Below are 72,089 nucleotides of genomic sequence, written 5' to 3'. Positions count from 1 at the left end.
CCTGTGTCTCTGCCTCTCTGCCTCTGCTTCTCTGACTTTGCCTCTCTGTCTCTGCCTCTCTGTCTCTGCCTGTCTATCTCTGCCTCTCTGTCTCTGCCTCTCTGACCCTGCCTCGTTGTCTCTGCTTCTCTGTTTCTGCTTCTCTGTGTCTGTCTCTCTGTCTCGGCCTGTTTGTCTCTGACTCTCTGCCTCATCCTCTTTGTCTCTGCCTCTCTGTCTCTGCCTCTCTGACTCTGTCTCTCTGTCTCTGCCTCTCTGTCTCTGCCTCTCTGTCTCTGTCTGTCTCTGCCTCTGTATCTCTGCTTCTCTGTCTCTGCCGGTCTCTGCCTCTCTGTCTCTGTCTGTCTCTGCCTCTCTGTCTCTGCCTCTCTGACTCTGCCCGTCTGACTCTGCCTCTCTGCCTCAGCCTCTCTGTCTCTGCCTGTCTGTCTCTGCCTCTCTGTCTCTGCCTCTCTGTCTCTGCCTCTCTCTGCCACTCTGTCTCTGCCTCTCTGTCTCTGCCTCTCTGTCTTTACCTCTCGGTCTCTGCCTCTCTGACTCTGCCTCTCTGTCTCAGCCTCTCTGTCTCTTCTTCTCTCTCTGTCTCTCTGTCTCAGCCTCTCTGACTATGCCTCTCTGTCTCTGCCTCTCTGTCTCTCTGTCTCAGCCTCTGTCTCTGCCTCTCTAACTCGGCCTCTCTGTCTCTCTGTCTCAGCCTCTCTGTCTCTGACTCTCTCTCTCTGCCTCTCTGTCTCTCTGTCTCAGCCTCTCTGTCTCTGCCTCTCTGTCTCTGCCTCTCTGTCTCTGCCTCTCTGTCTCTGCCTCTCTGTCTCTGCATCTCTGTCTCTGCCTCTCTGTCTCTGTCTGTCTCAGCCTCTCTGTCTCTGCCTCTCTGTCTCTACCTCTCTGTCTCTGCTTCTCTGTCACTGCCTCTCTGTCTCTGCCTCTCTGTCTCTGCCTGTGTCTCTGCCTCTCTGTCTCTGCCTCTCTGACTCTGCCACTCTGTCTCTGCCTCTCTGACTCTGCCTCTCTGTCTCTGCCTCTCTGTCTCTGCCTCTCTGTCTCTGAAAATCTGTCTCTGCCTCTCGGTCTCTCTGTCTCAGCCTCTCTGTCTCGGCCTCTCTGTCTCTGCCTCTCTGGCTCTCTATCTCTGCCACTCTGACTCTGCCTCTCTGTCTCTGCCTCTCTGTCTCAGCCTCGCTGTCTCTGCCTCTCTGTCTCTGCCTCTCTGTCTCTGCCTCTCTGTCTCTGCCTCTCTGTCTCTGCCTCGCTGTCTCTGCCTCTCTGTCTCTGCCTCTCTGTCTCTGCCTCTCTGTCTCTGCCTCTCTGTCTCTGCCTCTCTGTCTCTGCCTCTCTGTCTCTGCCTCTCTGTCTCTGTCTGTCTCTGCCTCTCTGTCTCTGCCTCTCTGTCTCTACCTCTCTGTCTCTGCTTCTCTGTCACTGCCTCTCTGTCTCTGCCTCTCTGTCTCTGCCTGTGTCTCTGCCTCTCTGTCTCTGCCTCTCTGACTCTGCCTCTCTGTCTCTGCCTCTCTGACTCTGCCTCTCTGTCTCTGCCTCTCTGTCTCTGAAAATCTGTCTCTGAAAATTTGTCTCTGCCTCTCGGTCTCTCTGTCTCAGCCTCTCTGTCTCTGCCTCTCTGTCTCTGCCTCTCTGGCTCTCTATCTCTGCCTCTCTGACTCTGCCTCTCTGTCTCTGCCTCTCTGTCTCAGCCTCGCTGTCTCTGCCTCTCTGTCTCTGCCTCTCTGTCTCTGCCTCTCTGTCTCTGCCTCTCTGTCTCTGTCTGCCTCTGCCTCTCTGTCTCTGCCTCTCTGTCTCTGCCTCTCTGACTCTTCCTCTCTGTCTCTGCCGTTCTGTCTCTGCCTCTATGTCACAGCCTCTCTGTCTCTGCCTCTATGTCTCTGCCTCTCTGTCTCTGTCTGTCTCTGCCTCTCTGTCTCTGCCTCTCTGACTCTTCCTCTCTCACTCTGCCTCTCTGGCTCAGCCGCTATTTCTTACCCTCACTGTCTATACCTCTTTGTCTCTGCCTCTCTGTCTCTGCCTCTCTGACTCTGCCTCTCTGACTCTGCCTCTCTGTCTCTGCCTCTCTGTCTCTGCCTCTCTGTCTCTGCCTCTCTGTCTCTGCCTCTCTCTGCCACTCTGTCTCTGCCTCCCTGTCTCTGCTCCTCTGTCTTTGCCTCACGGTCTCTGCCTCTCTGACTCTGCCTCTCTGTCTCAGCCTTTCTGTCTCTGCTTCTCTCTCTGTCTCTCTGTCACAGCCTCTCTGACTATGCCTCTCTGTCTCTGCCTCTCTGTCTCTCTGTCTCCTCCTCTCTTTCTCTGCCTCTCTGTCTCTGCCTCTCTGTCAATCTGTCTCAGCCTCTCTGTCTCTGCCTCTTTGTCTCTGCCTCTCTGTCTCTGTGTCTCAGCCTCTCTGTCTCTGCCTCTCTGTCTCTGCCTCTCTGTCTGAGCCTTTCTGTCTCTTCCTCTCTGTCTCTACCTCTCTGTCTCTGCCTTTCTGTCTCTGCCTCTCTGTCTCAGCCTCTCTGTCTCTGCCTCTTTGTCTCTGCCTCTCTGTCTCTGCCTGTGTCTCTGCCTCTCTGTCTCTGCCTCTCTGACTTTGCCTCTCTGTCTCTGCCTCTCTGTCTCTGCCTCTCTATCTCTGTCTGTCTCTGCCTCTCTATCTCTGCCTCTCTGTCTCTGCCTTTCCGTCTTTCCCTCTCTGTCTCAGCCTTTCTGTTTCTGTCTGTCTCTGCCTCTCTGTCTCTGCCTCTCTGACTCTGCCTCTCTGTCTCTGCCTCTCTTTCTCTGCCTCTCTGTCTCTGCCTCTCTTTCTCTGCCTCTCTGTCTCTGCCTCTCTGCCTCTCTGTCTCTGCCTCTCTGTCTCTGCCTCTCTGTCTCTGCCTCTCTGACTCTACCTCTCTGTCTCTGCCTCTCTGTTTCTGCCTCTCTGTCTCTGCCTCTCTGTCTCTGCCTCTCTGACTCTGCCTCTCTGTCTCTGCCTTTCTGTCTCTGTCTCTGCCTCTCTGTCTCTGCCTCTCTGTCTCTGCCTCTCTGTCTTTGCGTCTCTGTCTCAGCCTCTCTGTCTCTGCCTCTCTGTCTTTGTCTGTCTCTGCCTCTCTGACTCTGCCTCTCTGTCACAGCCTCTCTGTCTCTGCCTCTCTGTCTCTGCCTCTCTGTCTTTGCCTCTCTGTCTCTGCCTCTCTGAGTCTACCTCTCTGTCTCAGCCTCTTTGTCTTGGCATCTCTGTTTCGGCCTCTCTGTCTCTGCCTCTCTGTCTCAGCCTCTCTGTATCTGCCTCTCTGTCTCAGCCTCTCTGTCTCTGCTTCACTGTCTCTGCCTCTCTGACTCTGCCTCTCTGACTCTGCCTCTCTGTCTCTGCCTCTCTGTCTCTGCCTCTCTGTCTCTGTCTGTCTCTGCCTCTCTATCTCTGTCTCTCTGTCTCTGCCTTTCCGTCTTTGTCTCTCTGTCTCAGCCTTTCTGTCTCTGTCTGCTTCTGCCTCTCTGTCTCTGCCTCTCTGCCTCTCTGTCTCTGCCTCTCTGTCTCTCTGTCTCTGCCTCTCTGACTCTACCTCTCTGTTTCTGCCTCTCTGTTTCTGCCTCTCTGTCTCTGCCTCTCTGTCTCTGCCTCTCTGACTCTGCCCCTCTGTCTCTGCCTCTCTGTCTCTGTCTTTCTGTCTCGGTCTGAATCTGCCTCTCTGTCTCTGCCCCTCTGTCTCTGCCTCTCTGTCTTTGCCTTTCTGTCTCTGCCTCTCTGTCTCTGCCTCTCTGTCTTTGCGTCTCTGTCTCAGCCTCTCTGTCTCTGCCTCTCTGTCTTTGTCTGTCTCTGCCTCTCTGAATCTGCCTCTCTGTCACAGCCTCTCTGTCTCTGCCTCTCTGTCTCTACCTCTCTGTCTCTGCCTCTCTGTCTCTGCCTCTCTGTCTTTGCCTCTCTGTCTCTGCCTCTCTGACTCTACCTCTCTGTCTCAGCCTCTTTGTCTTGGCATCTCTGTTTCGGCCTCTCTGTCTCTGCCTCTCTGTCTCAGCCTCTCTGTATCTGCCTCTCTGTCTCAGCATCTCTGTCTCTGCTTCACTGTCTCTGCCTCTCTGTCTCTGCCTCTCTGTCTCAGCCTCTCTGTCTCTGCCTCTCTGTCTCTGCTTCACTGTCTCTGCCTCTCTGTCTCTGCCTCTCTCTCTCTGCCTCCCTGTCTCTGCCTCTCTGTCTCTGCCTCTCTCTGCCACTCTGTCTCTGCCTCTTTGTCTCTGCCTCTCTGACTCTGCCTCTCTGACTCTGCCTCTCTGTCTCTGCCTCTCTGTCTCTGCCTCTCTGTCTCTGTCTGTCTCTGCCTCTCTATCTCTGCCTCTCTGTCTCTGCCTTTCCGTCTTTGTCTCTCTGTCTCAGCCTTTCTGTCTCTGTCTGTCTCTGCCTCTCTGTCTCTGCCTCTCTGCCTCTCTGTCTCTGCCTCTCTGTCTCTGCCTCTCTGTCTCTGCCTCTCTGACTCTACCTCTCTGTCTCTGCCTCTCTGTTTCTGCCTCTCTGTCTCTGCCTCTCTGTCTCTGCCTCTCTGACTCTGCCTCTCTGTCTCTGTCTCTCTGTCTCTGTCTTTCTGTCTCGGTCTGAATCTGCCTCTCTGTCTCTGCCTCTCTGTCTCTGCCTCTCTGTCTTTGCCTCTCTGTCTCTGCCTCTCTGTCTCTGCCTCTCTGTCTTTGCGTCTCTGTCTCAGCCTCTCTGTCTCTGCCTCTCTGTCTTTGTCTGTCTCTGCCTCTCTGACTCTGCCTCTCTGTCACAGCCTCTCTGTCTCTGCCTCTCTGTCTCTACCTCTCTGTCTCTGCCTATCTGTCTCTGCCTCTCTGTCTTTGCCTCTCTGTCTCTGCCTCTCTGACTCTACCTCTCTGTCTCGGCATCTCTGTTTCGGCCTCTCTGTCTCTGCCTCTCTGTCTCTGCCTCTCTGTCTCAGCCTCTCTGTATCTGCCTCTCTGTCTCAGCCTCTCTGTCTCAGCCTCTCTGTCTCTGCCTCTCTGTCTCTGCCTCTCTGTCTCTGCCTCTCTGTCTCTGCCTCTCTGTCTTTGCGTCTCTGTCTCAGCCTCTCTGTCTCTGCCTCTCTGTCTTTGTCTGTCTCTGCCTCTCTGACTCTGCCTCTCTGTCACAGCCTCTCTGTCTCTGCCTCTCTGTCTCTGCCTCTCTGTCTTTGCCTCTCTGTCTCTGCCTCTCTGACTCTACCTCTCTGTCTCAGCCTCTTTGTCTTGGCATCTCTGTTTCGGCCTCTCTGTCTCTGCCTCTCTGTCTCATCCTCTCTGTGTCTGCCTCTCTGTCTCAGCCTCTCTGTCTCTGCTTCACTGTCTCTGCCTCTCTGACTCTGCCTCTCTGACTCTGCCTCTCTGTCTCTGCCTCTCTGTCTCTGCCTCTCTGTCTCTGTCTGTCTCTGCCTCTCTATCTCTGTCTCTCTGTCTCTGCCTTTCCGTCTTTGTCTCTCTGTCTCAGCCTTTCTGTCTCTGTCTGCCTCTGCCTCTCTGTCTCTGCCTCTCTGCCTCTCTGTCTCTGCCTCTCTGTCTCTGCCTCTCTGTCTCTGCCTCTCTGACTCTACCTCTCTGTTTCTGCCTCTCTGTTTCTGCCTCTCTGTCTCTGCCTCTCTGTCTCTGCCTCTCTGACTCTGCCCCTCTGTCTCTGCCTCTCTGTCTCTGTCTTTCTGTCTCGGTCTGAATCTGCCTCTCTGTCTCTTCCCCTCTGTCTCTGCCTCTCTGTCTTTGCCTTTCTGTCTCTGCCTCTCTGTCTCTGCCTCTCTGTCTTTGCGTCTCTGTCTCTCTGAATCTGCCTCTCTGTCACAGCCTCTCTGTCTCTGCCTCTCTGTCTTTGTCTGTCTCTGCCTCTCTGAATCTGCCTCTCTGTCACAGCCTCTCTGTCTCTGCCTCTCTGTCTCTACCTCTCTGTCTCTGCCTCTCTGTCTCTGCCTCTCTGTCTTTGCCTCTCTGTCTCTGCCTCTCTGACTCTACCTCTCTGTCTCAGCCTCTTTGTCTTGGCATCTCTGTTTCGGCCTCTCTGTCTCTGCCTCTCTGTCTCAGCCTCTCTGTATCTGCCTCTCTGTCTCAGCATCTCTGTCTCTGCTTCACTGTCTCTGCCTCTCTGTCTCTGCCTCTCTGTCTCAGCCTCTCTGTCTCTGCCTCTCTGTCTCTGCTTCACTGTCTCTGCCTCTCTGTCTCTGCCTCTCTCTCTCTGCCTCCCTGTCTCTGCCTCTCTGTCTCTGCCTCTCTCTGCCACTCAGTCTCTGCCTCTTTGTCTCTGCCTCTCTGACTCTGCCTCTCTGACTCTGCCTCTCTGTCTCTGCCTCTCTGTCTCTGCCTCTCTGTCTCTGTCTGTCTCTGCCTCTCTATCTCTTCCTCTCTGTCTCTGCCTTTCCGTTTTTGTCTCTCTGTCTCAGCCTTTCTGTCTCTGTCTGTCTCTGCCTCTCTGTCTCTGCCTCTCTGTCTCTGCCTCTCTGACTCTACCTCTCTGTCTCTGCCTCTCTGTTTCTGCCTCTCTGTCTCTGACTCTCTGTCTCTGCCTCTCTGACTCTGCCTCTCTGTCTCTGTCTCTCTGTCTCTGTCTTTCTGTCTCGGTCTGAATCTGCCTCTCTGTCTCTGCCTCTCTGTCTCTGCCTCTCTGTCTTTGCCTCTCTGTCTCTGCCTCTCTGTCTCTGCCTCTCTGTCTTTGCGTCTCTGTCTCAGCCTCTCTGTCTCTGCCTCTCTGTCTTTGTCTGTCTCTGCCTCTCTGACTCTGCCTCTCTGTCACAGCCTCTCTGTCTCTGCCTCTCTGTCTCTACCTCTCTGTCTCTGCCTATCTGTCTCTGCCTCTCTGTCTTTGCCTCTCTGTCTCTGCCTCTCTGTCTCTGCCTATCTGTCTCTGCCTCTCTGTCTCTACCTCTCTGTCTCTGCCTCTCTGTCTCTGCCTCTCTGTCTTTGCCTCTCTGTCTCTGCCTCTCTGACTCTACCTCTCTGTCTCAGCCTCTTTGTCTTGGCATCTCTGTTTCGGCCTCTCTGTCTCTGCCTCTCTGTCTCAGCCTCTCTGTATCTGCCTCTCTGTCTCAGCATCTCTGTCTCTGCTTCACTGTCTCTGCCTCTCTGTCTCTGCCTCTCTGTCTCAGCCTCTCTGTCTCTGCCTCTCTGTCTCTGCTTCACTGTCTCTGCCTCTCTGTCTCTGCCTCTCTCTCTCTGCCTCCCTGTCTCTGCCTCTCTGTCTCTGCCTCTCTCTGCCACTCTGTCTCTGCCTCTTTGTCTCTGCCTCTCTGACTCTGCCTCTCTGACTCTGCCTCTCTGTCTCTGCCTCTCTGTCTCTGCCTCTCTGTCTCTGTCTGTCTCTGCCTCTCTATCTCTTCCTCTCTGTCTCTGCCTTTCCGTCTTTGTCTCTCTGTCTCAGCCTTTCTGTCTCTGTCTGTCTCTGCCTCTCTGTCTCTGCCTCTCTGCCTCTCTGTCTCTGCCTCTCTGTCTCTGCCTCTCTGTCTCTGCCTCTCTGACTCTACCTCTCTGTCTCTGCCTCTCTGTTTCTGCCTCTCTGTCTCTGCCTCTCTGTCTCTGCCTCTCTGACTCTGCCTCTCTGTCTCTGTCTCTCTGTCTCTGTCTTTCTGTCTCGGTCTGAATCTGCCTCTCTGTCTCTGCCTCTCTGTCTCTGCCTCTCTGTCTTTGCCTCTCTGTCTCTGCCTCTCTGTCTCTGCCTCTCTGTCTTTGCGTCTCTGTCTCAGCCTCTCTGTCTCTGCCTCTCTGTCTTTGTCTGTCTCTGCCTCTCTGACTCTGCCTCTCTGTCACAGCCTCTCTGTCTCTGCCTCTCTGTCTCTACCTCTCTGTCTCTGCCTATCTGTCTCTGCCTCTCTGTCTTTGCCTCTCTGTCTCTGCCTCTCTGACTCTACCTCTCTGTCTCGGCATCTCTGTTTCGGCCTCTCTTTCTCTGCCTCTCTGTCTCTGCCTCTCTGTCTCAGCCTCTCTGTATCTGCCTCTCTGTCTCAGCCTCTCTGTCTCAGCCTCTCTGTCTCTGCCTCTCTGTCTCTGCTTCTCTGTCTCTGCCTCTCTGTCTCTGCCTCTCTGTCTCTACCTCTCTGTCTCTGCCTCTCTGTCTCTGCCACTCTGTCTCTGCCCCTCTGTCTCTGCCTCTCTGACTCTGCCTCTCTGACTCTGCCTCTGTCTCCGCCTCTCTGTCTCTGCCTCTCTGTCTCTGCCTCTCTGTCTCAGCCTCTCTGTATCTGCCTCTCTGTCTCAGCCTCTCTGTCTCAGCCTCTCTGTATCTGCCTCTCTGTATCTGCCTCTCTGACTCTGCCTCTCTGACTCTGCCTCTCTGTCTCAGCCTCTCTGTCTCAGCCTCTCTGTCTCTGCCTCTCTGACTCTGCCTCTCTGACTCTGCCTCTCTGTCTCAGCCTCTCTGTCTCAGCCTCTCTGTCTCCGCCTCTCTGTCTCTGCCTCTGTCTCTGCCTCTCTGACTCTGCCTCTCTGACTCTGCCTCTCTGTCACTGCCTCTCTGACTCTACTTCTCTGACTCTGCCTCTGTCTCCACCTCTCTGTCTCTGCCTCTCTGTCTCTGCCGCTCTGTCTCAGCCTCTCTGTATCTGCCTCTCTGTCTCAGCCTCTCTGTCTCAGCCTCTCTGTATCTGCCTCTCTGACTCTGCCTCTCTGACTCTGCCTCTCTGTCTCAGCCTCTCTGTCTCAGCCTCTCTGTCTCTGCCTCTCTGACTCTGCCTCTCTGACTCTGCCTCTCTGTCTCAGCTTCTCTGTCTTGGCCTCTCTGATTCTGCCTCTCTGTCACTGCCTCTCTGACTCTACTTCTCTGACTCTGCCTCTCTGTCTCAGCGTCTCTGTCTCTGCCTCTCTGTCTCTGCCTCTCTGTCTCAGCCTCTATGTCTTGGCCTCTCTGTCTCTGCCTCTCTGACTCTGCCTCTCTGTCTCAGCCTCTATGTCTTGGCCTCTCTGTCTCTGCCTCTCTGTCTCTGCCTCTCTGACTCCTCCTCTCTGTCTCTGCCTCTCTGACTCTGCCTCTCTGTCTCAGCCTCTCTCTCTTGGCCTCTCTGTCTCTGCCTCTCTGTCTCTGCCTCTCTGTCTCTGCCTCTCTGCCTCTGCCTCTCTGTCTCTGCCTCTCTGACTCTGCCTCTCTGACTCTGCCTCTCTGTCTCTGCCTCTCTGACTCTGCCTCTCTGACTCTGCCTCTCTGTCTCAGCGTCTCTGTCTCTTCCTCTCTGTCTCTGCCTCTCTTTCTCTGCCTCTCTGTCTCTGCCTCTCTGACTCTGCCTCTCTGTCTCAGCCTCTCTGTCTTGCCCTCTCTGTCTCTGCCTCTCTGTCTCTGCCTCTCTGTCTCTGCCTCTCTGACTCTGCCTCTCTGACTCTGCCTCTCTGTCTCTGCCTCTCTGACTCTACCTCTCTGACTCTGCCTCTCTGTCTCAGCGTCTCTGTCTCTGCCTCTCTGTCTCTGCCTCTCTTTCTCTGCCTCTCTGTCACTGCCTCTCAGTCTCTGCGTCTCTGTCTCTGTCTGTCTCTGCCTCTCTGTCTCTGCCTCTCCGTCTCTGCCTCTCTGTCTCTGCCTCTCTGACTCTGCCTCTCTGTCTCAGCCTCTCTGTCTCAGCCTCTCTGTATCTGCCTCTCTGTATCTGCCTCTCTGACTCTGCCTCTCTGACTCTGCCTCGCTGTCTCAGCCTCTCTGTCTCAGCCTCTCTGTCTCTGCCTCTCTGACTCTGCCTCTCTGACACTGCCTCTCTGTCTCAGCTTCTCTGTCTTGGCCTCTCTGTCTCTGCCTCTCTGTCTCCGCTTCTCTGTCTCTGCCTCTGTCTCTGCCTCTCTGACTCTGCCTCTCTGACTCTGCCTCTCTGTCACTGCCTCTCTGACTCTACTTCTCTGACTCTGCCTCTCTGTCTCAGCGTCTCTGTCTCTGCCTCTCTGTCTCTGCCTCTCTTTCTCTGCCTCTCTGTCTCTGCCTCTCTGACTCTGCCTCTCTGTCTCAGCCTCTATGTCTTGGCCTCTCTGTCTCTGCCTCTCTGTCTCTGCCTCTCTGACTCTTCCTCTTTGTCTCTGCCTCTCTGACTCTGCCTCTCTGTCTCAGCCTCTCTCTCTTGGCCTCTCTGTCTCTGCCTCTCTGTCTCTGCCTCTCTGTCTCTGCCTCTCTGCCTCTGCCTCTCTGTCTCTGCCTCTCTGACTCTGCCTCTCTGACTCTGCCTCTCTGTCTCTGCCTCTCTGACTCTGCCTCTCTGACTCTGCCTCTCTGTCTCAGCGTCTCTGTCTCTTCCTCTCTGTCTCTGCCTGTCTTTCTCTGCCTCTCTGTCTCTGCATCTCTGACTCTGCCTCTCTGTCTCAGCCTCTCTGTCTTGGCCTCTCTGTCTCAGCTTCTCTGTCTTGGCCTCTCTGTCTCTGCCTCTCTGTCTCCGCCTCTCTGTCTCTGCCTCTGTCTCTGCCTCTCTGACTCTGCCTCTCTGACTCTGCCTCTCTGTCACTGCCTCTCTGACTCTACTTCTCTGACTCTGCCTCTCTGTCTCAGCGTCTCTGTCTCTGCCTCTCTGTCTCTGCCTCTCTTTCTCTGCCTCTCTGTCTCTGCCTCTCTGACTCTGCCTCTCTGTCTCAGCCTCTATGTCTTGGCCTCTCTTTCTCTGCCTCTCTGTCTCTGCCTCTCTGACTCTTCCTCTCTGTCTCTGCCTCTCTGACTCTGCCTCTCTGTCTCAGCCTCTCTCTCTTGGCCTCTCTGTCTCTGCCTCTCTGTCTCTGCCTCTCTGTCTCTGCCTCTCTGCCTCTGCCTCTCTGTCTCTGCCTCTCTGACTCTGCCTCTCTGACTCTGCTTCTCTGTCTCTGCCTCTCTGACTCTGCCTCTCTGACTCTGCCTCTCTGTCTCAGCGTCTCTGTCTCTTCCTCTCTGTCTCTGCCTCTCTTTCTCTGCCTCTCTGTCTCTGCCTCTCTGACTCTGCCTCTCTGTCTCAGCCTCTCTGTCTTGGCCTCTCTGTCTCTGCCTCTCTGTCTCTGCCTCTCTGTCTCTGCCTCTCTGACTCTGCCTCTCTGACTCTGCCTCTCTGTCTCTGCCTCTCTGACTCTACCTCTCTGACTCTGCCTCTCTGTCTCAGCGTCTCTGTCTCTGCCTCTCTGTCTCTGCCTCTCTTTCTCTGCCTCTCTGTCACTGCCTCTCAGTCTCTGCGTCTCTGTCTCTGTCTGTCTCTGCCTCTCTGTCTCTGCCTCTCCGTCTCTGCCTCTCTGTCTCTGCCTCTCTGACTCTGCTTCTCTGTCTCTGCCTCTCTGACTCTGCCTCTCTGACTCTGCCTCTCTGTCTCAGCGTCTCTGTCTCATCCTCTCTGTCTCTGCCTCTCTTTCTCTGCCTCTCTGTCTCTGCCTCTCTGACTCTGCCTCTCTGTCTCAGCCTCTCTGTCTTGGCCTCTCTGTCTCTGCCTCTCTGTCTCTGCCTCTCTGTCTCTGCCTCTCTGACTCTGCCTCTCTGACTCTGCCTCTCTGTCTCTGCCTCTCTGACTCTACCTCTCTGACTCTGCCTCTCTGTCTCAGCGTCTCTGTCTCTGCCTCTCTGTCTCTGCCTCTCTTTCCCTGCCTCTCTGTCTCAGCCTCTCTGTCACTGCCTCTCAGTCTCTGCGTCTCTGTCTCTCTCTGTCTCTGCCTCTCTGTCTCTGCCTCTCTGACTCTGCCTCTCTTTCTCTGCCTCTCTGACTCTACTTCTCTGACTCTGCCTCTCTGTCTCTGCCTCTCTGTCTCAGCGTCTCTGTCTCTGCCTCTCTGTCTCTGTCTGTCTGTCTCTGCCTCTCTGTGTCTGCCTCTCTGTCTCTGCCTCTCTGTCTCTGCTTCTCAGTTTCTGCCTCTCTGTCTCAGCCTCTCTGTCTCAGCCTCTATGTCTCTGTCTCTCTGTCTCTGCCTGTCTGTATCTGCCTCTCTGTCTCATCCTCTCTGTCTCAGCCTTTCTTTCTGAGCCTCTATGTCTCTGCCTCTCTGTCTCTGCCTTTATGTCTCTGCCTCTCTGTCTCTGCCTCTCTGTCTCAGCCTCTCTGTCTCAGCCTCTCTGTCTCTGCCTCTCTGTCTAAGCCTCTTTGTCTAAGCTTCTCTGTCTCTGCCTCTCTGTCTCAGCCTCTCTGTCTCTGCCTCTCTGTGTTTGCCTCTCTGTCTCTGCCTCTCTGTCTCTGCCTCTCTGTCTCAGCCTCTCAGTTTCTGCCTCTCTGTCTCAGCCTCTCTGTCTCAGCCTCTATGTCTCTGTCTCTGCCTGTCTGTCTCTGCCTCTCTCTTTCTGCCTCTCTGTCTCAGCCTCTCTTTCTGAGCCTCTATGCCTCTGCCTCTCTGTCTCTGCCTCTCTCTCTCTGCCTCTATGTCTCTGCCTCTCTGTCTCTGCCTCTCTGTCTCTGCTTCTCTGTCTCTGCTTCTCTGTCTCAGCCTCTCTGTCTCAGATTCTCTGTCTCAGCCTCTCTGTCTCTGCTTCTCTATCGCTACCTATCTGTCTCTGCCACTCTGTTTCTGCCTCTGCTTCTTTGTCTCTTACTCTCTGTCTTTGCTCTCCCTCGCTCTTCCTCTATGTCTCTGCCTCTTTGTCTCTGACTCTGTCTCTGCCTCTCTGTCTCTGTCTCTCCTCTGCTCTTTCTCTCTTCTTCCTCTTCTCTCTCTCTCCTTCCACTCTATATCTCTCTTCTTTCTCACTTTCCTTTCTCTCTCTCTCTCTCTCTCTCTCTCTCTCTCTCTCTCTCTCTCTCTCTCTCTCTCTCTCTCTCTCTCTCTCTCTCTCTCTCTACCCTCTTAACATTTAAAACACGTATTATTAAAACGTTGTGAACTCACATTTTATACTCGGCTTTAAAAAGTCTCAAATCACGTGTATTAATCATAATCTAAAACGTGCCCAAAACAACATTTCTAGAAAACGCGAAAATGTTTGGTGGGCAACTATCAACAAGCACCACCACAACTATCAACAACTACCCCCACCACCATCACCACCACCGCCAACAACCACAACTATCAAAAATCTCCACCACCTCCAACCACAACTATCAACAAGAACCACCACTACCACTAACCACCAAAGCTATCAACAAATCTCACCACCATCCACCACAACTATCAACACCTACCACCACCACCAACCACCACAACTAACAACACCTACCACAACTACCACGAACCACCACAACTATCAACATTCACCACCAACACCAACCACCACAACTGTCAACAACTACCACTAACTACCACAACTATCAACAACCACAACCTCCACCAACCACTACAACTATACACAACCACAACCACCATAACTTTCAACAACCACCAACACCAACCACCAACCACCAACCTATCAACAACCTCCACCACCAACACCAAAATTATCAAGAACCTCAACAACCCCCCACCACCACAATGAACCATAACAACTATTAACAACAATCACCACCACCACTAACCACCAACACTATCAACAACTACTACCACCACTACAACTATCAACAACCACCACCACAACTAACCACCATAACGATCAACAACCTCAACCACCCCCACCACCACAATGAACCATAACAACTATTAACAACAATCACCACCACCACCAACACTATCAACAACTACTACCACCACTACCAACCAATACGACTATCAACCACCAACCACCATAACTGTCAACAACCACCACCACCAACCACCCCAACTATCAACCACCACCACCTCCACAACTATCAACAACCACAGCCACCACAACTCTCAAAAACCACCACCACCACTAACCACCACAACTATCAACAACCACCACCACCATTAACTACCACAACTATCAACAACCACCTCCACCACAACTGTCAACAACCACCACCACAAACCACTCCAAATATCAACAACAACACCCTCCAACCACCACACCTATCAACAACCACAGCCACCAACAACCATCACAAAAACTATTAACAACCACCATCAAAATCACCACCAACCACAACAACTATCAACAACCACAACATCCACCAACCACCACAACTATCAACAACCATAACTACTACCGCCAACAACCACAACTATGAACAACCACAACCACCACAAACTACTACAACTATTAACCCCCACTACATCCACCACAACTATCAACAACCACCACCACCAACCACTACTACAGTCAAAAACCACCACCACCACACCAATCAATACAACTATCAACAAACACCACGACCACACCAACCACTACAACTATCAACAAACACCACCCCACCAACCACCACAACTGTCAACAACCACCACGACAATCAACCACCACAACTATCGAAAAGCACCACCACCAACTACCACAATATCAACAAGCACCACTACCACCAACCACCACAACTATCAACAACCACAACAACCCACAACCACCATCGCTACCAGCCATAAACAGCCAAAACCACCACCCATCACAACTATCAACAACCACAACCACCAACCACCAGAACTATCAACAACCACCACCAACCACTACAACTATCCACAGTATCAAGTGGATACTGTACAGGACATGCTAGTATGTTTAATACACCTGTTTATTAATGGTTCAAATACGTCATGAGGAAGACATCTCGTGTTTTCCTCAACAGTGACTGATTTGATGAAAATGACTGGTGATCTCTTGCCATGATGAGAGTTGATGGATGTTGGATAAAAGTCTCACGACTTCCAACATTTTTGTAAAGTCTGTTATGGACAAGGGGTTTCCATACTAGATATTCTAGTATGTTTCATGCACCAGACTCTCTAAAGTTTGAATAATTCTTGAAGAAGAGTTCTTTGGTTACATATATATTCTGTTATACATTTGAGGCTTGCATATTCGTCAATAGTGACTTATTTTATAAAAAAATCATGGATCTCTTGCTAAGGTGTGTGCTTGTGGATGTTGGGTTAAATTTTAACGACTTCCAACAGTTTTGTAAAGTCTATCATGGTCAAGTGGTTACCGTACTGGATATGGTAGTGGGTTTGATGAAGCAGGCTATCTAAGGTTTGATTCCATATACAGGAAGATTTCTTTGGTTATATGTAACTTGTGGTTTATGCAAGAGTGTTGTACATTTGTGGCTTGCATTTTCTTCAGTAGTGATTGATTTGATGAATGATCGATGTCTCTTGCTACTGGGAGTGCTGTCGGATGTTGGGTAAAAGTCTCACGAATTCCAACATTTTTATACAGTCTGTACAGACGGGAGCCACACGGGAAAACAACATTTTCTTCTCCTATAGCGTGTCTATGATCATCACAGATGTAGGTTCGAAACCTCATCACGGTCCCTGTGAATTTATTCATTTGACATATTACACTATTGTAATTTCTGTGAGCATTGAAGTAAGGGCGAAGAGGTAGAACATTTGGTTGACAGAGCCCGGGTGCACGAGAGAGTTAAGTAAAACCCATGTTTGTGCTTCGGAGCAGCTGCGGGAGCCTCGTGAAGGCAGTAGCACTTCAGCTTGCAATTCAATTAACCATGTCATGGTGTCAGAAATTTCCAACACCCAAATACTAAACCCTAGTACGATAATATAAATTTATTGTACTAGGAAATGTAATTTATTAACAATACTAACCCGTAGCATAGTACAGTCAAATTCTCACTAATATTGATACTGGTATTGCATCAGACACCCGGCTCATATGAGAATAAACTATGTATATGTATAAATAGAATTAAACCCAGTCTAACCTTGTTGAATTTGTTAAGGAATATAGATTGGCAATTGATTTATTTCAATTTAAAAAATAAAATCGCTGTTTGTCAGTAGAGTTTTGCACGACGGTCTGCAGATCTAGTGTAAACAAAAGTCATGAACCGAATATCACCTAAGTATATATGTAATTTATCTAACGTCACTTAGGTTCAATGATATACACAGTGGAAAACCATCTGTTGTTACCTGGAGTATGTTGTTATGACGTAAAATAACATTGGTAATGCTGCCATCAAATAGGAAATCAGAATAAAATATTGTGAATTATATACCAAGTTTACACCATTCGGCGCTAGGTAGCACGCGGATCACTTGCAAGGAGACTGGGCTGAGGGTGAGACCATCTCTGATTTGTGTCCTTGAGCTGGCTATCATCATCATCTGTTATATGGATCATCCGAGCATTATCGAACCCCAATCTTTGCTGCCAGCTTCATCTTCGTTGTGGACACCACGTTCGGTGGGCTAAGTATCCCATAAGTTCCTTGTTGTTGCCATAATATTGAAATTTTTTGTGGGTGCCCAACCGTTATGCTGAATGAACATCAAAAAACACCTGTAAGTGTGTTTTCCATATGCATTCAACTCCATTTTCAGCGTGTATTTGTTTAAATACACACAATTATATAGAACTTATAAGATATAAATTTTGCAGCATGGAGTTATCTGGATACGAGAGAAGCGTTCCCCGTTCTGGTGAATCGTGTGTCTGCCGAGACAACGTGTACCAACAGGACTAGACAGGTTACAGAGAGCTGTCTGACGTATTCTAGATTCACAATTAGACAGCTAAGATTTAATTTCAATAATAACACAGTAGTTAGTTTACTAACCCCATGATTGAAATTTATCACTGATTTTATTGTGATTTTATTAAATTTTTTATTAAAATTTTCATGTTTATGTTATAGAAACAATTCTCAGCATTATTGAATCTACCCCAAAAGATGTGTAAGGGAACCACTCCACACAATATTTAAAAGTTTTACAGTCTACTTCTCTAAATTTGTTTTGAAACAACTATTTATTTATTATTATATTAGATTAAATGCTGGAGAATTTTCCTCCACATTTTTTTATGGTCCTTTGAACCTAGGAAACAATAAGGATCAATAAAAGAACTAGTGAATAAATAAACTAACAAATTACTAACACTAATAAGATTATATCTCTTTGATTGAGAGTATTACTAGGAGTTAGGCTATTCACAATTATATTAATATTTATGGCTGTCAGTAGCCCACCACATATCATAGTCTAACTGAATTAATAATCACAATCCAACTAAACATCTCCATCCCTGCTAGGCTAAGACCTGATGTATAAAGTGGCAATAGTGGGCCATAGTCAACTGCCCCACAACGCTGAGTCACATACCTAACACTGAAGAGAAAATATTTAGGTCTCCTGGACCAACAGCTCGTAATTTTTATAATGACCCTGTGTTAACACCTGCACTAGACTAGACGCACCATTTAACAATTATTTATCTTGTTGGCAATGATATACATGCAACTCGACACCCAGCCGAAATAATTAATAATCTTAGATATATCATTAACTCCTTTAAGGAAAATAATTGCACAATTGTATTTACTTAAGTGGAATCTCGCCAACCACTAATTAGTAATCGTTGGGGAGTAAGTCCAGAACTTTACAAACGTGTAGCCATCTACAGTGGTACCTCGGGTTACGAACGTCCCTGTTTACAAACTTTTCGGGTTACGAGCCCAATTTATTCGGAAAATTTGAATCGGGATACAGGTTTGTTGATACGGGCACAGCCGACCTAGCACGTGGTGGCACGGCGATCGCGCCTCAGCTTAACAGTACCTCGCACCCAGTGACTAGCCCACCTGAATTCTTCACAAGAACTTACAGTTTTTGTCAGATATTTGGCAATTTGAGCATAAAAATTGTTATTATATATCTCGCCATGGGTCCCAAGAAAGCCAGTAGTAAGGTTCAAGGCAAGAAATCGCATGTGAGAATGATAATTGAGGTAAAACAAGAGATCATTCATAAGCATGAAAATAGAACCCGTGTTGTTGAACTATCTAGGCAGTACAACAAATCCATGTCAACGATATGCACTGTAATTGCCAAGAAATAGGACATTATGAGTGCTAAAGTGGAAAAAGTGTATCAACAATCACGAAATAAAGACCACAAATACTTGAGGATGTGGAAAAGTTGTTATTAATTTGGATACACAACAAGTAGTTAGCGGGTGATAGGGTTTCAGAGGCCATCATTTGTAAGAAAGCCAGGGTATTACACGAAGACCTTGTAAAGAAAACCCCTGGAACGAGTGCAGATACGAAAGACTTTAAGGCAAGCAGGGAATGGTTTAACAAATTTAGGAAAAGAATTTTTTTTATTTTTTTTTTATTTTTAAATGCAAAGCATGCAACTTAAATACAATAAAAACATCACAGAATACAGAACAGAACGAAAGAAAACAATAGACCACCGGCCAGAAGGGCCGACAGCATTTCACAATAAACCACAAACACGATAAAGGCATAGAAAAATACAGCATACAACAAGGCACAAAGTATAATACATTGGTGTTACGAACCCGGTTCCAGCGTCCGAGCACGGAGCAGTAACGACCACGCCATCTGTGGGTCAGCTCCCGAAACCCCCTCCAAAAGGACGACGACACCTGGAGAGGACGCCGTGTACCAGCTACGAGGGCCAGTTTCCAGTCCCGTTCAGCACTCTACACCGCCGCCACTGACCTCTGGTGAGGTGGTGCTCAGACTACAACGCCATCTATGGAGTGGATATGTCGGGCGTTTGTGTCTGAGCCTGTAAGTGAGGTGTTTTAGTGTCCCTGTTATTGATGACGTGTCTGCTTACAGAGTCGACCTGGGACCGCTGTGTTGGAAGTTGAGTCAGTCTACCCGAGGCAGCCGTCTCCATACCTTGTACTTTGCTGCAGCAGTTGTGAAGTCGTCCCCCCGGAAGAACACTGTGGTGTGTTAGTCTGCCAGTGGAGTGGCAGTAAAAGGATTACCCGGGACCGACTGTTTGAGACGATCATCCACTGGGGTATTGAGGACAGGAGCGTGATTTGTGGTGTCACACAAGGCTCCTGTCTAGGGCGTTCCCCTTATATCGTTCGTGGAGTGGCCTGACCAGCCTTGCTGATTCAGAACCTGCCAGCAGACCAGCTGGACGTGTGGTTGACGGCCTCCACGGCGGTGCCCCCAGTGGACCTGTGTTTTGGCTGACCTGTGGCCGGGGTAGGCTCAACTTCGCAGAGAATTCGTTGTGTGGCCACAGAAGCACCGAGGACTCAGCACCGAGAGCGAGGATCCATAGTCTTCAGCAGAAGACTACAGTGAATTTTCCCTGTAAATAAGTGTTAATATCCCTCTCCCTGTGTACTCTTTTATATATTTATTTAGTGATGGTAATTATAATATTAAGTTCTTAGCTTTCTTTCCCTTCCCCCTTTAAGTTACTTGCGTCACGGATCACATCCCTTGATAGCCACTACTGGCTTGGGAACGGATATATATCTTCCTCTAACAACATCAGAGTAAGAACCCCGTTGCGTCCCGAGAGGGCCGTAACAATTGGCAAACTAGCAAGTACAATAACATCACAAAAAAACCGTCATAAAACAAAACATACATCAAAGGCACAACAGGGAAGATAACAGTACAATCACAATACATTCCAAACAAAACATAAAGAACAAACACGTACAACAGGTAAAGCACGCCATAACAAACTGAAGGCAAAACAAAATGGCACAACCGAACAAAGAGCACTCGCCAACAGCCTGAAGGGCACACAATATGACATACAGAAGCGCATACGACATCCACAACCGAACACACAAATACACAGGAACCGCACACCTACCCACCAGCCATACAAAGAAAACCTACAACATACACTGGAGCACGCAGGAACCGGGAAACAAAACCCACCCCACCCACTCACACACACACACCCCATCCGCACCGCACACAACAGGAAACACAGAATACACAGAAATCATTTGCGAGGAACAACGAGAGAAATTATACTTCTCCGGGAAAACAGCGGAAGGATACTTCGCCTTGTAAGCTTCCCAGACCAAATCTTCAAGGTCGGTATGGTTTTTGATCCCCCTCTCCCGAGGGGTTATCATAAACTCAGGAACATCTATATCGGGCGGCATCGGCCAACGCCCGAGGTCACTGACGCAAGTCGCATAATGAGGCCGGGGAGTGCCATCCACGCCCATCGAGGAAGCAGACGACACTGGTATGCTCGGGGCTATCAGATGGTGCTGCATCATATATTCCACCTAGCGCTTCACTACGTCTTTTCCGGGGGTTGAGACAATATGGGTGTTGTTTGATCGGCCTTACTCCATCATTCAAGATAACGTCATGCCGTAGGACAGATGTTAGTAATAGAGCATCTCGAAAAATGGTCTTAAATTGCTGGATTAGTCTTACCAGAGGTGGATGGTTTCCTTCAGTTACGTGGGTCAACATTGTCTGTAAATTATATAAGATCTCTGAGTTGGTTAATACCTTTTTAGCATCCTCCATCGCCTCTTGACCATCCTCTTTTGTCGCCACTATGGTTACTGGGCGAATGTCACAACCTTGTTATTTCTTTATCATATTAATATGGACTATCGTTTGTTTCTTCCTTCGATCTGGAGTGCTAAGGATGTAATTAGTACAGGTTACTTTCTTCAATACTGGATAAGGACCTATGAACCTGGCACTCAAACTCCCTGTCACAGTGGGTGAGCATACCAACACTAGGTCCGCTACCTGAAAATCCTTCGGTGTTGTCCTTTGGTCGTATCTCTGCTTGGTAGCTGCCTCAGAGTTCACCAAGTTTTGTTTGGCTATCTCCCACGCAGAAAACAACCTGCCTTTGTTAGTAGACAACCAGTCTACAGCATCTAGGTCGTCTTCATGGTCCAGCCATTGATCCCTTACCATCTTCATGAGACCTCTTACTGCGTGACCATACATCATTTCAAACAGAGACACGCCTAGGGATTCGTTTGGAAAAGATCTTACCGATCTAACCGGTAGGGTAGGTCTTCAGCCCATTTGCTCTGCCTTTCGTAGCAATATTTCCTCAGCATGCCCTTCAGTGTCTGATGGAACCTCTCCAAAGCCCTTTGCAACTCGGGATGGTAGGCACTAGATGTAATATGCTGGATCTCAAGGCCGGCAATCTGTTGACGAAATAAGACAGAGGTAAAATTAGTCCCGGGATCCGTTTGGATGGTCTTAGGAAGACCATATCGTGCAACAAACCAGAGAAGATGCTTCAAAATTACATTCGCTGTGATTGTCTTCAGAGGGATTGTTTCTGGGTACCTACTAACCCGATCCATAATAGTGTGCAGATACTGTACTCCAGCAGTAGAAGGCAGAAGCAGGCTTACTATATCTAAGATGAGGTGCTCAAAGGGCTCACAAGTAGAGGGTATAGGACAGAGAGAGGATTTGGGAACAGGCTGATTTACTTTTCCAGCTATCCGACATTCATGGAAGGACTTACAAAATCATCGAATGTCACTTTTCATCCGCGTCCAAGAGAAACATCTAGCCAGGCGATGAATGGTTTTTGATATCCTGCAGTGTCCGGCAAATCGGGCGCCATGGGCTGAAAGTAACAAGTTGGCTCGAAATACTGCGGCTACGACTACCTGTGTATCTTCCTCAGTAGACTGGGGATATCTCTGCGGGCACCTACGACACAGTACTTCATTTGTCCAGAAATACTGGTCACCTCCTTTTGCAGCGAAATTCATAGTACCGGCTAATACCTGCACTTGGGGGGTTCCTTCTTCTGTTCTTCTGAATCTCTTAGTATCAGGGTTGTTCGGGTCCAGTGTTCTGGTACGGGAGTCGAATCCAGCAAGGTCGCAGGAGCATTATCAGTAACCTGCAGGGTAGGTTGAGGGTCAAACAAGGTATTTAATTTCAATTGTGTTTGTGCCTGGGATCTAGTTTGTACGGCTACTACTGATTTCACATCATATACCAGGTCTTCCACAACTAGGGGATGGTTATGCACCAAGCCTAGAGCCAAGTCGTAGACCAAGATAACCTCTTTCTCCTCTATTGGAAGATTATCCACCACTGCTAATGTACACTTGCCACTGAAGTACGATGACTCGAGATGTACTTTTACTAAAGGGGCAACTTACAATGTCAAGGAAAACCCGCCGAATATGACCTTTTCTTTCTCATTAATAGACACTTCCTCGGGTAACGAGTTTTTCAAAATCAGAAACTGGGCAACTCCACTATCTCTGATTACCACCACAGACTTACCCGTTTGGTCACTCGATACATACCTGTGCAAAGTGTAGGGGGCAAACAACTCCGGTTTTTCTTTCTTCATCTCTAGCGACAGGGCGGCTACTGGTGGCATCATACTGCTACCCAGCATAACCTCCCTACGCGAGTCGTTACTCGTTCTGCCTCGACACTTAGAAGCTATGTTTCCTCTCTGCCCGCAGGTCCAATACACTAAGTCCCTCCTAGAACTAATTCTTCTAGGATTACCTGGGGTTGATTTTACGGCACCTCGTGGGATGGTCTAATCCTCCGGCTTATGCTTCGTAGGTGGTTTCGAGTAGCTCTTCGGGACATACCTGGTAGAAGGCCGATGTGTTAAAATATACTCCTCAGCCATAGTGGCTGCCGCACTCATGGTTTCTACTTGTTGTTCTTCCAGGTATGTCTTCAGATCACCAGACAGACAATCTTCAAAGTCTTCTAATAGAATGAGCTGTTCAAGTTGCTCTTTTGTCTCTACCTTCCGAGAAGCGCACCATTCGGGAAACAGCCGTTCTTTAATACTCGCAAACTCTGTGAAGGTGTGCTTTGATGTCTTCTTTAGGTTATGAAACTTCTGCCTGTATGCTTCAGGCACCAACTGGTAAGCCATCAGCACTACCTTCTTGACAGCGTCGTAATCACTGGTGTCATCCATCGACAACGTGGAGTATGCGATTTGGGCCTTTCCAGTCAAAACGGATTGGATCATATTGGTCCAATTTTCCCTCGGCCATTCAAATGATGCAGCTACCTTCTCGAAAGCGGCAAAGAACTTTGAGACTTTTTTCTCGTTAAACTTAGGAACCATTTTGATGTTCCTCACTGAATCAAAACTAATTATTTCCCTCCTACATCCTAACCTTAGCACTTCCAATTCGTTTCTCCTTTCTCGTTCATTATCTTATCTTTCTCACTCCTCTCTTTCTCGTCTTTCTTTCCTTTCTCGCTCTTCTCTTTCTCTCCTTTCTTTCTCTTGTCTTCTTTCTTCTAGTTCTAGCTTTTCCATTCTATTTCATGATGGATTTCTAACTCACGCATTTTCACAGTCAATAGGCTCATGTTAAGTTCACTAGTGTCACTCCCACCATCACTTCCATGGACTTCCTTTTCAGTGGAAGCCATGACACTTTCCTTTTTACTGTGCACTCACTTTCTTGCTTTTCATTGGTTTTTTAAGTGCTTATGGACCATCGAGAGGATCTCCACACGTTGTGGGACATTTGGGGCTTGACTCTAATTATTTAAATAGTTAATGTAATGAAAATCAATTACGAAGGACCACCCGCTTTTATAGTAAAGAGGGAAACTAAGAAAATATGATCATTAGACAATTCCTAGATGAACCAGTAACTATGGATAAAATACTAGAGAATGTGATCACTTATATAATTAATGGGCTGTATAATTAACTGAATCAAAGCCTCAAACACCTACATTGGGGGGTTATTACTGGAACTCAATACGTCCAGGAACTAGTGTGGTTCGTTCACCAGTCCAATGTGTAATAATCTAATCCTATGACCATTTATAGAATCATTATCTTTATCATCTGTTGGATATTTCCAACACCGAATACAACACTGTTGTATTCTCATTACTTATTACTAACTATACTAATTATTGTAGTAAGTAAAATTAACAACACGTAGAATTCTCATGTACTAATAATTTCATCTGTGCAGTAGGCTAGAATTCTCACGTCACCTGACGCCAGTATTGTGTCAGATTTCCTTACAGTAAACACATTATATCCAATGTATGTGAGAATTAAATTCGATTCTCTATAACTAAGGCATTCTGTATGATAACTAATTGCGGATGAATTGACCTCCAACTAAAAGCCGAATAGAGCGTTGGAGTCATAGCGTCTATCTCGTAATAAAGTTAACGTCACCAGTGAATGCCATGGGGAGACATTAATTCCTCTCCCTTATATATTTACTATTCTTAAATTGGTAAATAACAATATTTTCCTCCTCTAAATAATAAACCCGTCCAGTCTTCAACGTTTCAAGCGTAAATGCGAGAAATATTAATGTTCGTGACAATAATTTGTTTTATGAACGCGGACGCGGCGTGGGTAGAGGAAGGCCACCCCAGTACACGTGGAGAGCCGCTCAGAGGCAGACCTGCGCATACCGTACTCACAAGGAGACGCCATTGCCTAGCCACTAGGGCAGACGTTATCCATCCTCAGATGAAAGTCGCCACTGTGAGGCGTGAATAACCTTGCAGATAATATCTTCAGCTAGTGCTGGTGTCAAATAAGGAACCTTTTAACCTGGTTCTTGACGACACGTGACCGGCCAGCGAAGCGCGTCACTATCCAGGATAGGTCTAACCGGAGCCTGGGACGCGAAGCACGGCAATCTTAATACTTATACAGTGCCTACAGCTGAGTATATTCCTTTATGTGATGCATCGGGTAAAGGGTTTATTGGTAGCGGGGTGATTGTCCGTTATGACGCACGATAACATCTAATAACAGGTGATTAAATTTGTCACCTGTAACTCTCAATTTCTTGAATATATAGATTTAGTAGTTAAATTAGTTGCTACTGTAAATATTTGTCTTGCAGCACGAGAGAACAACTCTCCATGCCGCCTTCTCCCATGTTAATCCGTCCCATTCGTCAGCCGACCGAGTCCAGAGAATAAGAGGAACTTCCATGGCTTGTCTAAAGGAATCATCATTAAGCTAAGACTTTATTTTCTTTCATGATTCTATTGCAATTTCTTATGTGCAGAATTCCTCAGGATTAATATGTGGTTTACTGTAACTCTCATTACTATACTCATAATCTATGTTCCCATTTATGGTAATATCAGTTTCAACATAATTTTTATAGGATTAGATTATTATTAATTGAGTTAGTGAACGAACCACACTAATTCCTGGACGTACTTACCTCCAGTAATAACCCCCCAATGTAGGTGCTTGAGGGTTTGATTCATTTAATAATACAGCCCATTAATTATTTCTATGATCATATTTTCTAGTATTTTATCCATAGTTACTGGTTTCATCTAGGAATTATCTAATGATCAGAAATTCTCAGTTTTCCTCTTTTCTATAAAAGCGGGTGGTCCTTCGTAATTTAATTTACTACATTAATATTTAAATAATCAGATTCAAGCCCCAAATATCCCACATCATCCATGAGAACATAGATTACGAACATGAGAATTGATAATTATAATAAACACATGTCAATCCAATGAAACAGACTTCTGCATGTAAAGGAATACAGATAATAGAAATCAAAGAATACGAAAGGAGTCTTAGCTTGAAGACGATTTCCAAGAAGTTAGTTACGACTCATCCTCTGATTCTCCTGGACTCGTCATGGAACACTGGGAGTTGATTAACACGGGAAATGACAGCTCGGAGAATTCTTCACACACCCTGTAAATCAAATTGTATTCAGTAGCAACAGATTAAGCTGCTAGACATCTATGTTCAAGAAATTGAGATTAAATAATAAGTGTAAATAATGACCTGTGGTTTTTTATTGTCGCACTGCGTCACGACAAGCTACCCAGCTATAAACCCCCACCTAGATGATGCATCAAATAAGGATAAAGGTACTTAGCTAATATGGGCACTGTGTAAGTTAAGGCTTGCCGAAGTTCGCGTCCTAGGTTCCGGCTTCGTAATAAAGAACACGTGATGTCCAGCCTATCCTAGATACTGACGCGCTTCACTGGCCGGTCACGTGGAACTACATAGAACCAAATTTAACAGGTTCTGGCCGAATGTCAAATTAAATCTCTTGACAATTCAACTCGTTATGTAAAGTGACACTGACACCAGCAAAGTTAATATCTGCAAAGGTTCTTCACACCTCACAGTGGCGACTTTCTTCTGGAGCTCTTGATGGCGTCTACCCTGGTGGCTGGGGTAATGGCGTCTATCTTGCCCCGCGTTTGCTACACAAATTATTTATTACGGATATTATCATATCTCGCAGTTGTGATTGAAATGCTCGGATAAGGACGGGTTTATTATTTACAGGAGTTAAATATTATTATTTGCCCTTTTTATGATAGTAAACGAACAATGGAGATGAATTAAAGTCTCTCCAGGGCATTCACGCGTGACGTTAAATTTGTTACTAGATAACAGTTATAACTATAAACGCTCTATTTGGCTTTTAGTTGGGGATCATTTTATCTGTAATTAATTATCACACAGAACACCGTTGTTTATAGAGAATCAAATTCAATTCTCAGACACACTGGATATAAATGTGTTTATTACAATGGAATCTGACGCAATACTGGCATCGGGTGACGTAAGAATTCTAGCCTTATTGTACAGATGTAATTATTAGTACATGTGAACTCTACGTTGGGTTAATTTTAATCACTACAATGATTAGTAGATTTAGTAATAATTAATGAGAATACAACAGTGTTGTATTTAGTGTTGGAAATTTCCAACATAACTCCAGGGGAAGGATTGTAGGGTCGTAGTGTAATGTGGAGTACTGACACACCCATCCCGAAGTTGGTATTAATATTAGTATGTTAGTACACACATAACGAATGTCCCGTATTTGTCAGGTTAAATGGAACATGTTATTATGAATTACTTATAGCCTATACAACAATTAAGAATTTAAATCACACAATTCAAATAACTGAGAATCTACTGTGATGAGAATGTCTTGGGTCATAGTGACTTGTAATGGTTTGTTACTTGACACCACACCACAGTATCATCATGGTTGCTTAAATTGGATGTAAAGTTATTTGCTCTTAGTTAAGAACTATGATAGGCTTGTAGTTTCCTTTTGCGTTGTTGAACAACTGCTCTAGTGGAAACATGTATTAAATATTGAAACATTAAATGATTAAGTTATCGGTTATCAGGAACCCTCTAAAGCTCACAATAAACTCAACAACTAGGGTCGCAGTGACATGTAATGGTGTATTACGTAGCTGCTGAATCGTAGGTAAACTCCGAATAAGTTCCTAAGAACTGATAACACTATTGTATAATTATACAGTAAAGTATTATTGGGTCATTTAAGATCAAGGAGACTATGACACTACAGTAAGATCACTGTCTAGGGTCGCTGTGACTTGTAACTATTGAGTTACTAGACAATAACATCACGCAGCATCATGATCACCCCAAATTCAAATGAGGAAATTGAATTTAATGTGCACTGCCGTGCAGTAGTCATTCTGACTGATGGTACAACTAATTTGCTAACTAGCTAAAATAATGGAAAAGTAGAGAACTAAAAAGTTTATTCATTAAAATCAAGGAAAATTCTGAGTCGACAGTGAGATTAGTGCCTAATCATTCTGACTTATGAGCTAATTGAATGGCAGCTCATAGGCTTGACACTGTAAACTTGTTAATACGAAATCAACCTTTACATGAAATTGAGTTTATTAAATCAGTCTCTATAAGTATAGTCAACTGTAATTAATGGTGAGTACAGATTAAGCTAGTACTCAGTTGACACTACTAAAGTCCCTAAACCTACCTAAATAAATGGTTTAAATTTCTAACCTACCTAAGTAAGGGACGAAGCTAATTGTGAGCAAAAATGTACTCGAATTAACATAGTGAGCTATATTGAGCTCGTCAACAGTGTTGACAGGGTGAGCTACAGTGAGCTCGTTAACAGTGTTAACAGGGTGAGTTATATTGAACTCGTCAACAGTGTTGACAGGGTGAGCTACAGTGAGCTCGTTAACAGTGTTAACAGGGTGAGTTACATTGAATTCGTTGACAGGGTGAGCTGCAGTGAGCTCGTTAACAGTGTTAACAGGGTGAGTTATATTGAACTCGTTGACAGGGTGAGCTGCACTGAGCTCGTTAACAGTGTTAACAGGGTGAGTTATATTGAACTCGTCAACAGTGTTGATAGGGTGAGCTGCAGTGAGCTCGTTAACAGTGTTAACAGGGTGAGCTACAGTGAGCTCGAATTAACGAGGTAGAGTATTGCATCATTCAATTATCATGGCGAGCAGTGCGCGTGGCATGGGGAACATTAAAGTGTTCAATTGTCATGGCGAGCAATATTGAGCTCGTATGCGCATGGGGAACAATAAGCACTCAATTATTACGTTAATTCTTAGGTGAGCTATATTAAGCTCATGAAGCATGTTAATTAACAATACTGATGTTTAACGATAATGCATTAAACAAAGAGAAACCTAAGATTGCTGGAAATTAAATTACTGCTACGATTAATCCTATTCAAGATAATTTGTAACATTTTCCCAACCTAAACGTTTCATGGGTTATTAGTTCTCTGTAGAATCACTTACGTATTGGTAAGTTTGCAAGTTTGTTCGTGCTTCGCTCCTACACTAATTAGGCAGAAGCGAAAGAAAAACAACTCAAACAAATTGATGCAAGTATTTATCACTAACTCTTAGTGCAGAAAACATGGTATTAAGAAAGTTTTCTTGGCAAGCCTTTAAGCGCAAGTATAGTGAACCAGTGGTCCTAGTGAATTTATAATTACAGAAGTTGCTTGATGACTTCATAGTATTACTAAATTCAGGAAATGCCAGTGGCATTGAGTGCTAGATTCTCTAGCCTAACATTATTAATTACCTAGGGAGTACTAGATTCTCTAGCCTAACATTATTATTTACCTAGGAAGACTGAGTGTGGTCAATTACTACTTGTCGAGAATAATTCTAGGTCTGCAGTGAATTCAATGGCCTGGTCGCTGTGACTTGTACTTGTTTGAGTACGGACCACTGGTTTTCACTGAGAGCTATGAAACATCTCGGCGAGTACTAATTGCACTACATTCAATCTGAGTTTATTACTCAGCTGTGTTTCTCCTTTTAGCTTGCTGCTGGAGAATTGATTTACTGCTGACTAATTTATTATGGTTGGCAGGCTTAGGCTTGTTCACATTCAGAACTTTACCAGTAAGTAAGTAGCTACCTGCAGATTGGAGCATATTCATGCCCAATCGTTTAACATGTCCAGTTATGAACTAGTAATAGTAGTCGGCTCCTACTAGTACATCTACATTGTTAAGGCGGTCAGACGTTAATTTGTTGTCAGCCAAATTAATTTCACGTTCCTGCAGGAAGTGGGCTGTGTACCCCAGACCTTTAATGTTTAAGTCTAAAGGTATTTGATCTACAACAATGGCTTGGACAGCCTTGGCATGACTACCTAGTCGTACAAGCGGTTGAACTACTGAGTATTCATGGGTTCCTCGATTTATCATGAACCCTGACAAGTTTAATTTTACCTGTCCTATTGGTTGTAAATTAAGTGCCTCTGCTGCCCTTTGAGTAATGAAAGTTCTCTGGGAACCTTGGTCAAAGAGTCCACGTGTGGTGATCTTGGCTCCTCTGTTCTTCACTTGAAGTTGGGCAGTAGGCAAAGCAGCATCCACTTGAGATGCTTGTGAAGTTACGCTGTACACATCTCGCACCTTGCAGCACTGTACTGGTGTAGATTCTCTACGTCCTATTCTAGGATTGACATAATTTGTCCTAACTAATTTGCACAGTGCAGCATGATGCTTGCCCCCTCTACACCTATTGCAGGTGTTCAGTGGGGTTTCACAGCTAATTAACATTATGTGATTTGAGACACCTAGTACATTTATGTAACTGTTTGAGTCGTCTGACTCTTGTGTCTCTATTAGGATAATTGGTACATTTGTACAGAGAATGGTTTTGATGGCAAAACAAGCACATTCCCCATCCTACAGCTCGTTTAGGGTTTACCGGTTTAGATAAAACAGTACTTGTAGGTTTTGATGGTTTTGCTGCTTGCATTTGCTTGTTATTTATTCTCTTGTGAGTACTTGATGTACTCTGGGGAACCATTAATAGGCTCTTGGGAGTGCTCTTTGGCCTATTAGGTCTCTTAAGGGCACCTGTGGGACTCTTAGGCCTCACTGATGAATCAGTGTTCGACTGATTGTTGTTACATTGATTATTAGCACCTTTGTTACCTAGTGACAGTGTCACTTTAGGAGTTTCAGGTAAGGAAACTGATGTAGGTACAGTTTTGGTACATTCAGATTTAGCATTAATTGCCTGGTCTGCTGTATGATTGCTCATATTGCGCAAACCTGTAAATATATCTTGCATTGACAGGGTATTACCATTCTGGTATACATATAATTTATTAAGTGTATCACCAGACAATTTTCTCTGGATGATAATTTTAGTCATCCACTCAGTAGTTGGGTGATCCACCTCTTTACTGAAAGAATTTATCAGTGACTCAAGCTGGAAACTAAAGGCTTGTAAAGAGTCAACTGATTGTTCTGGTGAAGATAAATTTAATAATTGGTGCACAAGGTTTATAAGTCTTCTCATTGTTAGCACTTACTTTAGAAGGCTGTTGTGAGCAATTGTGACCATTACTTGTGTTGCTTAAGGCTTCTTGTTTAGCCTCAGCTTTGATTACAGCTTCGACTGCTGCTGCAGCATTAGCTTTATCATTTTTTGGTTCAGATTCACTGATTATTGCAGCTTCACTTGTTTCATCTGCAGCTTCACTTGTTTCTCTGGGTTCTTGTGATAAGCTAGTTAATTCAGTAGCCTTATGTATTGAACTTATAGAATCCAGGGAACATGGAGAAGAGTTGTCTGAAAATTGGTCAGACTCTGTAAACAAATCATCACATGAAGCTGTATTAGATGAGAGGTTAGAAAATGAAGATTGAACTTCAGTTGTGGATCCTGTGTAGTGATCAGTATTGATTAGAGGATTCTCCTCATCTTGAGGTAGCTCAAGTATTTCATCTGAGCTGAGTGTTGACTCGGGTGTAGGTCTATTAATGATCTGTTCTATCCACTCGGGAATATCTTGTCTCGTAAGCACCTCCTTATATCGGTCTAACCTGGTTTGAACGTTATGTTCATAGTTATCAAGATCAGATTCTGACAGACATAAGTGGTCTGAGACAGTATGACCGACCTGGAGTAAATTCCTGTGGGACTCGATTACAGTCTTTATATAATCATATTTTTGGTTAGCGTTCCTTATGGAACTTGCTAGTCTGTAGACGTCACCTGGGTCAGTTTCTACACAGTGATGACATCTGATAAGCAGTTCTCCTAGGCGAATTTGAAGAGTTCTCAAGAATCTTGCATTCCTTTCTAAAGGATTCATTCTTGCTGTAAATTGAGCCTGATAGGGCTTATGTAGCTATTTGTATAGCTATGGTGTCTGCTCCTTGATGTAGAGCAGGTATAATTATTGACAGCCTGATATTTTCTTGAGGCTGGTTGTAATTTACCTCATTTAGACGTTAGCTACCTACCTAATAATAAGCAACTAAGATTTGAGTGGTACCTTGGTCTCACTACAGGTGTTCCTCAGCTTAGCTCTTCAAAATCAGCTTCGGATGGGTAGTGGACTTACAGTAACACTCAAAGGCATACATAGAAATATGCTATAAAATATAATTACACAATAAATGGTTAATCCCACCCCTGATAGGGTCACCACAAAAATGAATAATATATATGCCACTGACTAGCTCAAGACTAGTCGTGAGAATTTCTACTTAAGAAACTACAACTATATTTAGTCTGTGCTTGTGCCAAATTCAACACAATCACAGCCTAAATTGCTACCTAATAAAGGTTGGCAAAGATTATATTGTGGTGCAATAATGTGCAAATAATTGTGCTGTGTTTTTGGGTTTTTTGGATTTTATATAATATACACTTGTATAATTATGTGTATAAGAAATTAAATGAACACAAAAGAATTAATTGTGTTTGGCAAGTATTCTACTGCCTTAAATATAATCTAACTCCCGAATGTACTCCTAATTGTGGAATAAAATGTTATCAGGGTTAGTAATGATTAACTAGTATGAGATCAGTAATTTATATTAGTATACTGGATCCCTAAATGTTAATGATCCACTGACTTGAGTGAATCAGTAACTATAACATGGATTCAGGCTATAATGGACAGTCTGCTGACAGCCATATATTGAAACATTTGTATAGCCCAAATGGTTAACACATAATTGGTGTTAGTGATTAATATAAAGTTATGAGCTGTTGCTCCTGGTGACTTAAAGATTCTTACTTCAGTATGAAGTGTAGGCCTAAGTGTTGTGGGCAATAAACTGCGTCCCACGAGTGCTACCTTATACATAAGGTATAGGTAGCAATGAATTGGTGTGACTTAGGCTAACCTATGTGTTACGTTGTTAGTAGACACAATTAATTAAAATGGTTAGTCTTGATTACATCACACAAGGATTAGTTATTAATAATTAGTATTTATAATTATAATTTATGTTTATCCGGTTCGAAGGACCATAATGTGGGACATTTGGGGCTAGACTCTAATTATTTAAATGTTAATGTAATGAAAATCAATTACGAAGGACCACCCGCTTTTATAGTAAAGAGGGAAACTAAGAAAATATGATCATTAGACAATTCCTAGATGAACCAGTAACTATGGATAAAATACTAGAGAATGTGATCACTTATATAATTAATGGGCTGTATAATTAACTGAATCAAAGCCTCAAACACCTACATTGGGGGGTTATTACTGGAACTCAATACGTCCAGGAACTAGTGTGGTTCGTTCACCAGTCCAATGTGTAATAATCTAATCCTATGACCATTTATAGAATCATTATCTTTATCATCCATGAGAACATAGATTACGAACATGAGAATTGATAATTATAATAAACACATGTCAATCCAATGAAACAGAGTTCTGCATGTAAAGGAATACAGATAATAGAAATCAAAGAATACGAAAGGAGTTTTAGCTTGAAGATGATTTCCAAGAAGTTAGTTACGACTCATCTTCTGATTCTCCTGGACTCGTCATGGAACACTGGGAGATGATTAACACGGGAAATGACAGCTCGGAGAATTCTTCACACACGTTGTAAATCAAATTGTATTCAGTAGCAACAGATTAAGCTGCTAGACATCTATGTTCAAGAAATTTAGATTAAATAATAAGAGTAAATAATGACCTGTGGTTTTTTATTGTCGCACTGCGTCACGACAAGCTACCCAGCTATAAACCCCCACCTAGATGATGCATCAAATAAGGATAAAGGTACTTAGCTAATATGGGCACTGTGTAAGTTAAGGCTTGCCGAAGTTCGCGTCCTAGGTTCCGGCTTTGTAATAAAGAACACGTGATGTCCAGCCTATCCTAGATACTGACGCGCTTCACTGGCCGGTCACGTGGAACTACATAGAACCAAATTTAACAGGTTCTGGCCGAATGTCAAATTAAATCTCTTGACAATTCAACTGGTTATGTAAAGTGACACTGACACCAGCAAAGTTAATATCTGCAAAGATTCTTCACACCTCACAGTGGCGACTTTCTTCTGGAGCTCTTGATGGCGTCTACCCTGGTGGCTGGGGTAATGGCGTCTATCTCTCCCCGCTCCGCGTCCCGCGTTTGCTACACAAATTATTTATTATGGATATTATCATTTCTCGCAGTTGTGATTGAAATGCTCGGATAAGGACGGGTTTATTATTTAGAGGAGTTAAATATTATTATTTGCCCGTTTTATGATAGTAAACGAACAATGGAGATGAATTAAAGTCTCTCCAGGGCATTCACGCGTGACGTTAAATTTGTTACTAGATAACAGTTATAACTATAAAAGCTCTATTTGGCTTTTAGTTGGGGATCAGTTTATCTGTAATTAATTATCACACAGAACACCGTTGTTTATAGAGAATCAAATTCAATTCTCATACACACTGGATATAAATGTGTTTATTACAATGAAATCTGACGCAGTACTGGCGTCGGGTGACGTAAGAATTCTAGCCTTATTGTACAGATGTAATTATTAGTACATGTGAACTCTACGTTGGGTTAATTTTAATCACTACAATGATTAGTAGATTTAGTAATAATTAATGAGAATACAACAGTGTTGTATTTAGTGTTGGAAATTTCCAACACACGTGTATCCTGCTCACTCACTTAGATTTTTAAATAAGCACTTATCAACACTAATTCAGGCTTCCCAAGGTATTTAAATCTTGGACGGCAGTCTTCCTGGTTTAGGAATTCCTGCACGTCGTACAAGTTATTGATGGTCTTTTTTTCTGCCATATTGTACCTTTTTCAAGTTGAGCCCAAGCACGCAACACTGCATTATTTTCAACACTGCACCACACAAACACAAAACGGAACGAGGAAGCTATACACGGACATTGCACTATTTAACCAGTCCTATCAAACGCACTTGACAAGAAGTCGGAGCCCGCTGGGGATGCCAATTATGTTACAGCCACTTAGGACCAGTAACCGGGTTCTTGGTTATATTACCTCGTTTAGAGTATCCGATCCCAAGTCGGTAGTAGGCTTTCAAGAACTGGCTGTATAGCGCAATAAAGATATAAGGGGATAAACACTACACGCTTTCCTTCATCCATATATTCACCTCCACTATTAAAATATATAAATAGACTACTTCTACACGTATATACAATAGTGTCACTTTTACGCAGGACACAAATGCGTTTGCAGTGTTCACCAACTCTAGTGATTACGACATCCCAGTACCTTATCCACTCGTACAGGACAACACTGGCGAGTTCACCTTTCTACACAGACCAGTCCACCCCACACTGTATCAGTATGTGCCTACACCCCACCTTTCGCTCTCCAGCTACTCAGTGGCAGAGGGCTTCAGCAACATGCTGACAAGTGTACCGACAAACTCACTCAGGGGTAGCTAACTCCTCAGCAGGAGCCTCTAGCAGCTTGCTAGCAGCACTTCACACTAGGCACATCACTGTAACCCTTAATAGCCAATCCCGAGGTATGCCAATCGTCACCAACAATGTGTATAGTAGCAGCTAACACACTGCCTCAATCGACGGCGGTTTACTTAGTCTTCTTTCAGGAAAAGCTAAGGGTTCGTGTACTGCCTAAGGTATTATATTGTGGGTTGGTGGTGTTGTCGTCGTTGATCCTTCTTTCTGGACAACCCAACCCACAACTCGGTAGAGTGCTTATACTTTACCAGATCACACTGGGCACTTCTGGCTCTTGGAGAGGGACTCAACGTCACACGTTTAGGGGATGCGGCTCCAATACTTAGCCTCGTTGTCGCGTGCACACACCCACTCGAGCCGCTGTGACTCCCCACTCTCTCCTTATGTGATATGATCTCCTCAATCCCCTTTCACTTACTAGTTTTCCGTCCTACCCTGTCCGCAGCTGTGGTTCTTGGTTCTTTCTCTCTCTCCTTCTTTATTACTTCCTGGGAAGCCTCACTAGGACAAGGGCAAACATCAGCAAACTTGAATACATTTACTGGACAAAGCACATACACACATATAATAATAATGAATCCTACACTCTATACTATTTCAGTCAGGTTGCACTCCAACACCATCAGAACTCTTATCATCTGCTTATCAAGTGGTATTCTATCTCCTGATTCACCACCTAATACTACCAACCTCCTCAAGTAGATCAAGTCTTATAATACAATGTTGCACTATCAGCAAGAGAATATACGTCTGTAAACATGTGCAAGGAAAATTGGCGTATGAATGCAATAACATAAATATAATTATAAATGTTCCTCGATATACAACAATGATCCATCGATCACCCTATCAGCCCTAGAACACATACAACTGTAGGTAATCCAGCCTACGACTGTAACTCTATACTTCAGTATAAGCACTCCTCGGCACAAGAATGGCAAACAATCACTCACCTTTCACTGCGTCTTGCACGCTAATGACAACCAAACACTCTATCACCTCCCTACAAGTAATCATTTAGAACTTCCCTTCCACATCTGGAAGTTCACTATCCTGATCTCTTCAGGTTCTTCCGGGTTTATCTACCAGGATCCTCTGCAGCTCCTCCAGGCTGCTACACCATGAGGTTTTCCTTGAGCAACTATGGTGCTCACTTCAACCACTTCTACTAGGGTCCTCCACAGCTCTCCTGGCTGCTTCACCATGAAGTTTCCTTGAGCAACTATGGTGCTTCACCACCTCTACAGAAGCATGTGACACTCCTCTTCACTGCTTCTCCTCACAGCTCGAGGTCCTCTCCTCCACTACCTTGGAGTCTCATCAACTACTCCCTCTGTGCTGGCTTCGAAGTTCTCAGTAACTTCTTCCCCAAAGACAAACCTGCAACCCATTGACATGCCAATAAAAATGTTTCCTTCTAAACACATAGACGAAATAATCCACACAATATGTTTGCATTCAACATCTATTTGCTCTCTACATGCAGTGAGAGTGGACTCCCCCGTTTGGGCTGGTCCATGCTCCGCCTTGCCCGGCGGGTGGCTCCTCAACTCTGAGAGGGTCCTCCGCCTCCAGTCAGTTGGCTTCAGGCGGTCGATGGGAGAGGATGTGCTGCTCGTCCCTCCAGCTGTCTCTCTCATCTCCGTCATCTTATTTAGGCTTCCTGCTTTACCAAAGCATGTCTAACTTATCAATAAACATACGCTACTGTTGCTGGGCACACGACCAACTACAAGTAATCACTATAGACTGGCTTAAATCGTGCTTACCACAGATTGTCTAGTCGAGGGCGCTATCCCTCTGATGGCGTCTGATCAGGGCGCTCCCACAGCCCACGAAAATGTCTCTGGGTGGCTTGACAAAGTCTCCTCGCCGTCCAGGACTTAAGACCACAACGTTCCCAGCTCGATTCCACAGCTGGCACGTCTGCACACTTCTCTTCTCTTGGAGATATATCACTAGGGGTTCCTTTCTAACGGGAGCTCAAATGGAGCACGGTTTCCCCTTGCGATGTCTGATACTCAAGTTAGGGTCAAAGCTCTCCAGCAAATTATCCACATCTCCTAACCAGTCATTTATCTATTTTCTTATTTACTGCCCATAATTTCAAATTGTTTATCAAATCCAACCAGTTTTTTTTACATCTGTGTCTTCACCTCTATATTTACTAGACCTTCTAGTCAGGTCAGGCTTGATAAAATAATTCTCAAAGGGGAAACTCGTTTTTTGGTTACGTGGGATCATAACAAAGGAAAACTGCCTTCCTCACCACAATTGCCTCCACACTTCACTTCTGTGGACATAAAAACATCATTAATATGATGGACAGGACACTAGGGAAACCATGAGGTAACACTCATTCACCAGGAAGTTGATGTTATGCTTGTAGCACAACCTAGATGGCGCTGATCGTGACACGCCACCCACCAGAGGTCATCCACATCGCCTCTCTTTCTGACTAAGGTAGGAAACCAGAGTCGTTAATCGCTACCACACCACCACCAACAGATGGCGCAGCCTACATAACGTTCAATACCAAAGGTACTGGAGTGCCGACTCACAGATGGTGCTGTAATTGCATCTCCACACTTCGACGATGATGTCGATACCGTAACATGGAGGAATACATTTTTGAATCCTCCCACATATTGCAGTTGTCTCTTCCTTGCAAGAATATTCTCCTTTGTGGTCTCATTTGCAAATGTGAGGAGGTGGTTCACCAGCTCACTTACAATAGTGCTCTTATGCCTGTGGGAGCCAGTACACTTGTTAAGTGCACTTGTTAAGTGGGCGGACTTAAGTTTAGTACCAGCAACCGAAACATCTAGTGTTTGGGCTCATGTGAGAGCCCCAGTCATCAGCAGTCCATAAATGTTACCCTGGCCGGGGTGGCATGTCTGTGGACAGTGCTAGAGCTGATAGCATCATCTCATTGTATGGCATGGAGCCAGACAACTTTGCGCGCGAACGCCTAGGCCGCAGGCGTGGGGTGGGTAGACATGTGGGGCCCCACGCTCGCTGGCCACTTGAGTGGTTGTCATGGAGACAGCCGCCATCTTAGTAAACATCTTGAGCCGCCATGTTGGTCGGCCATCTTGGAGCTGCCCTAGGGGCTATGCTACACCGTCGCTGATTGGATGAGAGGGGTAGGCCGCTGTATGCCTTCCTCTCATTGGTTATTTCGAGAAGGACGCGGGAAGAGCCGGTGTGAGCATCATTCTGAACTCAGCCGCCACCTTGTCAAGACGTTCCTGTACTCAATTCGGCCAAATTGATGTATAGGGCGTCGTGGTGGCTGGACTACAACTGCTGATGCTTCCTGCTTCACCTACGACATCGGTCGTCACAGAATCCGGCCGAAGTCGTCGCTTGGAGGGGTTTAAGACATTATTGTATGCAGGGGGTAGAGGTACAGTGATCTGGGATCGTGGGGGAATGTGCATACGAGCAGCAACAGACTCGTAGATCCCATTACCAGTGATGATTAGACTTGCTAGTGCTCTGTAGCAGTCGATGGGAACGGGGAAATTCGTGTCAGTGTTAAGGCAATTTCCCAAGGTTGGTGTGAGACGCTATCGTTGTGCGTGTCACCTGGGTATGAACGCTTCACTTCACCGGGGAGTCGAGGGTGCGAACTCAGCCGTGTTGAGTGGGAGGGGTTCGAGTGTGCGCCAATTTTCCGTATAAGTACTACGGTCAGGAACTACCGCCGCCTACGCCACCCGGAGCGAGCCAGCCACCTATAGCGGGGTGCCTGATGTATGGGAATGGTGTGTAAAGCCGGCAGTGTGAATGAGTAAGTACCTATGTGTGTATTTCGGTGATTAGTAGTCTCTAAAGCTTGAATTCGAGGTCAAGAGTTCCGTCACATTGTCACGCAGCACCTGTTCAGGTGGAGTGAATTGTGGGCGAGGAGATTAATCACCTGTGTTGTCATCTTGTCAGTCCAGAGGGACTTAAGGTCTGGTGTACACAGACGTACAGTGTGTGTGTGTGTGTGGGTACACACGGGAACACAGAATATACATAGATTAGCCAAGGACGGAGAAGGTGTCCATGTAATAAATTCTTTTATTTCATTGTGGTAATCATTTTTGATCGTCCGTGGGACGGAGTGATATCATTTCCATGTGTGGTCTTGCAGGTGTGGAATTCCAACACTGAGCGCTCAGGTATGTGTAACGCCAGTGATTCCTGGCAATGATTATTGTGGAATGTGCCACAGTGTGGCTTAAATTTCTTGTAGTGTTCCCAGGGCCGTGACAAGTGTGATTTATATAAATATATATATTGTGGTTGCAGTATTAATTAACGTAATTTTGGTGAGGTTTGGTGAGTGACGAGGCCGTCTAGAGAGACCGCCCCCGCTCTGTCGAGTAACGTAACTCTCGAGTGTTTATCGGCATGCGTGACCGATAAATCACTCACCCATGTGATTTAAGGAGTGTGAGATTCTCCTTAGTGTTCCCAATAACGTTTGATAGCTGTAGGCTACATGTGTCAGCGGTAATTATATATATATATATATATAATCATAGTGTCACGGTGCCCAGTGTTAATTTGTTATTTACTGTGTGGTGATTGCAATATATTGACCTATGTTCTAGGGGTCCTTTGCAGCAGTAAGTAAGTAAGTGTGTGCAGTATCCTAATATTTGGAAATTGGAGTACTTGCCGTGTGTGTTATTGCAAAGGGGGTTGTTATTTGATAGTGATTGTTGCTAGTGTTGAGCAATCACCGGATGTGATTGCAGTCCAGTAAAACCATTGTGGGGCAGTGTTCTAGAGGGTTCATGTCCTGTATGTTATTTTGCTAGATTCTGCAGTATTGTCATAGCGACCGGATTGTAACGTAAATCACTGTGATTTGTTAGTGTGATTTGTCATTGTCGTGGGGGAACTCGGCTGTAGACGAGTACTTGGATATACATATATTCTCCTGGTTATCTGGTAGGACATCGAAGTCCAGTATTCAGTGAGGTGATTGCGAGGCAATTAATATAACGTAACCAAGGGAACGCCCATTGCTTTAAGAGAATTTGTTCTTTGACAATTTGAGTAACGTAGAATGCGTTTGGGTTAATTTACTTTCCTGTAAGCAGCTACGGTAGTCTCGAGGAGCCTAGCCATCAGCCAGATAAGAATTAGAGTATTGTCTGTCGTAATTAACGGTCAGTGGGCCGGGTAATTGACGTGTTTCAGGAAGTCAAAGTAATTAATCTCGATCCTTGTTTGATCGACTCACACGAAGGCTACATTGTTCCATTAACGTAACGTCGTTATCTGCCCGGAAGTACCGGCACTTGATTGACTCGTGAGAGGAGTAACGTCATTTAGAATAACGTAAACGTGGGGCTAATTACTGTTATTAGTCGCCTGAATTGGTCTGAGTATGGAAGGCTCAGACGGAATTCGTACCTTAATGTAAATTGCTGAGCCAGTGTGAAAGGTTGCGTATTTTAATTGTTTAATTATTGATCTTGAGGATAGTAATTAATTACTCTAAAGGTAATCACGAGTGATTACCGTTCTCTTAGCACTTTGGACATTGTAAATCAGAGTTTACCATCGCTGAGTGATTAGTAACCGATTAACGTAAATTAACGTAACTAGTAAAGAGATTAATCAGCTGTCTGGAAGTACAGGGATTAATGGGATTTTCTCACTGAATGCTCGACGGGTAGAGTGTTGTTGATTTCCGCGCTACTAGTGACAGTTGTAAGAGTTGTTAATTTAACGTAAATGTTACCTTGTTATTAACGTAAATGTTAGTGTGTTATTAACGTAAATCAATTGTTATTGATTGTTGATCGTCCGTGGGACGGAGTGTTAACGTAAGGATTAATTTGAGGAAGGGTGCTGGAGTTGCCAGTGAACCCATTAGTTATTGTTGTCATTGAAAGACTACTGATTTGATTGCATTGCAACCGCTGTTGCAGGAGTAGACTGCACTGAGGCGTAGAACAGTTAGGAGGTTACTGGAGACGTATTTCAGAACCCACTGTGTCATTTGTTGTAATTGTGATTATAGATCTGTTAGTTCTTGCTTGCTTGTTGATTCCTCTGTGGTCACGCTTATGTTCGAGTTAGTTCATTATGCAGTCCGAGGGGCTGGTGTCTAGCTGTCATTGATAGTGTCACAGGAAGGATTTCGAGTAACGTCATTGACATTTCTTTTGTTTTGTTGTAGTAGTTAGTACTTTATTGAATAAACTAAGTTGTTATGGTTAACACTGTCTTTTCGTTACACCCCCACACATTATTATTGTTATGCAAATGTTCTTCACACTCGACTAACATTGAGACTAACTTTCTGAGCTTTGGATCAAATATACGGCACCACACAACAATAAATTATTGTTGTGAGAGCCCGTGACCTACTCGTTAGATTCGCTTCGGCGATTGGCGAAGGTCGGCGGCCTAAGTGGGGGGGATTTCAATTTTCATTGGGGTCTCGGCGTTTGCTCGCGCCTAGTCAATTGTTCATACATGGTCCCAAAGTGAGGAATGAGCTGGTTACTACACTGGTGTGTTAGCTAAGCAAGTCCTTCCTCAGGCGACCTAGTTGAATATCACGACAGGAATAAAGGTTAAAGAATAAAGAAAGTTCTTAGAAATTTTCCGAGCTAAAATTCCTTATACCAATTTCAATTTATTCCAAAACTTCTCACAAGTAAAAAATAAACAAACACCCACAGCGTGGCGCCCAACGTGGGGCCGTAGACTTTTGATTCATAATCAGAAAAGTAAGATTCATCAAGTTGAGAAACCTGTGAAGAAAGGTGTGCATAACATTGCAGAACAATATTGCTGTGGGTGTGTATGTTGTCGGTTAGCAGGATTAGGTACACACACACCACACACACAGAATGGATGAGGATTATAGAAAGAAGTACGTATATCTGTATGTGACTAAGTATGGCGTGCTGCCAAAGGATAGAAACAGTCGTACAGATGAGGAATGTAGGCGGTATGTTGAGGACCATAATGCCTATGTACGGCGTCTATGTCTAGAAAGAGCAAACAGAAGTGATCTAGGGGACAAGGGAGTTCCCCTAGCCGACCGTGGTATAGTCGGTATGTCAGGGGGTGTGGGATTGAGTCCACCCCAGGAGAAGGAAGGGGAGTCGCGACCCCAGCCTAGGCTAAGAACTGATTCCTTGGGCCACAGAAACGTTTCGTTGGAAGTAGTCAATCAGATACCAGAACAACCTCTCAGGAGGGGGACTGAACAACCCCAGGAGGAAATGACTTTAGAGTACCTAGCAGCTCAAGCTGATGCTATGAAACTGCAAAGAGAGGATAAGGCCAAATTTGTGGCTTACATGTGGAATGCCCACCACGAGAGATTGACTAGATTGGAAGTTGCAAGAGTGCAATCCGAGGCAAGGACGGGGAGTCAAGCCCCTCCTGCCGCGCCAAGCTCAGAGGTACAGGCGCTGGAAGTAGAGGTACCTCCTCTATTGCCAAGAGAGGAGAAGATCGATCCTAGGGATGCATACCTAGATCGATGTGTGACGAAGGTTGAAAGGTTTACTCAAGCTCCATGTAAGGGAGCCAAACCTAAAGGAAGTAAGTCTAAGGGACACCAACAGAAACCCAAGGTTAAGGGACCCAGGTGCTTCACATGCAACATGGCAGGTCACCGAGCAGCTAAGTGCCCGAGCAACACTAGGCTTAAGACTAAGAAGGTGACCAAGGTGCAAGTTACAGGCATGAGTACCGTGGGAGGTGATGCCCTAAGACACACACTCGAGTTAACTAGAGGAAGAGTTAATGGGCAATGGACGAGTGTCTTTCGAGACCGGGGTGCTACAGTTAACATGGTCAGGAACAGTTTGGTTGAGCCTGAGAGTAGAACAGGTCGAACCCTCCGTGTCCAGTACCCAGATGGCACTGGTAAGGACATGGAAGAAGTGTCCGTGTTGGTAGACACCCCATATATCAAAGGTAAGATCAAAGCTGCGCTAAGTAGAAAGGCAGTGTATGGACTTTTGATAGGTAATACTCCTGGTATAGGGAACCAGGTGGGTCTGTCCTGTGGAAATGACCCAGAGGAAACAGGAACAGGTGAGAGGAAGGTTAAACCCGCTGGCGTTGACGCCAAGCGTCAGCCGGCCGGTCGAGCAGAGATCACCGCCGCCCAGACAGAAGAAGAGGCGCAGCAGGTTAAAGGAAACCGGAGCCATCCTCCTCTTTCTATTGCACAGAAAACGAGAACTGATTCAGAGGGACTCAGATGGGTAACACCAGCTGACGGCGATGTCACACGGCCGCCAGCTGAGGAAGTCAAGGTCGCCTCTTATCAGGCGAAAGATCAGGCGCATGAGGTAAAAGGGAAAAAGAGCAATTTTCCTTCTTTCATTTCACAGAAAACGGAGGTGAGCCCAGTGAGACGGGTGTGGCCCGGATCAGGTGATCCCGCCACAACCTGTCGACCCGCCAGGCCCGCGAGGGTTACCACCACTCAGGAGAGTAAACGTCTGCTTGATGTTACCAGTGGTGAGGCTAAGGTAGCTGTGGTTCCCACAAGTGAAGTGGATATTCTGGACCAATCTTTCAGGCTGTTGGAAGATCGTTCAGACAAACGAACGGTCGCTGAGAGATTGAAGAACGAGCAGGTCAGTGACCTAGTGCTCAGTGAGGGGCGAGGTTTGACAGCTGCTGAAGAGGCCTCAGCCCAGTCAACTCAGTCGGTAGAGCAACCCGGTCTGAGAGTGACAGACAGACAGGAAGAAAGACCCTGTCACCGGGAAGTCAAGACAGTCTGCTAACTGTCGGGATTGTGTCGGTAGGGTAGGGAAGGTGTTGAGTCTGTACTTCATTGGTAAGTCCATCCCAGTGTGCTACCTATTGTGTCCAGTATGACACAGACCTGTGGGGCGAGAGTGTGAAGGGACTGAGGAAGGGAAGCTGCGAGGCGTTGAGCCGGCTTAACCTGGACCCAGAACCTGAGCACGACCGCACTATGGTCAGGAAGTACCACCCTGGACGAGCCAGTGACGTCACATCTTGTCCCGCCAGCCACCGACGTCAACAGAAAACGGATGAATCACCACCACCACCCAGCCGCCGTGCACTTAATTAAGAGCCAAGTGTAAGTGGCTGGTGATTTTTAGATGAAATTTTCCTCCGGGAAATTTTATCTTTTTGGTGGGGAGTTATGTGAGGAGGTGGTTCACCAGCTCACTTACAATAGTGCTCTTATGCCTGTGGGAGCCAGTACACTTGTTAAGTGCACTTGTTAAGTGGGCGGACTTAAGTTTAGTACCAGCAACCGAAACATCTAGTGTTTGGGCTCATGTGAGAGCCCCAGTCATCAGCAGTCCATAAATGTTACCCTGGCCGGGGTGGCATGTCTGTGGACAGTGCTAGAGCTGATAGCATCATCTCATTGTATGGCATGGAGCCAGACAACTTTGCGCGCGAACGCCTAGGCCGCAGGCGTGGGGTGGGTAGACATGTGGGGCCCCACGCTCGCTGGCCACTTGAGTGGTTGTCATGGAGACAGCCGCCATCTTAGTAAACATCTTGAGCCGCCATGTTGGTCGGCCATCTTGGAGCTGCCCTAGGGGCTATGCTACACCGTCGCTGATTGGATGAGAGGGGTAGGCCGCTGTATGCCTTCCTCTCATTGGTTATTTCGAGAAGGACGCGGGAAGAGCCGGTGTGAGCATCATTCTGAACTCAGCCGCCACCTTGTCAAGACGTTCCTGTACTCAATTCGGCCAAATTGATGTATAGGGCGTCGTGGTGGCTGGACTACAACTGCTGATGCTTCCTGCTTCACCTACGACATCGGTCGTCACAGAATCCGGCCGAAGTCGTCGCTTGGAGGGGTTTAAGACATTATTGTATGCAGGGGGTAGAGGTACAGTGATCTGGGATCGTGGGGGAATGTGCATACGAGCAGCAACAGACTCGTAGATCCCATTACCAGTGATGATTAGACTTGCTAGTGCTCTGTAGCAGTCGATGGGAACGGGGAAATTCGTGTCAGTGTTAAGGCAATTTCCCAAGGTTGGTGTGAGACGCTATCGTTGTGCGTGTCACCTGGGTATGAACGCTTCACTTCACCGGGGAGTCGAGGGTGCGAACTCAGCCGTGTTGAGTGGGAGGGGTTCGAGTGTGCGCCAATTTTCCGTATAAGTACTACGGTCAGGAACTACCGCCGCCTACGCCACCCGGAGCGAGCCAGCCACCTATAGCGGGGTGCCTGATGTATGGGAATGGTGTGTAAAGCCGGCAGTGTGAATGAGTAAGTACCTATGTGTGTATTTCGGTGATTAGTAGTCTCTAAAGCTTGAATTCGAGGTCAAGAGTTCCGTCACATTGTCACGCAGCACCTGTTCAGGTGGAGTGAATTGTGGGCGAGGAGATTAATCACCTGTGTTGTCATCTTGTCAGTCCAGAGGGACTTAAGGTCTGGTGTACACAGACGTACAGTGTGTGTGTGTGTGTGGGTACACACGGGAACACAGAATATACATAGATTAGCCAAGGACGGAGAAGGTGTCCATGTAATAAATTCTTTTATTTCATTGTGGTAATCATTTTTGATCGTCCGTGGGACGGAGTGATATCATTTCCATGTGTGGTCTTGCAGGTGTGGAATTCCAACACTGAGCGCTCAGGTATGTGTAACGCCAGTGATTCCTGGCAATGATTATTGTGGAATGTGCCACAGTGTGGCTTAAATTTCTTGTAGTGTTCCCAGGGCCGTGACAAGTGTGATTTATATAAATATATATATTGTGGTTGCAGTATTAATTAACGTAATTTTGGTGAGGTTTGGTGAGTGACGAGGCCGTCTAGAGAGACCGCCCCCGCTCTGTCGAGTAACGTAACTCTCGAGTGTTTATCGGCATGCGTGACCGATAAATCACTCACCCATGTGATTTAAGGAGTGTGAGATTCTCCTTAGTGTTCCCAATAACGTTTGATAGCTGTAGGCTACATGTGTCAGCGGTAATTATATATATATATATATATAATCGTAGTGTCACGGTGCCCAGTGTTAATTTGTTATTTACTGTGTGGTGATTGCAATATATTGACCTATGTTCTAGGGGTCCTTTGCAGCAGTAAGTAAGTAAGTGTGTGCAGTATCCTAATATTTGGAAATTGGAGTACTTGCCGTGTGTGTTATTGCAAAGGGGGTTGTTATTTGATAGTGATTGTTGCTAGTGTTGAGCAATCACCGGATGTGATTGCAGTCCAGTAAAACCATTGTGGGGCAGTGTTCTAGAGGGTTCATGTCCTGTATGTTATTTTGCTAGATTCTGCAGTATTGTCATAGCGACCGGATTGTAACGTAAATCACTGTGATTTGTTAGTGTGATTTGTCATTGTCGTGGGGGAACTCGGCTGTAGACGAGTACTTGGATATACATATATTCTCCTGGTTATCTGGTAGGACATCGAAGTCCAGTATTCAGTGAGGTGATTGCGAGGCAATTAATATAACGTAACCAAGGGAACGCCCATTGCTTTAAGAGAATTTGTTCTTTGACAATTTGAGTAACGTAGAATGCGTTTGGGTTAATTTACTTTCCTGTAAGCAGCTACGGTAGTCTCGAGGAGCCTAGCCATCAGCCAGATAAGAATTAGAGTATTGTCTGTCGTAATTAACGGTCAGTGGGCCGGGTAATTGACGTGTTTCAGGAAGTCAAAGTAATTAATCTCGATCCTTGTTTGATCGACTCACACGAAGGCTACATTGTTCCATTAACGTAACGTCGTTATCTGCCCGGAAGTACCGGCACTTGATTGACTCGTGAGAGGAGTAACGTCATTTAGAATAACGTAAACGTGGGGCTAATTACTGTTATTAGTCGCCTGAATTGGTCTGAGTATGGAAGGCTCAGACGGAATTCGTACCTTAATGTAAATTGCTGAGCCAGTGTGAAAGGTTGCGTATTTTAATTGTTTAATTATTGATCTTGAGGATAGTAATTAATTACTCTAAAGGTAATCACGAGTGATTACCGTTCTCTTAGCACTTTGGACATTGTAAATCAGAGTTTACCATCGCTGAGTGATTAGTAACCGATTAACGTAAATTAACGTAACTAGTAAAGAGATTAATCAGCTGTCTGGAAGTACAGGGATTAATGGGATTTTCTCACTGAATGCTCGACGGGTAGAGTGTTGTTGATTTCCGCGCTACTAGTGACAGTTGTAAGAGTTGTTAATTTAACGTAAATGTTACCTTGTTATTAACGTAAATGTTAGTGTGTTATTAACGTAAATCAATTGTTATTGATTGTTGATCGTCCGTGGGACGGAGTGTTAACGTAAGGATTAATTTGAGGAAGGGTGCTGGAGTTGCCAGTGAACCCATTAGTTATTGTTGTCATTGAAAGACTACTGATTTGATTGCATTGCAACCGCTGTTGCAGGAGTAGACTGCACTGAGGCGTAGAACAGTTAGGAGGTTACTGGAGACGTATTTCAGAACCCACTGTGTCATTTGTTGTAATTGTGATTATAGATCTGTTAGTTCTTGCTTGCTTGTTGATTCCTCTGTGGTCACGCTTATGTTCGAGTTAGTTCATTATGCAGTCCGAGGGGCTGGTGTCTAGCTGTCATTGATAGTGTCACAGGAAGGATTTCGAGTAACGTCATTGACATTTCTTTTGTTTTGTTGTAGTAGTTAGTACTTTATTGAATAAACTAAGTTGTTATGGTTAACACTGTCTTTTCGTTACACCCCCACACATTATTATTGTTATGCAAATGTTCTTCACACTCGACTAACATTGAGACTAACTTTCTGAGCTTTGGATCAAATATACGGCACCACACAACAATAAATTATTGTTGTGAGAGCCCGTGACCTACTCGTTAGATTCGCTTCGGCGATTGGCGAAGGTCGGCGGCCTAAGTGGGGGGATTTCAATTTTCATTGGGGTCTCGGCGTTTGCTCGCGCCTAGTCAATTGTTCATACATGGTCCCAAAGTGAGGAATGAGCTGGTTACTACACTGGTGTGTTAGCTAAGCAAGTCCTTCCTCAGGCGACCTAGTTGAATATCACGACAGGAATAAAGGTTAAAGAATAAAGAAAGTTCTTAGAAATTTTCCGAGCTAAAATTCCTTATACCAATTTTAATTTATTCCACAAACTCTCAACAAAAACTCTCACAGCAAACACTGTCTTTATCATGCGGTCTCTGTTCTTGTTGTATCAGCCTAACGTGAAAAACTTCTCAATGTTATGATCAGCCCCTTCCATCTCTAGCCCCTGTAGTATTTCATTCACAGCCGCTCTGTCCTTATCATTTTATTCTGTCCTATTGAAGCCTTCCTGCTCTTTAATGATCACAGCTAACCCTGCTCTTTTTCTTTCCAGCAGCTGACTAGTAGATCTGGCTTTCTGTGAGGTGGCTGATTTCAGGGCTACCTACCTTGATGTGGACATTGTTTTCGAGTTCTTTTTCAGCATTTTTGCAAATGTTGCTTGTACAATGGCATGTACAATGTACAATTTCCAAGATCTCTTTTGATGATTATCTGAGTCTCAGTCTCAGTATTGTTCTCTGTGAGGGTTTTAATCTCCTCCCTTGCTGCTGTCAGCTCGCTTTGCAGGTTGCTTATTTTATTCTTCATTTCCTGCATCTCCCTCCTGATATCCTCCAAAACTTGGGCGAGCATTTCCTTCATTTTGTCACTTTGACGTTTACCTGTGCCCTTGGTGCTTATTGCTGCCATGTTTGTTTCTTTTCCTAAAATGTTGTGATAGTGTTTGCCAAGCAGAGTGCAGAGTGCAGAGTGCAGAGTGCAGAGAGCAGAGAGCAGAGAGCAGAGAGCAGAGAGAAGAGAGCAGAGAGAGAGAGAGAGAGAGAGAGAGAGAGAGAGAGAGAGAGAGAGAGAGAGAGAGAGATAGAGAGAGAGAGAGATAGATAGATTGAGAGAGATTGAGAGAGATTGAGAGAGAGAGATTGAGAGAGAGAGAGAGAGAGAGAGAGAGAGAGAGAGAGAGAGAGAGAGAGAGAGAGAGAGAGAGAGAGAGAGGGAGAGAGATTGAGAGAGATTGAGAGAGAGAGCTTGAGAGAGATTGAGAGAGAGAGAGAGATTGAGAGAGATTGAGAGAGATTGAGAGAGATTGAGAGAGAGAGAGAGAGATTGAGAGAGAGAGAGAGATTGAGAGAGAGAGAGAGATTGAGAGAGATTGAGAGAGATTGAGAGATTGAGAGATTGAGAGATTGAGATTGTGTGTGTGTGTGATGTTCTATTTAGTCATGTGTGTGGGCTATGGGTTCTAGGGAGGGTTGAGAGAGGGAGAGGAGAGAGAGTGTATAATGGGAATAGAGAGGGAGAGAAGAGAGAGTGCTTGAATGTTTGTAGTAGGAAGGCTTGGGGAACTGAGGCGCTGTACTCACCTAGTTGTGCTTATAGGGGGTTGAGCTTTGGCTCTTTGGTCCCACCTCTCAACTATCAATCAACTGGTGTACAGGATCCTGAGCCTACTGGGCTCAGTCATATCTATACTTGAAATTGTGTATGGAGTCTGCCTCCACCACATCACTGCCTAGTGCATTCCATTTGTTAACTACTCTGACACTGAAAAAGTTATTTCTAATGTGTCTGTGGCTCATTTGGGTACTCAGCTTCCACCAGTGTCCCCTTGTTCATATCTCCCCTTTCTCTTCTGGCTTCCAGGGGTGTAGATTTCAGCTCCTTTACCCTTTCCTCGTAGCTAATACCTTTCAGTTCTGGGACGAGTCTGGTGGCATGCCGCTGAATCTTCTCTAACTTTGTCTTGTGTTTAACTAGGTATGGGCCCCCAAGCTGGAGCTGCATATTCCAGGATTGGTCTGACGTAAGTTGCATACAGGGTCCTGAACGATTCCTTACATAAGTTTCTAAACGCAGTTCTTATGTTGGCCAGTCTACCATATGCCGATGATAATATCCTTTTGATGTGGGCCTTTGGGGGACAGGTTCGGTGTGATATCAATCCCCAGATCTTTCTCTCTATTTGACTCTTGCAGGATTTCACCTCCCAGATTGTACCTTGTGTTCAGCCTTCTGCCCCCTTCGCCTAATTTCATAACTTTGCACTCTCCTGAGTTGAATTTTAGTAGCCATTTTCTAGGCTATTCCTCCAGCTTGTCCATGTTGTCCTGTAGTCTCTATCTATCATCATCTGTATTGATTCTTCTCATAATTTTTGAATCATCAGTAAACATTGAAAGGAATGATTCAATGCCCTCTGGAAGATCGTTTACATATATTAGAAACAAGATGGGTCCAAGAACAGAGCCTTGTGGGACTCTGTACTTGGCCCACTCTCGCAACTCTGATGTCTCTCCCCTCACAGTTATTCGTTGTTTCCTGTTGCTTAGATACTCCCTTATCCACTGGAGCACCTTACCTTTTACTCCTGCCTGTTGCTCCAACTTATGTAACAGCCTTTCATGGGGTACTGTGTGTGTGAGGGGATGGATTGACACATCTAAACCATCTACTAGTGTACGTGCATGTAATGCTAGCTGTGTACTGGAGTACGTGCATATTCGTGCACCCGGAGTAGATTTGGCAACCCATACCCGAAGCATCCCGTGTTTAGACTCACTGGAGAGCCTAGGTCATCAGCATTCCAAATATGTTACAATGGCCGTTGTAGCGCATTTGTGGATACAGTTAGAGCAAGTAGCAGCTTTTATTGTAAAGAAAGTGAAGGAGAAAGAAGCGAGAGCGGAGTGGCAGGAATGTGTGAAGTACCAATCGCCACCCGCTTCATCACCATAGCAACCCAGGCGGCCATCTTGGAGGCCTCCTTGAGAGCCAAGGAAGCTGGCCTGTGGTTGACCCGGAGGGATAGGCCAAAATATGCTTTTCCCTGATTGGTTAGTTTGAGGAGGACCGGGAAAAGCCAGCACTCTTGCCGCCCCGTAGCTGCATTATGCCATTCTGCATCGAGCCATCGCCTGTGGTAGACGTAATCTTCACTCAGTCGGCCAGCTGAGTAAAGCCGTCGTAGGTGATAGGTCCTAGTACATCTTCAGTATCCAACAACATCGACGTGAGTCCGTGGGAACATAGCAGAATCCGGGATCTCCTTTTATTTGCCTGTGATAGTAAGGAAGTGTATTGAACAGAGCGTGAGACGTGGGTAAAGTTCATACAAGCCGGTGCAACTGACTCGTAAGTCCCCATCTCAGTTATCAAGAAGACTATCTGATCTCCTGCTAGTGTCTTGTAGCAGTGTAGTGATCTGGGAATATCTTGCCAGTGTGCAGGGCAGTTTTCCTATAAAATATGGTGGGAATTTCGAGTGACAGTGACGCTTATAGTGTTTGGCGCTATCTTGTACGAACGCCACACTTCGCCCTGAGCCAGGTACAAAGCCTAGAGTGAGGAAGGGTACGAAGTGAGCTTAGCCACGCTGGGCTACCACCTAAGCCTATTCCGTCCGAGGTGGCCACCTACAAGCGGTGTGTCTGTATATGGTAGAAGTTGTATGTGAGAGCCGGGTGCGTAATTGAGTAAGTACCCCTATGTGTATTGGTGAGATTTATCTCTAAGCCTGAATTCGAGGTCATGTGTTCTGCCCGCATAATCTCTAGAGCATCTGAGAGGTGAAGGGAAGCGCGGGCGCATGAAATTTTCACCCTTATTTACGGCCTTGCTAGTGAAGGGAGGACTTGATCTGTTGTGTGCAGACGTACATGTGTGTGTGTGTATGTTAAGAACATAAGAACAAAGGTAACTGCAGAAGGCCTATTGGCCCATACGAGGCAGCTCCTATCTATAACCACCCAATCCCATTCATATGCATGTCCAACCCGCGCTTGAAACAATGGAGGGGACCCCACCTCCACCACGTTACGCGGTAATTGGTTCCACAAATCAACAACCCTGTTACCAAACCAGTATTTACCCAAGTCTTTCCTAAATCTAAACTTATCCAATTTATACCCATTGTTTCTTGTTCTGTCTTGAGTTGATACTTTTAATACCCTATTAATATCCCCTTTGTTATGTCCATTCATCCACTTTTAAACTTCTATCGTGTCACCCCTAACTCTTCGTCTTTCCAGTGAATGCAATTTAAGCTTTATTAATCTTTCTTTATATGAAAGACTTCTAATTTGGGGAATTAACTTTGCCATCCTACACTGGACACGTTCAAGTGAATTTATATCCATTCTATAGTACGGCGACCAAAACTGAACTGCATAATCTAAATGGGGCCTAACCAGAGCAAGATATAGCTGAAGAACCACACCAGGTGTCTTGTTACTAACACTTCGATTAATAAATCCCAGTGTCCTATGCACCTTATTACGAACATTCATGCATTGATCCTTTCGTTTTAAATTCTTACTAATCATAACTCCCAGATCCCTTTCGCAATCCGACTTCGCAATCTCAACACCATCTTGCTCGCATCTTGTAACTCTATCATCATTACAAAGCCTCAGAACTCTACATTTATCAGCATTAAACTGCATCTGCAAATCTTTTGACCATTCTAAAACCCTATTTAGATCAACTTGAAGTGATAGCGAGTCTTCTTTCGTGTTGATTTCCTTACCGTTTTTTGTATCATCTGCAAATTTGCAGATGTTGCTACTCAAACCTGAATCTAAATCATTTATATATATTATAAACAACAGAGTGCCCAGGTCAGAGCCCTGAGGTACTCCACTAACGACATTATCCCACTCTGACTTAACCCCATTTATACTAACTCTGTTTCCTTTGGAATAGCCATGCCCTAATCCAACTTAATATAACACCCCCAATACCATGAGCTTCTATTTTTTTAATTAGTCTTTCATGTGGCACTGTATCAAAAGCTTTGCTAAAGTCAAGGTACACAACATCACAATCCTTACCACTATCAACTGCCTCAACTATGATGGAATAAAAAGTTAGCAAATTTGTTAAACATGAACGGCCATTTGTAAAACCATGTTGCAACTCATTTATTAATTTATGTTTTTCAAGATGGAGACGAATTGTATTTGCTATTATTGATTCAAGTAACTTTCCCACAATAGACGCTAGGCTAATTGGCCGATAGTTTGACGCAAGTGATCTATCTCCTTTCTTAAAAATTGGTACCACATTAGCTACCTTCCATGACTCTGGCACTCTGCCTAACTCTATTGATTTATTAAATATGGTAGACAGTGGCTCGGAAAGCTCCTCTTTGCATTCTTTAAGCACCCTGGCAATCACTTCATCTGGCCCTGGTGATTTGTTTGGTTTTAGTTTTACTAATTGTTTAATTACATCATCCCTGGTAACTGCTAAACTAGTCAACCTGTCCTCATCCCCACCCACATAGACTTGTTCGGCTGAAGGCATATTGTTAAGTTCTTCTTTAGTAAATATAGATATAAAATATTTGTTAAAAATACTACTCATCTCCTTGTCATTATCCGTTATTTGACCTGTCTCAGTTTTTAATGGACCTATTCTTTCCCTAGTCTTAGTTCGATATAACTGAAAAAACCCTTTAGGATTTAACTTTGCTTGCTCTGCTATGCGAACTACATAGTTTCTTTTTGCTTTCCTAATTTCTTTTTTAACATTTCTAACCAGTTGTATGAATTCCTGTTCTAAACTGACTTCCCCATTCCTAATCCTTTTGTACCAAGCTCTCTTTTTACCTATAAGGTTCTTTAAATTATTTGTTATCCACTTTGGGTCATTAGTATTCGATCTATTCAATTTGTATGGTATACTACGTTCCTGTGCTTTGTTTAGAATATTCTTAAATAAGTTATATATTAAATCCACATCGAAATCCCCTTTTACGTCACCTATCGCTGGGTTCATGTCTCGCTCCAAGACCGGCCCACACCCCATACCCAAGTCTTTCCAATCTATTTGACCCAAAAAATTTCTTAGGCTATTAAAATCAGCTATTAAATATAATGTGTTCACACGGGAAAACATTATATTTATATTAGACTTAGGACCGATTGGGCCGTACTAGTGTGTTTTATACTCCATTCTGGTGGGATTTCATGTAATTTCATTTCTTGGTGATTTGTGTTTGTTATGTCCCATGTCCGTGTAGTGTTTTGCCGCAGAGGAGTCCAGTTCCGGTCATCATTTCACGGTAGAGTGACAGTGTTGTAACACAGGGGATTTCCTGGTATTTGATTATTGTGGAGTAATACCAGTGTCTGTTTTTATACTAGTGTTGTGTTTCTCAGGGCTGTGATAAATGTGATTATATATGTACGTATATGTGACTGACCTGGTTAATGTAATTTTGGTAGATTTGTGGTGAAGTGTGAGTCACGTCGCTGTCAGGAGTGACAGCTGACTGCTCTGTCTGAAGAACGTAATTCACGGCAGTAATTATCGATCCGTAGGATCGCTAATCATTTGCCAAGTTGTCAAGAGTGTGTTACCTCCTAAGTGTTCCACATTAGCGTTTGACAGTGAAGGCTACAGTTGAGGTCAGCAGGTACGATGTACACAATTGTAGTGTCACAAAGCCTAGTGTGTCATTACTGTGGTTGCAGTAATTGGTTATTACAACTGGGCTGTAGTAAGGTGTTTGGCTGGTTTCTAATATAGTGAAATTAGAACACCGTGTATGTGTCATTTCAAAGGGGTTATAAACTGTTGGGCCGTGATAATAGTGTTATTGATCGATCACCGAGTTTGTTATTGTAGTTCAGAAAATTGTATGGGCCGTGCTCTAGTGGTTTAGAGCACCGTGGGTGTTATTTACTGGTGTTCTGCAGTAACTGTAAATTGCAACCGGATTGTAATCGTTTAAATCACCGAGTGTTGTGATTTATTGTGTCGTGGGTGAACTCCTCATTGGGACGAGTACTTTTTTTTTTTTTACATGCAAAGCATGCAATTTAAATATAATAACAACAACACAGAATACAGAACATAACAAAATAAAACAATAGACCACCGCCCAGAAGGGCCGTCAGCATAGCACAAAAAAACACAAACACGAGAAATGCATAGAAAAATACAGCATACATCAAGGCACAAAACAAAATATAATGGCAAACTAGCAATCACAGTAACATCACAAAACAAAACCTTCATAAAACAAAACATACATCAAGAGGCATAACAGGAAACAGGACAATCACAATACATTCCAAACAAAACATAAAGAACAAACACTTACAACAGGTAAAGCAATATGAAAACACCAGGTCAAACGTACAGCACAGAAACAATACAGGAATAAAAACCACTCACACCTAACCATCCGAAGCAAACAAAGTAACAAACAAAAGGCGAGGCCAAAATAAACAATAATAATAAACAAGCAAAACACGCACACCTGAAAACAAACATGTACAAACACAGCAACATACATGCACTGGCCTGAAGGACCGAGAATAAAACATAACATAAAGTACATCAAGAAACATAACAAGACACTTCGCACAGCACCCAACTAGCCAAGAATACCAACAAAAACAACAACTACAGTAACATGAAATCAGCGTACATATTTGCCCGGGAACATATCCGGTGGAAACCGCACATTGAACGCCTCCCAAAGCAGCCACGTTGTCCAGGAGGCGTGACCTAACACCGGGGGCACCATTTGAACCGAAATCCTGGAAACAAACACCTGCAGACGTGGAACCCACACGGTGTCCCTCCAGACGCCAGTAGCCGCCACCCGATCCCATACACCCGGAACCCGCACACCAGAAAAGTCCTCCGGCCGTTCAAGCAGCAGGAACTCGGCAATCTGGGCTTCCAGGTCCTCAATGCACAACACCGCAGGAGGGGGCTCGACAGAGGGCTCAACAGGGGGCACCACCACAGGGGCACCAGCGGCTATGGGTACACCACCAGACGACAGCAGGGAATCATGGCGGTGCGTATCATTACGTAAAGTTACCACCAGGCCACGCCCAGCACCAGCATCCGCACCATCCCTGGCAGTGGAAGCCACCACACCCCACTGCGGAGAGCCCCCGGGCGAGGAAGAAACAGGAGACACACCCGAGACACGGGCATCAGCACCAGCAGGCACATGAACCTCCGCCACCACCATCTGCGGAGACAACGACTCAGCCGGATCCACGCCGTCAACACTGGAGGACCCAGTCACTAAAGTCCACAACATCAGCCCAGGCCGTAGACGAACGCCTGGAACGTTTGGGCTCCGGCTGGATATCGTCAGAGCCGGAAGCAGATCCAGAGGCACGGGCACCACTAGCCGGACGAACCGACGCAGAACGGCAGCAGCCTCTACCACAGGGGGAACCGGACCACATACAGCAGGAGGCTCCGCAGCCACCCCATCACCGACGGCAAGGGTGCAGGGACCAGAACAGACGCAGCATAGGAAGAACTGGAAGACGAGGGTCCCGAGCAGATGGCAGACGGAAGAGGCTCAGGGACACCAGCCGGAACAGGCTGAGCACTAGGTAAGGACACAACCACCAGAGGAGAGGCGACAACAACAGGGGGCGCAACAGGCGGAGCAACAGCTGATACAGAGGGCACCTCCTCACCCGAAGAGACGTCCACATCCACCGAATCATCCCCCACTGGAAGCGGTGGAAAATCCTCCTCACTGAAGAGATTCACTGGTGCAACGGCAGGTGCAAAACAGGCAGCAGCCTGATGGCCCAAAAGGCCACAACGATAACACGTCCGCGGCAGGCGGGCATAAAACACCCGAACGTTGTACCCCATAAGGCACACAGAGGACGGAATATCCGCCCGGAGTCTCATGCCGAGGGTGCGAATGTTAGTCCTCACACCCTTAAGAGGACTGGAAGACACCACATTCACCCTCACACTAACTACTGCGCCAAACCGGCCGAAATACCACCGAAGCAGACCCTCCGGAAACTCCCAGGGAGCCCCATGCACACTGACGTAAGTATGTGCACCACTTCTATCAGAGAGGGTCACAGTGCCCGCACCATCCGGCAGGGGTAATGTCCGCCCCTCGTATCGCCGGAGAAAATCGCGATACGCCACCTCCTCTGTGAACTTCACAATCGCCCTACGGGCCGTTACCAACTCGACCCCATAAATCTCAAACACAGGGACAGAGAGCATATCACAAGCCAGCGCAGTCTCCGGGTAACCAGCCCGCACAGAGAACTCTAGTCCCACAGACTGAGCCCGGATGACAGGGGGGAGAGGGACCCCCATCTGAACACCACGTCAGCACAGGCGGGCAGAGACACACCCGCCCCCAACCGGCCAAACTGGGAAACCTTGGGACGAGTACTTGGTGTTATTTTTCCTGTATATTTGGTTGTCATCGAAGTCCAGTATTCAGTGAACGTTGGTTGAGAGGCAATTAATGTAACGTAACCAAGGGAACACTCATTGCTTATGGAGAAATTGTTCTAAGACAATTTGAGTAACGTAAGGTACGTTTGGGTTAATTATTTTTAAAGGAACAGCTGTTTTGGTTGGGCAAGGAGCCTAGCCAAGCGGCCACTTCAGAAGTAAGACAGGTTGTAGGAATTCCGGGAGGGGTGAAGTCTTGCATTTTAAGTACTGTCTGTTGAATATTATCTGTCAGTTGAACAGGTAATAAGGGTTCAAGGAAGTCAAGGAAATTAACTCTGATCAGAGTTGATCGACTTATACGAAGGCTCCAATGTTTCAATAACGTAACGTTTGTTATTAATATCTGTCAGTGGACAGGTAATTTGACTGACTCTTGGATGAGTGACATCTTTGTAAAGTAACGTAGACGTGCTTATTACCTATCGGTCTATGGGATTGCACTAGTCACCTAAGTTCCTTGGGGTATGGATGGCCCCAGAGGGAATTCATGCCATTGATGTCATATTGCTGAGCCAGTTTGAAAGGTGACGTATTTGTGTATTATATTAATTAAGTATTGATCTTCGGGATAGTAATTAATTGGTCGAGGGTAGTCAAGGGTGATTGCCGTTCTCTTAGCACTTTGGCATAGAATTTGTAGAAAACTATCGACGTACGATAGTAACCAATAACGTAACTCGTACTGGGATTAATCAGCTGTCGTTGTACAAGGATTAATTTAGATTACTCATTGAATGCTCGGCGTGTAGAATGTTAGTGTAGTTCTGAGTTATTAGTGACAGTTGTACAGTTTGAATTGTTTGTGGGAGACAAGATTAAGTTAACGTAAGTGTTACTTTAATATTAACGAAATAAATTAGTCATTGATTGTTGATCGTCCGAGGGAGAGAGTGTTAACGTAAGAATTGAATAGAGGAGAGTTGCTGGAGTTACCAGTAACCCCATGAGTCACTGTCATGTTATTTTTTTATTTTTTTTTTATTTTTAAAACAGAGCAAGCACAGCGTATAGTAACCATATAAACAGGAAAGCAAAAATAACGAAGAACACAGAATAACAACAACACAGATAACAAGTAACACTGATCAACACAAAAGTGAAAACAAAGAATAACAGAAAACACATAAGAACACACACATACACACAAAAACAAAAGCAGCACTACCCAGACGGGGCGCGCCAAAAGCGTCAGTAATTACAAAAGCGCACAAGGAGCACAATAAACCCAAGGGTAAATTATAAACAGGAATACACATACAAAGAAACACATACAAAAATAACACAAACGCAAAACACACGCACCATGCGCAACACCACACAACAGCAGACAACACACCATAACAAACATGTCAATAAACACAATAACAAACATGTCAATATAACACTGTAAATACAACATAGTAAGTAAATGCAGGAAAATAACAATGGAATACAACAAAGCAATCCACAGCACAGTACATAAAATAAAGGAAACAGAACACATTAGCATTACATAGTAAAATAACATAGTAAAAAATAAAGGAATCGGTATAGTACAAACCGACATTGGAACATATAACACAGTAAAATGACACAGAGAACAGAACAAAGTGTAAAAAAAGCATAAACACACAAACAAACAACACATGCCACCCATACGGGGCGTGCCAACAGGAACCATAATGAAAAGCACATAACACATGGCAGCAAGACAAAATGACAATGAACACAAGCATACAAAAAACACACAACAATGGAACACATACGAAACAAACACAGCCACCCAGCACACAAACCCGACCCCCACAGACAGAGGACGGCCAGCCACCAAGCAGAAAAAAAAACACCCACGCACCGGACACATCAGGAGAGAGACAGACATGCCACACAACACCACAACACACCCATACCCACCCACACACAAACAAATCCTGCCACACAAGGTAACCAAGCAAACCCCAATACACACAAAACCCCAAAGACAAACAAACACAGACCCCCCAAACCCCCACCCACCAGAGGGAACCGAACCAAAGGAACACGCACAGACACACACACAACCACACCCACAGGAACCCACCACCTACACCAACGCAGCACCCCGGACATACTCGACCGTGAACCAAGCATTAAAAACTCTAGGAAAGGAGCGACGCAACCACCACATAGTATAAGACAAACGGCCTTTCAAAAAGCCCAAAATCCTCCCCACCCCATACCCCTCCATCCTACCAACCCATAAACAAAAAATATAGTCCGCTAACAACACCCCGAGCGTGTTACGCACCCGCCTGGAGCCCCGAGGGAACGAAAAAAACAAAAACCGCAATAGGTCGACCTGCACCCCTGGACCACAAAAGGCTGCAATGACATCCCGCAACCACCCAACCAAACCCTGAACCCACGCACAAAAATAAAAGACGTGCAACTGAGTCTCACGTCTCTCACAATGAACACAACCATCAGAGGCGACCAAACCCAACATAAATAGCCTTGCATTCGTAGCCAAAGAATCATGCAAATATCGAAAAACCAACTCACGCGTCCGTGGCGCAATACACGGCCCACTCAACGCCTCCCACACATTCCCCCAGTCGAAACAAGGGTACAAACTTTCGACCCTGGGAGGCACCCGAGAGGCAAGCGCCCCATACACCTCCTGACAACCAAAAGAGACAAACCCAGGAAATCGACAAAGCGCCCGAAGGATCAAAACCGCCCACTAATACACTGGAGGCGTATACATGGCCACCTCCAGGCAACGATCCAGATCAAGCAAAAAACTAAACCTCATAGAGCAGTAAAACAACCCCAAGAAGTTTAACCCACCCCCTAACACCAAACTCCTCCGAACCGACCCCCAAAACAAAGCCAACGCCTTCACATAGACATCAGGAATACCAATTCCACCTTCTGACACCTTAAGACATAACGTAGATCGACGAACCGGATGATACCGGCCACACCACACATAACGATACACCAAACCCTCCAGAGCGCGAGCCTTTCGCCGATCCAACGGAAAACACTGCGCAACAAACCAGACCCGCGACAAAACCTTACAAGACACGACAATCGCCCGCTGGTAAATAGTCAGGGCCCGTTGCGACAACATCCCCACAGCTACGCCCACCCCCCGCGAAACTGCCTCCCAATTAAACTCCAAAGACTGCACATACGACCTGAACCACGTAATCCCTAGAACCCGAATGGACTGAACCACCGGAAACCAGGAACCAGACCACACCAAACGAGAGGCCCAACCCCCCAACCCCAGAAGACAAGACTTTCCACGATTGACCAAAGCCCCTGTAGCCGACTCAAATTGAAACACCAAATCCTGAACAGCAGGCACAGAACCCTCAGAGGCAACAAACAAGACTGTGTTGTCCGCATAACCACAAATCTTGAGGGACAAGCCATTCGGCAAACACGGCGAGACAACTGAACGACAAGCACGCACTGCACGAACAAAGGGCTCCTGAAACAGAATATATAGAAGCATCGACAGAGGACACCCCTGTCGAACCGAACGCCGAATAGCGAAGGGAGCACTAAGGAACCCATTGACACACACCCTACTACTACAACCAGCATACAACATCCGTATCCAGCCCACAAACTGGGGTGGGAAACCAAACCTCTCCAGGACCCGCAAAACAAACCCAATTGGCACGCGATCAAAAGCCTTGGACCAATCCAGGCTTATCATGGCCGCGGGAACACCAGACTCCTCCACATAGAGGAGCAAATCCCGAAAAAGGGAATTGCATTGCACCAACGACCTACCCGGAACGCCACAAAACTGACCCCAAGAGATCACCGACCCCACAACCGAGCGCAAACGTCCAGCCAACAACTTGGAAATAATCTTGTAATCCACATGTAGAAATGTAATAGGCCGCCAATTCGCAAAAAAACGTAAATCCCCCGGCTTCGGAAGAAGCCGCACAAGACCATCATTTTGCGAAACGGACAGAGACAAACTCCGAAGACAAAACCGAACCACCTCTAAAAAATCGGCACCAAGCACATCCCAAAACTCGACATAGAACTCCATCGGAAACCCATCCGACCCTGGAACCTTACCACGACGAAAGGACCGCACAACCTCCCAAAGCTCCGAAGGGCTTACCTCCCGCACAAGGCCCACACAATCCACACCCGACAACCCCGGTGCACAGTGTTGGAGGAAGGACTCCATCAACCCCTCATCCCCCGGAACCACCCCATACAAAGACTCCAATTCACCACGCACATAACGCAAAATCGCCCCCGTGTCCGACAAAACCGAACCGTCCGGCCGATGAATACCTGCCAACAAAACAGAGGCACGCCCCACCCGTTCCCTCCGCAGTAAAAACTGCGAGAGCTTCTCACCACACAACCGTTCCTCCACCCCAGCCCGCACACGTACCCCCTCAGCCATCTCCTCCCTCAGCCCACAAATGAGATCCTTACACACCGAGATCTCCCGAAACCGATCTAAACCCTGATTCAGCAACCCATACAGGCGAAATAACAGTGCCTGCAAGACCCTCAACAGACCAACCCTTCCCGACGCCTCCCGCTTCGCCATCACCCGAAAAAATGACCGACATTCCACCTTAGCCCACTCCCACCACTCCAGGACCGAGGGAAAAGTCCCCTTCCGAGCGGCCAAAACAGCCCACCGGGCCCGGAACTGGGCACACACAACAGGGCATTTCAGCAACCCACAATTCAGTTTCCACCAGCCACGGCCAACCCGCACCAGGCTGCGAATCCCCACCTGCAACACCACCATGCAATGGTCCGAGAACCCCACGGGAACCGTCTGCAACGAAAAAACCGAACCACCCCCAGTAGGCACGTAAAAACGATCAAGGCGAGAGCAAGCCCCACGCGAGATAAAAGTGTACTCCAAAGGACCCCCTTGCAACACGGCCGCATCCTGAAACCCGTAACTCTTCAAGGTAGCAGTCAAAGCCGGCGAGATATTCGCTGGACGAAGACTATTGCTATCCCGCGGCGATGTAATACAATTAAAATCCCCCCCCCCCAAAATCATCCCCCTCGTATCGTCCCGCAAAAAATGCAGCACATCACGGGAAAAGAAAACCTCCCGGTATTGCCTCTGCGCCGCCCCAGATGGCGCGTACACATTCAAGAGAGAGACCTCAGAACCCAAAAAGGAGACCCGAGCTAACAGCACCCGACCACCTTCATCTATCTCCGTGTGAAGCACGGAAATCGGGGCCCGCTTAGAAAGCAGGATCAACGTACCTCCACGCAAGCCACGCGAAGGGTTTAACACCACCGTAAACCCCTCAGTCAACACATGTAACAACCCCACTTCCTGCACATTGTGCTCCTGCACAAAAGCCACATCCACCCTCCACTCACGCAGCATCGACACCAGGCCCAATTGCACAGCCACAGAACGCAAACCATTCACATTCAGCGAAGCACATGTTAATTTAGGATCCATCAGGAAAAGAGATAAACCCTATCTAACCACAAAACCGTCATACCGGTCCGGCCGACACCCCGTGTACGGAAGCAGTAGCAGCCGCCACCGGGTTCCCAGGCGACGGAGACGCACTCCCCATAGGGGAGGGGAGGCCAGAGTCCTTCCGGAGCTTCAACACAAGGCCGCGATCATCACTGCCACAGTCCCCCGGATCCACTACCGCCCACTCCGGGCTCCGTACCCCAGGGGACCCACATACGAGATCACCAGGAGGGTCCACAACACACCCTCCACCGCCCGGCACCGACGGGTGTACTACAGACACCGCCACACCCTCACCATCACCGACACTCGCATCAGGCTCTAACCTCCGCACCGAAGGCCCTCGGTCCCCGGAGCGACCACTCCTGTTCGTTTTCCGGCGCTTCGTCTGAGAGCCAGGATGACCCTGGACAGCAGTGGAGGAAGGACGACGAGAGGGGCGACCCCCTTCCAAGAACTCATCTGCCTCCAAGGGTTCCACACCAAGGGCACCAGAATCTGGGGCGACATCCTCCACCGGTGACAAAACAGGGCCACGCCCCACCGAAGCGTCAACATCGACGGCTATGGCAACTGGAGGCGGATGCACCTCCACATGCGTGACCACCGCACTACCACCCACACCAGGGGGGTCCACAGACATCGGACCCGACACGTCAGCACCAGTGGGGCGCACCGCACCCACAACGGCATCACCGGTAGGTGCAGGGGGAGGGTTCAACCCGGCAGGATCATCCCCCAGGTCCACAAGGCCATGTAGAGGCGGAAAATCCTCTTCTCGGAAGACACTGACCAACCTGACGGTGCCATTACGGCAACCAGCAGCCTGGTGGCCAGCCATACCGCACCGAAAACATGTGCGCTCTTGTCCCGCATAAAAGCACTGCACCTTGAACCCCAGCAGCACCATCGACGACGGGATCGCCTTCCTCAGCTTCATGGTAACCTTGCGAATACCCATCAGGACGCCATGAAGACGGCCAGACTTCAGCACATTTGCCCGACAGGCGAGAACACTCCCATATCCTCCTAAGAACCGGCGGAGCAGGCTCTCTGGGAACTCAAACGGCAGCCCCCGCACTACCACAAAAGTCACTGGAACACACAAGTCCGTTACAGAAACCGTACCCGCCGCGCCAGGCAAAGGTACAGTACGCCCATCATACTTGTCGACCATATCCCGGTACACCACAGCGTCAGTCAGCTTAACCAAGGCCCGATGTTCCCCAGCCAGCTGCACACCACACACATCTGCAGGGTTGAGACCCAGCACATCCAGGAGAGCAACCTCCAACAATGAGTAGTTCACCTGACCAGAGAAGGCCAGCTCAACCGTATCCACACGCCTTATAGGCGGCATGGGCAACGCCATCCCGCCAGGCCAGAGGCCACAAAAAACGCCACCAGCTGTGTGCACGCCAAACGTCCAGGCAAGACTGAGGAGCGAATGTAAACAGAACCGCTCCGCACGGCTGCCAAACAGCCAATCTCCCTGTCATGTTATTGATAGGCTACTAGTTTCAGTGCATTGCAACTGGCATTGTAGGGGAGGGCAGCAAGAAGCGTAGAGTAACTGGAGGAGGTTACTAGAGGCGTGTCTCCTAACCTACCTTTTTGTTGTTACATAGTGCTTACAGATTAGTATGTTTTGTTTGATTGCATCATCTATGAACACTCAGTATGTTCAAGTTAGTTCATTTATCCATCACTCATGGCTGGTGTCTAGCTGTCAGTAAAGGTGTCACTGGAAGGATTTCGAGTAACGTCAGTGATATTTCTTTCGTTGTTGTAGTAGTTAGTACTTTGTTGAATATATTGTATTGTTATATTGAACACTTTTTCGTCTTTTCGTACACCCCACACATTTTATTGCTCTATGTGTGTTCTGCCACGTTGCCTGAAATTATTATTGCTATTCATTCTGAGACTGCCTTTGAGAAGTGGGCTTAATTCATAGCACCGCACAACAAATTAAATGTTGTGAGAACCCATGACGTACTCGGTAGATTCGGTCCGGCGATTTGCGAAGGTCGACGGCTAAATGAAGGAGATTTCAAGCTTTTGAGGTCTCGGTGTTTGCACGCGCCTAGTCAATTATTCTATAGTCTCTAGAGTGAGGAATGAGCTGCTTACTACACTTAGCGTGTTAGCTAATCACATCCTTCCTCAGGAGACCCATCTAGACTTTCAGTTTAAAGTCGACGGATGTAATACTAGAATATGAAGACACGGGAATAAGAATAAATTAAAATATTCATGTGATGGTGAGACAAGTGTGAGGGTATTGGTGGTATTGACGGTGTGACAAGGGCGGTCGTGTTGGTACTCACCTAGTTGTACTCACCTAATTGTGCTTGCGGGGGTTGAGCTTTGGCTCTTTGGTCCAGCCTCTCAACTGTCAATCAACTGGTGTACAGATTCCTGAGCCTACTGGACTCTATCATATCTACATTTGAAACTGTGTGTGGAGTCAGCCTTCACCACATCACTTCCTAGTGCATTCCATTTATTTACTACTCTGACATTGAAAAAATTCTTTCTAACGTCTCTGTGGCTCATCTGGGTACTAAGTTTCCACTTGTGTCCCCTTGTTCGTGTCCCACCCGAGCTGAAGAGTTTGTCTTTGTCCACCCTGTCAATTCCCCGGAGAATTTTGTAGGTGGTTATCATGTCTCCCCTTACTCTACTGTTTTCCAGGGATGTGAGGTTCAGCTCCTTTAGCCTTTCCTCGTAGCTCATTCCTCTCAGTTCCGGGACGAGCCTGGTGGCATACCACCGAATCTTCTCTAACTTTGTCTTGTGTTTAACTGGGTATGGACTCCAGGCTGGAGCTGCATACTCCAGAATTGGTCTTATATAAGTTGTATACAGGGTCCTAAACGATTCCTTACACAAGTTTCTAAAGGCAATTCTTTTGTTGGCCAGTCTAGCATATGCCGCTGATGATATTCTTTTGATGTGGGCCTCTGGGGACAGGTTCGGTGTGATATCAACCCCCAGATTTTTCTCTCTATTTGACTTGCAGGATTTCACCTCCCAGATGATACCTAGTGTTCAACCTCCTGCTCCCTTCGCCTAATTTCATTACCTTACACTGTCCTGAGTTGAACTTTAGCAGCTATTTTCTAGACCATTCCTCCAGTTTGTCCAGGTCATCCTGTAGTCTCTGTCTATCTTCATCCGTCTTGATTCTTCTCATAATTTTTGCATCATCAGCAAACATTGAGAGGAATGAGTCTATACCCTCCGGAAGATCGTTTACATATATTAGAAACAGGATGGGTTCAAGTACTGAGCCACTCTGATGTCGTCTCCCTCACCGTTACTCGCTGGTGGTAGTGACAGTGAGACAATTGTGGTCGTGGATTGTGCTATTGACGGTGAAAAATGTGTGGTAGTGGTAGTGACAATTGAGACAGGTGTAATGGGTGGTGGTAATGACGGTGAAACAAGTGTGGTGGTGGTGATGGTAGTGACGGGGAGACAATAGTGGTCGTAGGTGGTTGTAGTGACGGTGAAATAAGAGTGGTGTTGGTGGTATTGACAGGGAGACAAGTGTGGTGGTAGGTGGTGGTAGTGACTAAGACAAGTGTGGTGGTGGTAGTAGTGACAGGGAGACAAGTGTGGTAGTAGTGACAGTGACAAGTGTGATGGTGGGTGGTGGTTGTGACGGTGAGACATGTGTGTAAGTAGTGGAAGTGACGGCGAGACAATTGTGGTGGTGGTGGTGGTTGTGACGGTGAGACATGTGTGGTTGTGGTTGTGACGGTGAGACATGTGTGGTGGTGGTTGTGACGGTGAGACATGTGTGGTGGTGGTAGTGACGGTGAGACAGGTGTGGTGGTGGTTGTGACGGTGAGACATGTGTGGTGGTGGTTGTGACGGTGAGACATGTGTGGTGGTGGTTGTGACGGTGAGACATGTGTGGTGGTGGTAGTGACGGTGAGACAGGTGTGGAGGTGGTAGTGACGGTGAGACAGGTGTGGTGGTGGTAGTGACGGTGAGACAGGTGTGGTGGTGGTAGTGACGGTGAGACAGGTGTGGTGGTGGTAGTGACGGTGAGACAGGTGTGGTGGTGGTAGTGACGGTGAGACAGGTGTGGTGGTGGTTGTGACGGTGAGACATGTGTGGTGGTGGTAGTGACGGTGAGACAGGTGTGGTGGTGGTAGTGACGGTGAGACAGGTGTGGTGGTGGTAGTGACGGTGAGACAGGTGTGGTGGTGGTAGTGACGGTGAGACAGGTGTGGTGGTGGTAGTGACGGTGAGACAGGTGTGGAGGTGGTGGTAGTGACGGTGAGACAGGTGTGGTGGTGGTAGTGACGGTGAGACAGGTGTGGAGGTGGTGGTAGTGACGGTGAGACAGGTGTGGTGGTGGTAGTGACGGTGAGACAGGTGTGGTGGTGGTAGTGACGGTGAGACAGGTGTGGAGGTGGTGGTAGTGACGGTGAGACAGGTGTGGTGGTGGTAGTGACGGTGAGACAGGTGTGGAGGTGGTGGTAGTGACGGTGAGACAGGTGTGGTGGTGGTAGTGACGGTGAGACAGGTGTGGAGGTGGTGGTAGTGACGGTGAGACAGGTGTGGTGGTGGTAGTGACGGTGAGACAGGTGTGGTGGTGGTTGTGACGGTGAGACAGGTGTGGAGGTGGTGGTAGTGACGGTGAGACAGGTGTGGTGGTGGTAGTGACGGTGAGACAGGTGTGGTGGTGGTAGTGACGGTGAGACAGGTGTGGTGGTGGTAGTGACGGTGAGACAGGTGTGGTGGTGGTAGTAGTGACGGTGAGACAGGTGTGGTAGTGACGGTGAGACAGGTGTGGTGGTGGTGGTAGTGACGGTGAGACAGGTGTGGTGGTGGTAGTGACAGGTGTGGTGGTGGTGGTAGTGACGGTGAGACAAGTGTGGTGGTGGTAGTGACGGTGAGACAAGTGTGGTGGTGGTAGTGACGGTGAGACAAGTGTGGTGTGTTATGGATCACAGTCAGTGCCGCCATAATAATATGTCATGAGCTATGCTGTTATGAGTCACGGTCCCCATTTCAATGTTAAAAGACACGGACAAGAACCTCCACTTAATTGTTAAGAGAGAGTAACCTTCAGTATCACTGGAACACATAGCCTGGCCAATTATATTTATCAAGGTTCTAGGGGAGTGAAAGGTTAGCAACAAATATTAAAGTTTACTGGCATTAATATCTCAATCCACATAACATTAAAAAATAATACATTCTACTGATACCACACACTATTACTTTATATCCAGCTTCTCATCAGCTGACAATGATACATCAAATACAGGTCTGGAAACTGCATCAATCAACACTAGCTGACACCAGGAACTTTGCCTGGCGCATTGGAACACTAGCGCCTATATGCTGCAAATGTGTATAATAGTTCTATTCAACATTTCAAATGGCGCATCCCTCACAGAAACGTATGTAAACGTTTTGCGTAAATTAATCACTTGTACTGATCCTTTCCCATTAGATAAACTTAGAATGTCATCATCATACTTCTTAAGAAACTCTGAAAACGCCACATTGTTTTCAAATTTCAACACCACTCTATTCCCTGGCAGTGGTTGGTAACCAAATATTTCTTCCTGCTTGATCTGTAACACATCGAAGATCGTGGTGGATACAAGGTCGGGATCAGCATGACAACTAAACTTGAGTCCTATGGACTCCTTCCGCTTTAGTGGAGGTGTGTAGGAGCCCATGATGGCACATATACCACCCCCAGCGTGACGTTATCCGCCCATCCGTCAACACGCCGGCCAACAGCGACGACAAACACGTCCACCCACCAGTATCAGAGCGAATCAAAACACGTCTGCTCACCACCACGTCCACGACGAGACTCTATATGTAATTTATATTGTATTTTCTTAAATAAAGATAAAAAAAAATACCAAAACAGGGTGGTGGTGTCACTACCAGTAACACATGAGGAATGAAGAAACAATATCACACAGAGCACCATGGCATTACTTAAGTTCTTCAGAATTTCACCTCAGAAAGACATATAAAATCTCTACCACCTTGTATACATGTTGAACAACAGTAGAAATGATTCGTTTATACATACTGTTGCATGATACTAAATCTAACAGGCACTAGATTTGTGCCCCCAAATAACGTCACAAATCTCTGACCAGAAAGCTACACATGAGCTGGTCTGGGAAAGTCAAGGAGTAATGGCACCTTGAGCCAGCCTGCTCGTGGGTGACACTGTATCCAAACTCCCTGAGTCAACTGACCCTCAACTTTCAACTCTCTCTTGCTCATATACAGACATAACTCACTCATGAACTTCAAATTTAATATACGGCAAAGTAAAGAGTATAAGGCACAACCTTACATAATAAGAATTCAATACATTAGAGAATTTATCAGGATATAAAAATATATACACAAAGATTTCATATTGATAAGACAAGGTAACGCTGGCGCAAGTCGATACATCACGGGGGGTGGGGGGGGAGAGAAAGCGGGGTTAGGGAGGATTCAATGACGTTGGCCAACTGTTTATACCTATGTATACATGAATATAAAAGTGAAGTAGATATATAAAACCTGTGTATCAAAAGCTTGTCTAGGTGGAAAGCATTTCTCAGTGCCATAATTTCTTTAAATGTCATGACAAGAGGACAATGCAAGGTACAACACTAAAATGGAAACTACGCAGTATTCATGTGAGTAATACATCCGAGACCTAAATGTGTATATTCTCTATCATGGTCCACATTATGTTACTTATACAGCACTTATGTAGCATTACATACAATAAGCATACAAGGATGTTTTTCAGACTTCATGACATTAGGCTACTGCTATAACTATACTTCTAAATATATATCCACAATTACATGGCATACATCTTTGATACTGAAATAGAATGTACTTAGTTGTGTATCCATACATTGACAATACATAAAGTTATAATAATATACTATCACAAAAGATTAGATACTACTTACAATATTCGTGATACGAGGCTATCAGCCAAGATATCACTGTATAGTTTGAGCACATCATACACCACTCTCAGTATGATCGTACTAGTGTATACGTGGTCATAACATCCCTCCATCGCAATAAATGAGTACAATGTGAGACACAGTGTACACATTCTTACAGACATGGACCGCAAAAACACACATCATAAATAATACATATATATTCACAATAATCTACATGAGCTGCACAAATATACGGTGCAAGCACAAATACCGCATCAACTACTACAGTATACAGAATATATATATAATATGAATATAACATCATCAAGTTTTAAATCAATTACATGTAACTCAGCACTTATTAGTAATTATTATCATTATCTCATGATGGTAAATCAGGAAATTTTAGGGTGGGTCTTCAACATAGGTTTGTTCAGGGAAACGTTTAGACAATTCATCAGCCAGAACATTTAACTTTTCAGGAATATGATGGATATGGAGATTGAATTCCTGCAGATACAAAGACCACCTCAAAAAAATTTTATTATGGATTTTCGTTCTGTCAATAAATATTAAAGAATTATGGTCAGTATATACATCAACCTTATTTCTATGTAAATATACTTCAAACTTCTTGCATGCCAACACAAGAGCATAAGCCTCCTACTCAACAACAGAGTAATTTCTCTCTGTACTAGGGAACTTTCTCGAAAAATAGTATACAGGATGCTCAACATTATCACATCCAATCTGGAGTAGGACAGCACCTGCACCCAAATCAGAAGCATCGATATACATGATAAAAGACTTAGTAAAATCAGGACTAGCGTGGAATGGAGATGAAGATAAGATACCTTTTAAACCATCAAAGGCTTCTTGACACTGGGGAGTCCATTGAAGTTTAGTTCTCTGCTGCAACAAATCAGTCAGAGGTGAAGCTACCATAGAAAAGTTCTTACAGTACCTACGGTAATAGACACACATCCCTAAAAATCGTTGAACTTGTTTTTTTTTGTTAGTCAAGATAGGATAATTAACAATGACATTAATTTTATCAGATAAAGGCATGATACATTGAGACCTTGACCAACCTCGTGCCCTAGATAAACAATTGTACCTCTAGCAAAATTACATTTCTTTGGGTTAAGAGTAAGATTGGCCTCTTGCAACTTAGCAAACAACAAATTTAAACCCTGCAAATGTTCTTGCCAAGAATCACTAAATAAAACAATATCATCTAAATAAGCACGGCAATTTGGAATATCCTGCAGCAACAAATTCATTAATCTCTGGAAGGTTGCTGGGGCATTCTTAAGACCAAAAGGCATAACGTTATACTGAAAACAACCATCAGGTGTTACAAAAGCTGAATACTCACTAGCTCGACTTGTCAAAGGCACTTGATGATATCCCTTGGACAAATAGAGTTTAGATATATATATTGACAGTGACCAATCTGGTCGATACAATCATCAAGCAATGACAATGGGAAAGTGTCTACTTCAGTTACCTTGTTTAACCGCTAGTAATCAGTACACAAGCGCCAACTCCCATCCGGTTTAGGAACTAACAAACATGGTGAACTCCAGGAACTCTGACTGGGTGTAACTAGACCATTTTCCAGGAGGAACTCCAGTTCCCTCCTGATAATATCTCTCTTCTCTGGAGATACTTTATATGAATGCATACGAATAGGGGTGGTGTCTGTAAGCTGAATATCATGGCTCAAAACATAGGTCTGGGTAGGAACTTCTCCAAACAGATTAGAATACTGGTGTAGTAACATTCTCAACTCTCCCTGTTTAACCTCATCCAAATGTCCCATCATCTCCTCAAAACTAGAATTACAAAAGGTATGATTAGACAAGTCATGAGATATATGGTTCTCAGGGGTGACTGTGTCCTGTACCACACATGACACTGGCCTGGAGCCTTGAAATGCTTTTAACCTGTTAATGTGCACTACCAAAATCTTGGAAGGGTCCTGCAGACTTTTAATTTTATAAGTTAACTCAGAACGTCTGCAAACAACTTCAAACGGACCTTCAAAATGATGAGCTAAAGCACCTTCCACTCTGGACTTTAAAACAAGAACAAGATCACCTGGCTGAAAACATCTCAACTTCACCCTGAACTTCTTGTCGTGGTGTTGTTTCATCTTCAACTGCGACTTCTTCAGGTGCTCGCTTGCCACGTCTTGGTACTTCTTCAACTTCGACTGGATCTCACTCAACAGACAGCTTCCTTCAGGGAGAGAGACGTTTCCCAACAACCTTTCACTCAGCAACTGGATTAGGCCTCTCACTTGGTGTCCGAAAACTAATTGGAACGGGGAACAACCCAAGGAATGCTGTAAACCATTTCGAGCTGCAAACAAGATAAAAGGTAAGTCATCATCCCAATTACGTCTGGAGTCTTCACCAACAATTCGTATCATCTGCTTCATAGTTTGGTGAAATCTCTCCAAGGCACCTTAACTTTGTGGATGATAAGCACTGGACACATGATGTTCTATTTGGTACTTCTCACAAAATTGTTTGAACTCTGCAGACCGAAAATTGCTACCGTTGTCAGTCTGGATAACTCGAGGTAGTCCAAAGTACAGAATTTCGTCAAGTGATGGATAACTGTCTTTGCTCTTATGTTTCTTACTGGATAAGCTTCTGGAAACTTGGATGTGGCACACATTAAGGTTATTAAAAATACATGACCTGACT

This window comes from Procambarus clarkii, chromosome 29, assembly GCF_040958095.1.
Source record: "Procambarus clarkii isolate CNS0578487 chromosome 29, FALCON_Pclarkii_2.0, whole genome shotgun sequence".
NCBI classification, from domain to species: Eukaryota; Metazoa; Arthropoda; class Malacostraca; order Decapoda; family Cambaridae; genus Procambarus; species Procambarus clarkii.
Note: the sequence above shows the minus strand (reverse complement) of the source record.